The 56,788-nt window shown below is 44.1% G+C and overlaps 4 protein-coding genes across 7 annotated transcripts; 3 read left to right on the top strand and 1 right to left on the bottom strand.

Annotated features, from left to right (window-relative positions):
• Window positions 1-13,924: 13,924 nt before the first annotated feature.
• On the bottom strand, window positions 13,925-19,940 carry LOC121575919 (ER membrane protein complex subunit 3-like). Of its 3 annotated transcripts, none has more exons than XM_041889212.1 (9): window positions 19,783-19,940; window positions 19,010-19,166; window positions 18,661-18,718; window positions 18,442-18,517; window positions 18,126-18,230; window positions 15,162-15,243; window positions 14,957-15,036; window positions 14,442-14,524; window positions 13,925-14,345 (listed from the first exon to the last, which is right to left on the bottom strand). In XM_041889212.1, exons 2-9 carry the CDS (start codon window positions 19,162-19,164, stop codon window positions 14,217-14,219), a joined length of 768 nt encoding a protein of 255 aa, XP_041745146.1. In that variant the 5' UTR covers window positions 19,165-19,166; window positions 19,783-19,940; the 3' UTR covers window positions 13,925-14,216. The 3 variants fall into 3 exon arrangements, with proteins under 3 accessions (XP_041745146.1, XP_041745144.1, XP_041745145.1); XM_041889210.1 differs by having other exon boundaries at window positions 18,442-18,535; XM_041889211.1 differs by having other exon boundaries at window positions 18,442-18,535; window positions 19,010-19,184.
• Window positions 19,941-20,238: 298 nt separating this feature from the next.
• LOC121575224 (probable protein BRICK1) lies at window positions 20,239-32,249 on the top strand. Its single transcript, XM_041888186.2, has 3 exons — window positions 20,239-20,397; window positions 31,703-31,785; window positions 31,902-32,249. The coding sequence occupies exons 1-3, from the start codon at window positions 20,280-20,282 to the stop codon at window positions 31,926-31,928; spliced, it is 228 nt and encodes a 75-aa protein (XP_041744120.1). The 5' UTR covers window positions 20,239-20,279; the 3' UTR covers window positions 31,929-32,249.
• A 9,049-nt stretch (window positions 32,250-41,298) lies between these two features.
• Window positions 41,299-54,005, top strand: LOC121575225 (RNA-binding protein 5). Of its 2 annotated transcripts, XM_041888187.2 has the most exons (25): window positions 41,299-41,442; window positions 41,828-41,884; window positions 44,719-44,887; window positions 45,051-45,203; window positions 45,377-45,446; window positions 46,693-46,766; window positions 47,691-47,774; window positions 47,950-48,010; window positions 48,177-48,248; window positions 48,348-48,508; window positions 48,624-48,721; window positions 48,873-48,960; window positions 49,058-49,126; window positions 49,693-49,768; window positions 49,880-49,983; window positions 50,127-50,262; window positions 50,378-50,469; window positions 51,147-51,347; window positions 51,452-51,604; window positions 51,940-52,020; window positions 52,237-52,431; window positions 52,678-52,752; window positions 52,867-52,970; window positions 53,141-53,270; window positions 53,503-54,005. In XM_041888187.2, the coding sequence occupies exons 2-25, from the start codon at window positions 41,868-41,870 to the stop codon at window positions 53,626-53,628; spliced, it is 2,589 nt and encodes an 862-aa protein (XP_041744121.1). In that variant the 5' UTR covers window positions 41,299-41,442; window positions 41,828-41,867; the 3' UTR covers window positions 53,629-54,005. The 2 variants fall into 2 exon arrangements, with proteins under 2 accessions (XP_041744121.1, XP_041744122.1); XM_041888188.1 differs by lacking the exons at window positions 41,299-41,442; window positions 41,828-41,884; window positions 44,719-44,887; window positions 45,051-45,203; window positions 46,693-46,766 and having other exon boundaries at window positions 45,428-45,446.
• A 604-nt stretch (window positions 54,006-54,609) lies between these two features.
• LOC121574608 (protein rolling stone) lies at window positions 54,610-56,433 on the top strand. Its single transcript, XM_041887160.2, has 3 exons — window positions 54,610-55,174; window positions 55,348-55,582; window positions 55,724-56,433. Exons 1-3 carry the CDS (start codon window positions 55,067-55,069, stop codon window positions 56,431-56,433), a joined length of 1,053 nt encoding a protein of 350 aa, XP_041743094.1. The 5' UTR covers window positions 54,610-55,066.
• Window positions 56,434-56,788: the final 355 nt, after the last annotated feature.

Here is a 56,788-nt window from a genome sequence, read left to right on the forward strand (position 1 = left end):
GCAAGCTGGTCAGGCCCCAGAACTACAACCACCACTGGCTACTTTGTCTCCTCATCCTGTTAGGGCACACTCATGTCCTGTCACCTCAAAGACTTTGAATCAACATTGCACACTTAGCTTTAGTTGGGAAAAGAGGACTGTACATACAGTTGAAGTCAGAAGTTTACATACACCTTAGCCAAATACATTTAAACTCAGTTTTTCTCAATTCCTGACATTTAATCCTAGTAAAAATTCCCTGTTTTAGGTCAGTTAGGATCACCACTTTATTTTAAGAATGTGAAATGTCAGAATAATAGTAGAGAGAATACCAGCAACAGTGTGTGAAAACCTTGTGAAGACTTACAGAAACGTTTGACCTGTGTCATTACCAACAAAGGGTATACAGTGGGGGAAAAAAGTATTTAGTCAGCCACCAATTGTGCAAGTTCTCCCACTTAAAAAGATGAGAGAGGCCTGTCATTTTCATCATAGGTACACGTCAACTATGACAGACAAAAAGAGAAAAAAAAATCCAGAAAATCACATTGTAGGATTTTTAATGAATTTATTTGCAAATTATGGTGGAAAATAAGTATTTGGTCAATAACAAAAGTTTCTCATTGTCATTATATTTTGTGGGATTGTCCATTGTTGATATGCTGTAAATATGTGAATGAGGTTAAAACATGAAGACACATAGAAAAACGTTGGCTTGGGCTATTCAAACACAACATATGCATGGCAGTGCCACTCCCTAGATATACCAAGAGCCTTATGAAAGCCTTTTAAAGACAGAATAACACAATACAAAATGAACAAGGGCTACTTATATGCAGTTGAAGGTGTTTGAGTGTAATCATGTTGGCCATATTGGATTCAGAATCAAATTGATTTACACTAACAGTCTTTATAGGCATGAGTGTTGTACACAATTCTGAAAAATGCCTCTCATTTACATAATTAATATTTACAGGTGATTTAACTGCCATCAATTGTTATTATGGAAGCCATATTGGATTTGAGGCTAAATATGAAGATAATCTGTGATGCCCCCTGACTTAATTGCAAAACTAGAGGCTAAAGTTACAAAATCCTTAGGGAACCTTGGACCCCAAAAAATGTCATTACGATGTCGGAGCCCACTTGTTTTCCTTGGAGCAATTCACAATAGCCACAAAATTAAAAAAAATGTGTAACTGTGTGCATTTCAGACAGGACCATACAGTTCTGAATTAGAGCAAAGTTAACATTCATCATAAACATTGATAGTTGATATTACAGCCTATTGTACAGTATCTGTGTGTTTACAGGTCATTTAATATGATATAATATAATATGCCATTTAGCAGACGCTTTTATCCAAAGCGACTTACAGTCATGTGTGCATACATTTCCAAGATGAATGACAATATCCTAATTTTATCTATTTATTTAACCTTTATTTTATCAGGGAGTCATACTGAGAACAAGGTCTCTTTTACAGATGAGCCCTGAATTACATACAGTAAATTACAGAAAATACACACATCAAAATATAAATACAAAATGCAAGCAGAAAGAAAAACACGGTCATAAAAACAAACACATTCATGAGTGATAAGGTCCTCAATCAGCTTTCTGAATTGCCCTAGAGGCACCGAAACATTTAATTTAAGAACATTTTGAAGATTGTTCCACAAATAAGGTGCAACAAACTAAAAGCTGATTTACCTAAGGCATTTCCAGAGTTAGCCATCCCTGAGATGTCTAAAGTTTAGTAAAGATGTTAGGTACAGTGGGACTTTTTGTAAAAGGGATTTATAACTGAAAACATAGCAATGTATCAACCTAGGTGACGTCAAAGAGGGCCAACCAACTTTCTGGTAGAGAATGCAGTGAAGAGTACTAAAATTGTTGCCCGTAATAAAGCGCAGTGCGCTATAATAAAACTGCATTGTTACGCCTTTAATGAAGTGGCAGCTGAATTCATATAGAGGATGTCGCTATAGACTAGGACCGATAGGAATGTAGACTGAATAATCTGCTTTCTATTATATAGTGAGAGGCAGGACCTACATTGAACAAAAATATAAACGCAACAGGCAACAATTTCAAGATTCTACAGTTCATATAAGGAAATCAGTCAATTGAAATAAATTCATTACGCTCTAATCTATGGATTTCACGTGACTGGGAATACAGATATGCATCTGTTGGTCACAGATACACTTATACAGTGCCTTCGGAAAGTATTCAGACCCATTTACTTTTCCCACATTTTGTTAGGTTACAGCCTTATTCTAAAATGTATTAAATTGTTAGTTTTTTCTCATCAATCTACACACAATACCCCATAATGACAAAGCAAAAATAGTTTTTTATACATTTTTGCTAATTTATTACATATTAAAAACAGAAATATCACATTTACATAAGTATTCAGATCCTTTACTCAATACTTTTTTTTTTCTTTTCTTTTTTCGAGGGGATGGATCAGCTTAATATTGCAGATAGATTGTATCTTCTATCAATGTAATTGTCTGCATCACTTCCAATCCCCCATGTTTTTTATATTTTTTATATATATATTCCCCTTTATTACTTTTCAACCCCACCATCCTTTCCCTACTTGGAGTAAATTAGTGAACAACAACGCCCAGGCCTCTACTTCCGGTCTATACTTACTATCTACACCTTATGGACAGAGTTAATTTTACAAAAATTCTATATCTATATATATTTATTTATTTTTTTGCTCCTGAACTTCTTCTACTCTCAACCTCTCCGATCATTTTCATGATGTCCATCCGGTTTGCTTCTAAATGCCATATCTTTCTAACTGTGCTCTTTCCCAAAAGCTCCCAACATACAACCTATATACTTATTTACTCAATACTTTGTTGAAGCACCTTTGGCAGCGATTACAGCCTTGAGTCTTCTTGGGTATGACACTACAAGCTTGGCACACCTGTATTTGGGGAGTTTCTCCCATTCTTCTCTGCAGATCCTCTCAAGCTCTGTCAGGTTGGATGGGGAGCGTTGCTGCACAGCTATTTTCAGGTCTCTCCAGAGATGTTAGATCAGGTTCAAGTCCGGGCTCTGGCTGGGCCACTCAAGGACATTCCGAGACTTGTCCCGAAGCCACTCCTGCATTGTCTTGGCTGTGTGCTTAGGGTCGTTGTCCTGTTGGAAGGTGAACCTTCTCCCCAGTCTGAGGTCCTGAGCGCTCTGGAGCAGGTTTTCATCAAGGGATCTCTCTGTACTTTGCTCTTTTCAACTTTTCCTCGATCCTGACTAGTCTCCCAGTCCTTGCCGCTGAAAAACTTCCCCAAAGCATGATGCTGCCACCATCATGCTTCACCATATCAAACCAAACCAATCAAATTTTATTGCCCACATGCGCCGAATACAACAGGTGCAGACATTACAGTGAAATGCTTACTTACAGCCCTTAACCAACAGTGCATTTATTTTAAACAAAAAAGTAAAAATAAAACAACAACAAAAAAAGTGTTGAGAAAAAAAGAGCAGAAGTAAAATAAAATAACAGTAGGGAGGCTATATGTACAGGGGGGTACCGGTGCAGAGTCAATGTGCGGGGGCACCGGCTAGTTGAGGTAGTTGAAGTAATATGTACATGTGGGTAGAGTTAAAGTGACTATGCATAAATAATTAACAGAGTAGCAGCAGCGTAAAAGGATGGGGTGGGGGGGCAGTGCAAATAGTCCGGGTAGCCATGATTAGCTGTTCAGGAGTCTTATGGCTTGGGGGTAGAAGCTGTTGAGAAGTATTTTGGACCTAGACTTGGCACTCCGGTACCGCTTGCCGTGCGGTAGCAGAGAGAACAGTCTATGACTAGGGTGGCTGGAGTCTTTGAGAATTTTGAGGGCCTTCCTCTGACACCGCCTGGGATAGAGGTCCTGGATGGCAGGAAGCTTGGCCCCAGTGATGTACTGGGCCGTACGCACTACCCTCTGTAGTGCCTTGCGGTCGGAGGCCAAGCAGTTGCCATACCAGGCGGTGATGCAACCAGTCAGGATGCTCTCGATGGTGCAGCTGTAGAATTTTTTGAGGATCTGAGGACCCATGCCAAATCTTTTCAGTCTCCTGAGGGGGAATAGGCTTTGTCGTGCCCTCTTCACGACTGTCTTGGTGTGTTTGGACCATTATAGTTTGTTGGTGATGTGGACACCAAGGAACTTGAAGCTCTCAACCGGTTCCACTACAGCCCCGTCGATGAGAATGGGGGCGTGCTCAGTCCTCTTTTTTTTCCTGTAGTCCACAATCATCTCCTTTGCCTTGGTCACGTTGAGGGAGAGGTTGTTGTCCTGGCACCACACGGCCAGGTCTCTGACCTCCTCCCTATAGGCTGTCTCATCGTTGTCGGTGATCAGGCCTACCACTGTTGTGTCGTCGGCAAACTTAATGATGGTGTTGGAGTCGTGCCTGGCCATGCAGTCATGGGTGAACAGGGAGTACAGGAGGGGGACTGAGCACGCACCCCTGAGGGGGCCCCCGTGTTGAGGATCAGTGTGGCAGATGTGTTGTTACCTACCCTTACCACCTGGGGGCGGCCCGTCAGGAAGTCCAGGATCCAGTTGCAGAGGGAGGTGTTTAGTCCCAGGATCCTTAGCTTAGTGATGAGCTTTGAGGGCACTATGGTGTTGAATGCTGAGCTGTAGTCAATGAATAGCATTCTCACGTAGGTGTTCCTCTTGTCCAGGTGGGAAAGGGCAGTGTGGAGTGCAATAGAGATTGCATCATCTGTGGATCTGTTGGGGCGGTATGCAAATTGGAGTGGGTCTAGGGTTTCTGGGATAATGCTGTTGATGTGAGCCATGACCAGCCTTTCAAAGCACTTCATGGCTACAGACGTCAGTGCTACGGGTCGGTAGTCATTTAGGCAGGTTATCTTAGAGTCCTTGGGCACGGGGACTATGGTGGTCTGCTTGAAACATGTTGGTATTACAGACTCAGTCAGGGACATGTTGAAAATGTCAGTGAAGACACTTGCCAGTTGGTCAGCACATACATGTCCTGGTAATCCATAGGGATGGTGCCAGGTTTCCTCCAGACGTGATGCTTGGCATTCAGGCCAAAGAGTTAAATCTTGGTTCCATCAGACCAGAGAATCTTGTTTCTCATGGTTTGAGTGTCTTTAGGTGCCTTTTGGCAAACTCCAAGCGGCTGTCATATGCCTTTTACTGAGGAGTGGCTTTTGTCTGGCCACCCTAGCATAAAGGCCTGATTGGTGGAGTGCTGCAGAGATGGTTGTCCTTCTGGAATGTTCTCCCATCTCCACAGAGGAACTCTAGAGCTCTGTCAGAGTGACCATCCGGTTCTTGGCCAAGGCCCTTCTCCCCAGATTGCTCAGTTTGGCCGGGCGGCCAGCTCTAGGAAGAGTCTTGGTGGTTCCAAACTTCTTCCATTTAAGAATGATCGAGGCCACTGTGTTCTTGGGGACCTTCAATGCTGCAGACATTTTTTGGTACCCTTCCACAGGTGTGTGCCTTTCCAAATCATGTCCAATCAATTGAATTTACCACAGGTGGACTCCAATCAAGTTGCAGAAATATCTCAAGGATGATCAATGGAAACAGGAGGCACCTGAGCTCAATTTCGAGTCTCATAGCAAAGGGTCTGAATACTTATGTAAATAAGGTTTTTCTTTTTTTCTAAATTTGCAAAGAATTCTGAAAACCTGTTTTCGCTTCGTCATTATGGGGTATTGTGTATAGATTGCTGAGGATTTTATTTTATTTTATCAATTTTAGAATGAGGCTGTAACGTAACAAAATATGGAAAAAGTCAAGGGGTCTGAATACTTTCCGAAGGCACTGTATATACAAAACTATGTGGACACCCCTTCAAATGACTGGATTTGGCTATTTCAGCCACACCCGTTCCTGACAGGTGTACAAAATCGAGCACACAACCATGCAATCTCCATAAATAAACATTGGCAGTAGAAAGGCCTTACTGAAGAGTTCAGTGACTTTCAACGTGGAGCTGTCATAGAATGCCACCTTTCCAACAATTCAGTTCAGAAGATTTCTGCCCTGCTAGAGCTGCCCCGGTCAACTGTAAGTGCTGTTATTGTGAAGTGGAAATATCTAGGAGCAACAACGGCTCAGCCGCAAAGTGGTAGGCCACACAAGCTCACAGAACGGGACCGGCAAATGCTGAAGCGCGCAGTGCATAAAAATGGTCTGTCTTCGGTTGCAACACTCACTAACGAGTTCCAAACTGCCTCTGGAAGCAACGTCAGCACAAGAACTGTTCGTCGGGAGCTTCATGAAATGGTTTTCCATGCCCGAGCAGCCACACACAAGCCACAAGATCACCATGCGCAATGCCAAGTGTCTGCTGGAGTGGTGTAAAGCCCGCCGCCATTGGACGCAGTGGAAACGCGTTCTCTGGAGTGATGAATCACGCTTCACCATCTGGCATTCCGACGGACTAATCTGGGTTTGGCAGATGCCAGGAGAACGCTATCTGCCCCAATGCATAGTGCCAACTGTAAAGTTTGGGGGAGAAGGAATAATGGTCTGGGGTTGTTTTTCATGGTTCGGGCTAGGCCCCTTAGTTCCAGTGAAGGGAAATCTTAACACTACAGCATACAATTACATTCTAGACAATTCTGTGCTTCCAACTTTGTGGCAATACTTTCTTCCAACATCTAGTGGAAAGCTTCCAAGAATAGTTAATGCTGTTATAGCAGTAAAGCGGGGACCAACTCCATATTAATGCCCATGATTTTGGAATGAGATGTTCGACGAGCAGATGTCCACATACTTTTGGTCATGTAGTGTACCTTAAAATAAAGGTAGGGGCGTGGATCAGAAAACCAGTCAGCATCTGGGTGACCACCATTTGCCTCATGCAGCCTCCACTCCTCTTCAATGGCTGTTCAAAGTTGCGCGATCTGGAACACGCTGTTGTTCACGTCAATGCAGAGCATCCCAAACATGCTCAATTGGTGACATGTCTGGTGAGTATGCAGGCCATGGAAGCACTGGGACATTTTCAGCTTCCAGGAATTGTGTACAGATCCTTGCGACATGGGGCCATGCATTATCATGCTGAAACATGAGGCAATGGGGGCAGATTAACAGCAAAACAATAGGCCTCAGGATCTTGTCACGGTATCGCTGTGCATTCAAATTGCCATCGATAAAATGCAATTGTGTTCATTGTCCGTAGCTAATGCCTATCCATACCATGACCCCAACACCACCATGGGGCACACTGTTCACAACGTTGACATCAGCAAACCGCTCAACCACGATGCCATACACGCTGTCTGCCATCTGCCCGGTACAGTTGAAACCGGGATTCATCTGTGAAGAGCACACTTCTCCGGCATGCCAGTGGCCATCGAAGGTAAGCATTTGCCCACTGAAGTCGGTTACGGCTCCGAACTGCAGTCAGGTCAAGACCCTGGTGAGGACGACGAGCACGTAGATGAGCTTCCCTGAGACAGTTTCTAATAGTTTGTGCAGAAATTCTTCCGTTGTGCAAACCCACAGTTTCATCAGCTGTCCAGGTGGCTGGTCTCAGATGATCCCGCAGGTGAAGAAGCCGGATGTGGAAGTCCTGGGCTGGCGTGGTTACACATGGTTTGCGGTTGTGAGGCTGGTTGGACGTACTGCCAAATGATCTAAAACAGACGTTGGAGGAGGCTTATGGTAGAGAAATGAACATTCAATTCTCTGGAAACAGCTCTGGTGGACATTTCAGCAGTCAGCATGCCAATTGCACGCTCCCTCAAAACTTGAGACATCTGTGGCATTGTGTTGTGTGGCTAAACTGCACATTTTAGAGTGGCCTTTTATTGTCCCCAGCACAAGGTAGACCTGTGTAATGATCATGCTGTTTAATCAGCTTCTTGATATGCCACACCTGTCAGGTGGATGGATTATCTTGGCAAAGGAGAGATATTCACTAATAGGGATGTAGACAAATTTGTGCAATTTTTGGGGGATAAATAAGCTTTTAGTGCATATGGCAAATTTCTAAGAATCTTTTATTTCAGCTCATGAAACATGGGACCAACACATGTTGCGTTCATATTTGTATTCAGTATATTTCTATAGAAGCCCATTTTTATTCTCAACTAACTCATCAATATGCTTTTTAAAAGATAGCTATCCAGATATTTGTAAGCACCTCTAATGCTGTTTGTTTGTGTATGTAGGGCAGATAATTGACTACTCGTGTTCAAAATGTTAGCAATATCCAAGCTTGCAATATTGAGTTCCATGAGCTTGTTGCCCACCCCCTCCAGCCAGGCATTATTCCTCACTGTTTGAGGTAAGGGGGCGTGTCACAATATCTATCAATTTAACCACTTTCGCAGTAAAATATTTGTGCCAGAGAATAAATAAAACTCCACAACGCTTTAGTCAAAACAGTCTTTATACAAAAACACATGGAAATGTTACAAAATAAATTGGAGAAATAAATATTAAAAAGAACACATTGCATTAAACTATCACACACACACACAGTAGTTTTCCAGCACCCAATGTCTAGATCTGCCAATATAGGACCTGACCTCGTCTTACGTCAGCCATGACGCTGCTGATGCTGCACACGAAACTGAAAGGGGACTGATAAAAGATTGTTAACTGGAATTTCATCACCAGCAGTAAGACCATGTTTTTTGTTTTTACTTTAACTGCTAGTTGTCTTATGCTGCTCAGAGTGTCCTCCTCTTATAGGGATGAGTTTAACTGAAATTCATTGAACATGACAAAAAAAAAAAAAACTCACAAATAACCAACAAGTAAACTATGACCAAACAAATGGCAGGTACAGTGCTTTCAGAAAGTATTCACACCCCATGACTTTTTCCACATTTTGTTGTATTACAGCCTGAAGTTTAAATTGATTAAATTGAGATTGAGTCTCTGGCCTAGACACAGTACCCCATAATGCCAAAGAGGAATTATGTATTTAGAATTTTTTAAAACAAATTCATTAAAAATGAATAGCTTAAATGTCTTGAGTGAATAAGTATTCAACCCCTTTGTTATGGCAAGCCTAAATAACAAGTCACATAATAAGTTGCATGGACCCACTCTGTGTGCAATACTAGTGTTTAACATGATTTTCTACCTCATCTCTGTACCTCACACATATAATTATCTGTAAGGTCCCTCGGTCGAGCAGTGAATTTCAAACACAGATTCAACAACAAAGACCAGGGAGGTTTTCCAACGCCTCACAAAAGAAGGGCACCTATTGGTAGACGGGTAAAAAATAAAAAAAGGAGACACTGATCCCTTTGAGCATGGTGAAGTTATTATTTACACTTTGGATGGTGTGTCAATAGACCCACTCACTACAAAGATACAGGCGTCCTTCCTAACTCAGTTACTAGAGAGGAAGCAAACCGCTCAGGGATTTCACCATGAGGCCAATGGTGATTTTAAAACAGTTTGAGTTAAATGGCTGTGATAGAAGAAAACTGAGTATGGATCAACAACATTGTAGTTACTCCACAATACTAACCTTATTGACAGAGAGAAAATAAGGTAGCCTGTACAGAATACAAATATTCCAAAACATGCATCCTGTTTGCAATAAGGCACTAAAGTAAAACAGCAAAGAATGTGGGAAAGAATTTAACTTTTTGTCCTGAATACAAAGCATTATACAGTGGTGTAAAGTACTTAAGTAAAAATACTTTAAAGTACTACTTAAGTAGATTTTTGGGGGTATCTGTACTTTACTATTTATATTTTTTACTACTTTTACTTCACTACATTCCTTAAGAAAATATTGTACTTTTTACTCCATACATTTTCCTTGACACCCAAAAGTACTCGATACAATTTGAATGCTTAGCAGGACAGGAAAATGGTCCAATTCACGCACTTATCAACAGAACATCCCTAGTCATCCCTACTGCCTCTGATCTGGCGGACTCACTAAACACACATGCTTCGTTTGTAAATTATGTCTGAATGTTGGAGTGTGCCTCTGGCTATCCATAAATGTTTTTTTAATGATGCCATCTGCTTTGCTTAATATAAGGAATTTTAATTGATTTATACTTTTACTTAAGTATATTTTAGTAATTATATTTACTTTTGATACTTAAGTATATTTTAAACCAAATACTTATAGACTTTTAATTTTACTGGGTGACTTTTACTTGAGTCATTTTCTATTAAAGTATCTTTACTTTTACTCAAGTATGACAATTGGGTACTTTTTCCACCACTGGCATTATGTTTGAGGCAAATCCAACACATCACTGAGTACCACTCTTAATATTTTGAAGCATTGTGGTGGCTGCATTATGTTATGGGTATGCTTGTCATCGGCAAGGACTACAGAGTTTTTTTTGTGATAACAACAAAACACAATAGAGCTAAGCACAGGCAAAATCCTAGAGGAAAATCTGGATCAGTCTGCTTTCCAACAGACACTGGGAGACAAATCCACCTTCCTGCTGGACAATAACCTAAAATACAAGGCCAAATATACACTGGTTGCTTACCAAGACAACATTGAATGTTCCCGAGTGGCCTAGCTACAGTTTTGACATAAATCTGCTTGAAAATCTATGGCAAGACTTGAAAATGGCTGTCAAACAATGATCAACAACCAACTTGACAGAGCTTGAAGAATTTTTCTAAGAATAATGTGCAAATATTATACAATCCAGGTGTGCAAAGCTCTTAAGATACTTACCCAGAAAGACTCACAGCTGTAAACACTGCCAAAGGTTATTCTAACATGTATTGACCCAGGGGTGTGAATATTTCTGTAAATTAGATATTTCTGTATTTCATTTTCAATAAATCTGAAAACATTTCTTAATGCATGTTTTCACTGTCATTACGGGCTATTGTTTGTAGATGGTAGGGGGGGGAAATCAATGTAATCCATTTTTAAATCAGGCTGTAACACAAAATGTGGAATAAGTCAAGGGGTATGAATACTGTCTGAAGGCATTGTAGGTGGAATCTGAGACTACAAGGTACACATGATTCAAAAAAAGAAAAGTGGTACAACACATGGTCACTGACCTTTTGTATGTTTTGTTTTTGACAGTATAGTCGTGGTCAAAAGTTTTAAGAATGACACAAGTATTGGTCTTCACAAAGTTCGCTGCTTCAGTGTTATGAGATATTTTTGTCAGATGTTGCTATGGTATACTGAAGTATAATTACAAACATTCCATAAGTGTCAAAAGCTTTTATTGACAATTACATTAAGTTTATGCAAATAGTCAATATTTGCAGTGTTGACCCTTCTTTTTCAAGACCTCTGCAATCTGCCCTGGCATGCTGTCAATTAACTTCTGGGCCACATCCTGACTGATGGCAGCTCATTCTTGCATAATCAATGCTTGGAGTTTGTCAGAATATGTGGGTTTTTGTTTGTCCACCCGCCTCGAGGATCGACCACAAGTTCTCAATGGGATTAAGGTCTGGGGAAGTTTCCTGGCCATGGACCCAAAATGTCGATGTTTTGTTCCCCGAGCCACTTAGTTATCACTTTTGCCTTATGACAAAGTGCTCCATCATGCTGGAAAAGGCATTGGTCGTCACCAAACTGTTCTTGGATGGTTGGGAGAAGTTGCTCTCAGAGGATGTGTTGGTACCATTCTTTATTCATGGCTGTGTTCTTAGGCAAAATTGTGAGTGAGCCCACTCCCTTGGCTGAGAAGCAACCCCACACATGAATGGTCTCAGGATGCTTTACTGTTGGCATGACACAGGACTTATGGCCTGTGTCATGGCCATCCTGCTAAAGTCTTCGCCTCACTGTGCGTGCAGATGCACTCACACCTGCCTGCTGCCATTCCTGAGCAACCGCTGCACTGGTGGTGCCCCTATCCTGCAGCTGAATCAACTTTAGGAAACAGTCCTGGCACTTGCTGGACTTTCTTGGGCGCCCTGACGCCTTCTTCACAACAATTGAACCTCTCTCCTTGAAGTTCTTGATGATCCGATAAATGGTTGATTTAGGTGCAATCTTACTAGCAGCAATATCCTTGCCTGTGAAGCCCTTTTTGTGCAAAGCAATGATGACGGCACTTGTTTCCTTGCAGGTAACCATGGTTAACAGAGGAAGAACAATGATTTCAAGCACCACCCTCCTTTTAAAGCTTCCAGTCTGTTATTCTAACTCAATCAGCTTGACAGAGTGATCTCCAGCCTTGTCCTCGTCAACACTCACCTGTGTTAACGAGAGAATCACTGACATGATGGCAGCTGGTCCTTTTGTGGCAGGGCTGAAATGCAGTGGAAATGTTTTTGGGGGATTAAGTTAATTTTCATGGCAAAGAGGGACTTTGCAATTAGTTGCAATTCATCTGATCACTCTTCATGACATTCTGGAGTATATGCAAATTGCCATCATCAAAACTGAGGCAGCAGACTTTGTGAAAATTAGTATTTGTGTCATTCTCAAAACTTTTGACCACGACTGTACACAACATGTCAGAGTTTTCCCATTATGTTCAGTACCAGTCAAAAGTTTGGACACACCTACTCAATCAAGGGTTTTTCTTTATTTGTTACTATTTTTTAGAATAATAGTGAAGACGTCAGAACTATGAAATAACACATATGGAATCATGTAGTAACCAAGAGAGTGTTAAACGAATCAAAATATATTTTATATTTGAGATTCTTCAAAGTAGCCACCCTTTGCCTTGATGACAGCTTTGCACACTCTTGGCATTCTCTCAACCAGCTTCATGAGGAATGCTTTTCCAATAGTCTTGAAGGAGTTCCCACATATGCTGAGCACTTGTTGGCAGCTTTTCCTTCACTCTGCGGTCCAACTCATCCCAAACCATCTCAATTGGGTTGAGGTCGGGGGATTGTGGAGGCCAGGTCATCTGATGCAGCACTCCATCACTCTCCTTCTTGGTCAAATAGCCCTTACATAGGCTGGTGTGTTGGGTCATTGTCCTGTTGAAAAACAAATGATAGTCCCACTAAGCCCAAACCAGATGGGATGGCGTATCGCTGCAGAATGCTGTGATAGCCATGCTGGTTAAGTATGCCTTGAATTCTAAATAAATCACAGTATCACCAGCAAAGCACCCCCACACCTCCTCCTCCATGCTTCACGGTGGGAACCACACATGCGGAGATCATCCGTTCACCTACCCTGCGTCTCACAAAGACACGGCGGTTGGAACCAAAAATCTCACATTTGGACTCATCAGACCAAAGGACAGATTTCCACCGGTCTAATGTCCATTGCTCGTGTTTCTTGGCCCAAGCAAGTTTCTTCTTATTGGTGTCCTTTAGTAGTGGTTTCTTTGCAGCAATTTGACCATGAAGGCCTGATTCACGCAGTCTCCTCTGAACAGTTGATGTTGAGATGTGTCTGTTACTTGAACTCTGTGAAGCATTTATTTGGGCTGCAATCTGAGGTGCAGTTAACTCTAATGAAGTTATCCTCTGCAGCAGAGGTAACTCTGGGTCTTCCTTTCCTGTGGCGGTCCTCATGAGAGCTAGTTTCATCATAGCGCTTGATGGTTTTTGCGACTGCACTTGAAAAAACTATCAAAGTTATTGAAATTTTCCAGATTGACTGATCTTAATGTCTTAAAGTAATGATGGACTGTCGCTTCTCTTTGCTTATTTGAGCTGTTCTTGCCATAATATGGATTTGGTCTTTTACCAAATAGGGCTATCTTCTGTATACCCACCCACCCACCCTACCTTGTCACAACACAACTGATTGGCTCAAACGCATTAAGGAAAGAAATTCCACAAATTAACTTTTAATAAGGCACACCTGTTAATTGCAATGCATTCCAGGTGACTACCTCATGAAGCTGGTTGAGAGAATGTCAAGAGTGTGCAAAGCTGTCATCAAGGCAAAGGGTGGCTACTTGGAAGAATCTCAAATATAAAATATATTTTGATTTGTTTAACACTTTTTTGGTTACTACATGATTCCATGTGTTATTTCATAGTTTTGATGTTTTCACGATTATTCTACAATGTAAAAATAAAGAAAAACCCTTGAATGAGTAGGTGAGGGTGAATCTTTCAAATAGTTCAAATTATAAATTGAACTTGGTACAATCTCCAATTAAACTTGAATGGACAATGATGTAACTGAAATGAATTTAGACATCACATCTCCATTTATCACCAAAGCCCAGGGACCTTGTTCCACTCTATCATTTCCTAGAGAAACTCTAAGTCTGCCTCTTTAAGTAAGACTACCATTTTGCCAGTGGCAGGTTCCCTGTAGTGATGAACTGGCACTCAGAAGATACCCGTTGGTAACTCCTTACTGAACATTCCATCCAGATCCAGTTCCCTGCTCATTAGCTCCTCCTCAACACCCTCCAGTGCCCACTGGTGGTCAGTTAGCTCAAGTGCCTCCCATTCTGCCTAAAAAGGAGACAAACAACTGTCTGTCAGGTGATAATGCTGGGACCTGTATGAATTTAATTCACCATTGATGCAATCAAGAGTAGACAACTATACCTTGAAGGCTTTGTTGGTGTCTGCAGGCATGGCCATGGCAGCACCACTCATCTGCTCTTGCATGATCCTGGACTGATCTGCACCTGTGTGGTTTACAGTACATCAGCATCAACACCAATTACTTCATAATCCCCTTGGAGTAACAAAACGAGGACTGTGAAGAATCGGAGGCTTGCCACTTAAACATGGTTGACATAATGGAGTCATGTTCCATTTATAAGCAATGTTGCTGCTGATATGACACTGAAGGGTTGCATACCGGCCCATTATCTCTTCAAGGCACAGACCGCTTGGCTACTAGAAGTCTAATTTCTCTCAGTGATTTGTTGTTTTCCCAAATCAGGTCAATTTAATGACCTTCTGTATATTGCTTTTGATAACAAGTACTGTTGTAAGTAGGTGACAAACTATGATTAAATAATGTCACATCTAGTTTACAGAAACACATTTATCAATAACATTTGCAGGAAATACAAAACTGAATCATGAAGTTGGATGAGTGGATGAAATATTACCATTATCTTGTCCTAGAATTAAGGAGTACATGCTTCGCAGCCCAAACACATTCAGAAAATACCACGACGCTGAACTCACCCTGAAAACAGAAACGAGGATGAGGTTATAATTCATCAATGTTTACACTAGCAAAAGGACTCAGAGGAAGTATATAATATTAACTTCACAGAACTCATTTAATAAGTATCTATTTCATCAACTAACCAGGAAGCATCAAGTGAAAGTAGCTCGATTCCTTGTTGCAACATGGGCTTGAAGCGCAGGGTGAGAGGAAAAGGAACCTTGGCTGTGAGGAACAAGAAAAGGGTTGTTGAGAAAATTGTAACTCAAATAATTTGGCTAGTACAAGCCTACTACCAAATATAAGTAGGATCAAGTTTTGAAGTTGACATAAAACCAGTCTGTGCAAATATGACTTAACTGCTTATAGCTAAGACACTGAATGGAAGCACTTCATTTTACACTACTGTTATTTATAGGTTATTTCAATGTAATAACAATTTTACCATGCCATTTCTTAGTAAATATCTGGTTATTTATGTACCATTAAATAAACTGCAATCGAAGCTCTAGTAGTGACAATCATTATCAAGTTTTAATGTCACGTGCACAAGTACAGTGAAATGCCTTTCATGCAAGCTCCAAACCCAACAATGCAGTAATCAATATTAATGTAGCCCTAAAAATAACATAAGGTAGAACAAAAACATTTAAAAAAATATGAAGAACACGAGAAAGTAAGAAGCTATATACAGGGTCAGTTCCAATACCATATTTACAATGCAGGGATACTGGAGTGAGAGGTACAGTTGAAGACGGAAGTTTACATACACCTTAAGCAAATACATTTAAACTCAGTTTTTCACAATTCCTGACATTTAATCCTAGTAAACATTCCCTGTCTTAGGTCAGTTAGGATCACCACTTTATTTTAAGAATGTGAAATGTCAGAATAATAGTAGAGAGTGATTTATTTCAGCTTTTTTTTCTTTCATCACATTCCCAGTGGGTCAGAAGTTTACATACACTCAATTAGTATTTGTTAGCATTGCCTTTAAATTGTTTAACTTGAGTCAAACGTTTCGCGTAGCCTTCCACAAGCTTCCCACAATAAGTTGGGTGAATTTTGGCCCATTCCTCCTGACAGAGCTGGTGTAACTGAGTCAGGTTTGTAGGCCTCCTTGCTCGCACACGCTTTTCCAGTTCTGCCAACAAATTTCAGTGTGCGTGAGAGTGTAGAGTCCTGTGAGTGTGCAAAATAAAATACAAGGGTCAACTCAGAGAGTCTGTGTAGCCATTCTGTTAGCTATTTAGCAGTCTTATGGGTTGGGGATAGATGCATTGGCACTGCTTGCTGTGCGGAAGCAGAGAGAACAGTCTATGGTTTGGGTGGCTGGAGTCTTTTCCGGGCCTTCCTTTCACACCGCCTGATAGAGGTCCTGGATGGCTGGGAGCCATAACAAGCAGTGACGCAGCTAGTCAAGATGCTCTCAATGGTGCAGTTGTAGAACTTTGAGGATTTCTGGGCCCATGCCAAACCTTTTCAACCTCCTGAGGGGGAAAAGGCGCTATCGCACCTTCTTCACAACTGTGCGCGTTTGATTGGACCATTTTAAGTCCTTAGTGATTAGGACACCAAGGAACTTGAAGCTCTCGACCCACTTCTCTGCAGCCCTGTTGATATGGATGGGGGAATGCCCCCCCTGCTCTGAGACCTAGAAGTAGTTGTTTCCCTTGCTCTGCAAGGGCCGCGGCTTTTGTGGAGCGACGGGTAACGGTGCTTTGAGGGTGACTGTTGTCGATGTGTGCAGAGGGTCCCTGGTTCAAGCCCAGGTAGGGGCGAGGAGAGGGACGGAAGCAACACCGTTACACTTGGTCTTAATTACGTTGAGGGAGAGGTTGTTGTCCCGGCACCACACTGCTAGGTCACTGACTTCCTCCCTGTAGGCTGTCTCATCGTCGCCAGTGATCAGGCCTACCACCGTTGTGTCGTCAGCAAACTTGATGATAGTGATGGAGTCGTGCGTGGCCAGGCAGTTGTGGATGAACAGGGAGTGGGGCCCCTGTGTTGAGGGCCAGCGTGGCGGAGGTGTTGCCTACGCTCACCACCTGGGGTCGGCCCGTATGGAAGTCCAGGATCCAGTTGCTGAGGGAGGTGTTCAGTCCCAGGGTCCTAAGATAGGTGACAAGCTTGGAGTGGACAATGGTGTTGAACGCTGAGCTGTAGTCAATTAACAGCATTCTCACATTGGTATTCTTCTTATGTAGGTGGGTGAGGGAAGTGTGGAGTGCAATTGAGATTGCGTCGTCTATGGATCTGTTGGAGCGGTATGCAAATTGGAGTGGGTCTAGGGTGTCTGGGATGATGGAGTTGATGTGTGCCATAACCAGCCTTTCAAAGCACTTTATGATTACAGATGTGAGTGCTGCGGGGCGGTAGTCATTGTGGCATGAAGCCTTAAGAGTTCTTGGGAACAGGAATGATGGCAGTCATCTTAAGACATGTGGGCTTTACAGACTGAGACAAGGACAGGTTGAAAATTACTGTGAATATGCCTGCCAGCTCATCTGCGCATGCTCTGAGAAGGCACCCTGGAAAACCGTCCGGCCTTGCGAGTGTTGACTAGATTACAGACCTTACACACATCTGCCTCGGAGAGCGAGATCACCCAGTCCCCTGGGTCGGTGGGGGCCCTCGCGCACGGTATGGTGTTCTTATTATTGAATCGTGCATAAAATGCATTGGGTTCATCTGGTAGAGAGGCATCGTTGGGCAGATCACAGCTGGGTTTTCCTTTGTAATCCATAATTGACTGTAGCCCCTGCCACATGCGGCAGGCGTCGGAGCCTGTGTAATATGATTCCACCTTATTCCTCCTTTGATGACTCTGCGGAGGTCATTGCGGGACTTCTTGTACTTGTTCCTGTCCTCAGCCGTAGCCTCAGCCGTATGCGATAGCCCTGTGTGGTAGCCATGTCCTTTAGTTTAGCGCCAACCTCTGTTTTAATCCAGGCCTTTTGATTGGGGAAGCGGTGAACCTTCACTGGGGGGGACAACGTCGCCGACGTATTTCCTTATAGAGCAGGCGACGAAGGTCATTCGCACGTCAATGTTATCCAAACAACCCAGTCTCAGTGCAGTGAGCGAGCGAGGAGGACATTACTTACTTGTGACAAACCCTGAGAAGGTCCAATTGATCCAGCCTCCGATGAGGATCATGGGAAGTACATTGGTCACGTTGCCTTTCATCATGTCTGTCAGCATGCTGGGGTCTGGACAAAGAAACAGTTAGTGTAGCTCTACAGAGTGCATTCCCAAAAAAGGGGAGTTGTGATACATTTATTGGTGCACTATCATTCAGAAGTAATATGCTCCTTATCATGTGTCAGGGTATAACGTAGAGATACACGGCTCAATACCGTCTTATCATGGTATGAGAATAGGATTTTGTAAGTAAGTATGATGTGATTCTGTTATGCTCACCTGTCATTGGGGAGGGAGGAACAACCTTTCTTTTGGTCTTTTTGAAGAAGCCATCTTCTTGATTATTGAAGTAAAACTTCCTCATCAAGAAAGACTGAAGAAAATGAGGTGTCTCAAAATCTGAGCGCAACTAGCCAACAATTTTATTTTTATGTTTACTGTGCAAAGAAGTTAAGATAGCCAAGTGGCGTTTTAAGGTCTTTCCAACATTGATCTCACCTGTTTCGGAATGTACTTCCCATTTTCTCTGAGGATTCTGCTCCTGATAAGAACCTGGCTGAATATTGGAAAGGTATAATTCAAAACAAACTCATAGCAAAATATGCTCACTAGCCCTTTTATGAACTGTCAATGCACAGTCTGTCTCGGGCAGGACTCTCCAACCCTGTTCCTGTAGGTTTTTGCTCCAACACTAATCTAGCGCACCTGCTTTTAATAATTAGTTGGTTAATAAACTTAGTCAGGTTAGTTACCACTGGGGTTGGATTGAAAACCTACAGGAGGGTAGCTCTCCAGGAACAGGGTTGGAGAGCCCTGGTCTATGGCTATATGCTGCCAAGACCCTTACCTGTCTGACACCTGCTCTAATGTCAGCTTCTTGTCACTCTGAAGCAGAATGGAGACATAATGTCGAATCACCCCAACAAGGAACGTGATAAAGACGATGGGCAAGACCACCCAAAGTCTGATATTGGAGTCCAGCAGAAGCTCCGGCTCATCCATGTCTAGCAAAGTGATAAAGACTTATAACAAGTGTAAGAACAGGCATCATATGAATAACTTCAGATATGTCTAAATCTTAAATGGAACATAGCTATTATCAGCAGCAACATGTTTCGAGAGAACTGGTGAATGCATTGCACAAGTATTTTGGCATCTAACAAACTGGACAGTGCAGCTGCAATTTACTCCCGTCACCCAAGGTCGCTAGCTAGCTTGCGAACAATAATAGCATTTTTTTTGTTTGCTACTGTAGTTAGCTAATTCACTGGCACAACTGTTAGCTGTCTCAAAACACCTGCCAATATGACTGTCAATTTGGGCGTATAGCTACATGTGAATGCACAACTAGTTAACTAACTATAGCTTACTGTTACCACATAGTTGTTAAACATAGCTAACTTACTTAACAATCTTTGCTGTTACCATCATCTTGCCAGTTGATAAAAACAGAGAATAGCTAACTGTTAGCTAGCTAAATGCTGCTGGGAAGAGCTGGCTAGTTTGCCGAGAGAGGATGATGAGGAAGTGAAGGATGTTATCTAGCTATAACGTTAGCTAATAATACATGATTTAAATTGTTAGAAAACTAAACGCTGCAGTGTTTGATGTTTATCTTACCCAAGGTAGTCCGTGTGACAAAAGACGTGTGTCGTGGTTACAGACCTCAGGCGATACTATGCTAATTTAAAGTAATGCAGATTATTTGCTTTGTCGAGCTGCATCAGCAGCCATGGTAATTAGAGACGGTAATGCACGGTAAGCATCGACAAAGCAAAGGACATGGACAATGCATTTCAAAAGTGAGTGAGGGGAAAATATAGTGCCACCTGGCGTTGATGGCTGAAATATCAGTCTGAACGGCTAATCAATAAATTTATATTGTCCGTTTATTTACCATAAAATATCGACGATTCACCCAATAAATCAATGCATCTAGCTGAACAGATTATTTTCACTGGATCAATGATTGCTGTCTAACAGTGTAGCAATAATTAATTTCTCTCGCCTCGCACATCTCCGAGTCCCAGACAGTTCCATGCCATGGTTCCATTTGTTAGGTAGGAGTCGCCACCTGCTGATAGCGGGCGCTAACACAATTTCCCAAAACAGAGAAAATGGCCGGTCAAGATGATCCTGTGCAGAGGGAGATCCACCAAGACTGGGCAAATCGAGAATACATTGAGGTTATCACGAGCAGTATCAAGAAAATAGCAGATTTTCTAAATTCCTTTGGTAAGTAGCTAAGTAGATGGAAGATGACTAGGCTGCGCAGCCGCATCAAAAAGGCTGTCAATGCGAAGCCCTAACCTACTTCAAGGACCGCTGGGCCTGAGCCTTCTTGGCTAACGGTAGCTAGTTTCCATCTAAAACAGAAAGACATGGATAAAGTAATATCAGCTAAAGGACTCTTACTATTATGGAACGTTATAACACGGGCTTAAGATTTATACTTCGACCAATCGATGAAATATTGTAGTTAGCAAGCCAACTAGTTAACTTAACTAATTAACTAGCTAGCTATCTTCTGATGGCTAAGAGCCAATTTATGCTTGATCTGCTGTATGGATGGTGTGACGCAATTGCGGTTCCACCGAAAGGCACCGTATTGACATGATTGGTTGACTGTGGGTAGGGGCGGGAGGTCCTGTATAAACACAAACTAACGACTAGTTACCGGAGTGTAACTCCAGTTCTATGAGTGGAGCGGAGCCCCATAGGGGAGCTCTGCTCCTATTGGTTTACCCTCTGCCCTAGGGCAGAACAGCCTGAAGCAAAATTATGCACACACCTACAGCCAATGGGAGTACAGGTGTCCCTATATAAGGAACCCCGTTCCCTCAATCTGCCTCCCGAGATATTATCTTCAGCGAGACTAGAGAGGGTCGGTAGGGCCTTAAGTCCTATGGGGCTCCGCTCCACTCATAGAACTGGAGTTACACTCCGGTAACTAGTCGTTCTATATCGTGGAGCTCCGCCCCATAGGGGAGCTCTGCTCCTATTGGTTTAAGGCGGAGCGAAACGCTCCAAAATGTACCCCCTGCCGAACCTAACACATCCCATTCAAAAATGAGAATAGGTCAAGCCCAGCAATGGCTGCAACCAATTTCCGCAATACTGCGACTAAAAGACCCACCCGGGCGTCACAATATACCGCGTCATCGGTTATAGATCCGCCCCATCTAGCTCAATGGCAATGCCAATGGCTAGTGGGCAGATCATCAGAATAGACGCCGTGCTAATCTGTACCAGCAGATAGCCGTGCCTCAATATTCTGTGACAACACTATCGTCCACTAATGGAATGACATCAGTCACTCTACATTAAGTGTCCAACAGACCGCCCTACTCACTCAATGGAACCCAGAGATTAGTAGGCAGGAACAAAATATATAAGTCATACTATCTAAATCAGATAGATGACCTCACATTCTGTCAGTTCAATACATGTCTCTATGTACTGACCCTGAGTCAAGAGACATGCTACAGATAGCTTTTTCATCCGAAGCGGACCTGATAGAGACCTGTCTATCGTCCTGCTTCTCTTTCCTCTAGCTCAAGATTCTCCTTCAGCTATGCTGAGTGCAATCGAGCTTGAAAGTTAAAAAGCCTATTCTTGACATAACACGTTTTCCTAACCAAGGCGGACCTGATTGGAACCTGTCCAAGGTCCTGCTCTGTCCTCTCCTTTTAGCTCAAAATCGCCTTTCAGCTCTACTGAATGCCGACCGAGCTAAAGGGTTGGAAAAAACGTGCCATAATATGTCTCTTCTAATAAAAACGGATTTATGAACATGGTCACAATCCTGCTTTCTTTCTCTGTTTCTTTCTCAAGATCTCCCTTCAGCCACGCTGAGTACAGATCGAGCCAAAGAGTTAGAAGACATATCCAACAGATAGAAACGGATAAAAGGAGACGGTGTCGACCAAGACGCCCGCTCTACAAATATCCACTACCTCTGTACCTCTGAAGAGGGCAGTAGAAGCTGCTACTCCACGAGTGGAGTGCGCTTTAATACCCTGAGGCGGTTGTTGCCCCGCCGCCTCGTACGCCGTCTCAATTCCTTCACAAAGCCAATGAGACAATCGCTGTTTTGAAAGTGGTCTACCTAATGCAGCCGCACCGTGACACACAAACAGCTGAGGCGATGACCTAACCGCTGCTGTGCGCTCAATGTAGCACGCCAAAGCGCGTACTGGGCACAGACAATGAAGCCTTTCCTCACTCCTCTCCCCATGGGGAGGGGGATGAAAAGCCCACCATTCCACGATCTGTGATCTATATGCACTGTTAATAACCTTCGGCACAAATGCCGGATTAGGACGTAACACCGCTCTGCTCAGATCGCCATTGATGGCAAGGCAGTCGGGTCTCGTCGACAGTGCACACAAATCACTGACCCGCTTAGCGGTAGTCAAGGCGAGCAACAGCGCCGTCTTGATAGACAGCATCTTGAGGGGTATTTGACTCAATGGCTCGAACGGCGACTTACATAGCGCTTCGAGAACCAAGTCCAAATCCCACTTGGGCAGCGTAGCTCTAGGCCTCGGCCTAAGCCGTCGCGTTCCCAATAAGAAACGTTTCACTAATGGGTGACTGAACACGTTTTTCCCGTTAAACCCTTCATGACCAGCTGAAATTGCCGCTGCAAACACTCGAATGGTGGAGGGCGATTTCTGCTTATCAAACATAAACTGCAGGAATGAGAGCACACTCTCTACCTGACAGCTCATGGGGTCCACGTCCTGTGTGTCACACCATTGTGAGAAAACATTCCATCTGCTGGTATACACCTTAGAAGTGGAACTGGCTCTTGCGCCCTGTATGGTTCTGATCACTGCATCAGATAACCCACGGCGCCTCAACCTGTCCCATTCAGGAACCAAGCCCTCAGTGGTTGGCCGATTATGGGCCACTGCCCTATCGAGCCTCCCGCCTGGGTCAACGCGTCTCGTCGATGTGGAATTGGCCATGGTGGCGCAATCAACATCTGACTCATCTCCGCAAACCACGGAGCCCCCGGGCGATCGGGCGCTATCAGTATCACTGACAGCTCCTCTGACCTCACCCTGGCTAGCAGTGGGAGAATGCAAGACAGCGGAGGGAATGCATACAGGAGAACTTTCGGCCACGGGTAGTGCGCAAATGCGTCTCTTCCCAATGGCGGTTCGTCCTGGTTTCTCAGAGAGAACCATAGGGGACACTGCGCGTTCACACGTGACGCGGAACAGGTCCACCTCGGCTCTCCCGAATTGTTCCCGGAACTCGTAGAACAATGTCCGGGTGCAGACACCACTCGTCGTCTCGAGGACCCCCTCTTGACATGAGGTCTGCCCCTACGTTCAAGTAGCCCGGAATGTGCGCTGCTCTCAACGAGCGAAGGTGCTTGTGAGCCCACAGCCACAATTCCATTGCCGCCCAATGGAGAGCAGGAGACCTGACTCCTCCCTGGCGGTTTATGTGAGCCACTGTGGTCCGGTTGTCTGACCAGACCAACACATCGCGACCCCCGAAGGGTAGACGCGAAGTGGGTCAAAACCAGTCGAACCTTTTCCAACTCTAGGAGGTTGATGTGACGACCTGATTGAGGCCATGCACCTCCTATCGCTTGAGACTGACATGTCCCTCCCCATCCAGTCAGAGAGGCATCTGTAAACACTGGAATGTGGAATGACACCTTGCCCATCGGGACTCCGTGCGTGAGAACGCACGGGTTCCTCCAATAGTCCAGGTCTGCTCTTAGCGAGAGAGGAACCACCACCAACCGATGACGTTGACGCACTGGGTCTAGTCTTAGTTGGGCGAACCACCGCTGTGTTCTGCGCATGTGCAGAGGCCCCAGCGGGACCACAGAGTGGGCTGCCGACATGAGACCCAAAAGTGACATGATCGATAGCGCCGTTACTGTGTGATTCGGACGACACCTCCTCAGGGCTAGTAACAATGCTGCCCTTCGAGGGTCCGAAATTCGAGCCCTCATCATTACAGTGTCTAGCTGTAGTCCCAGGTAGACAATCTGATGACTGGGCCAGGGTGCGCTCTTTTTCCAATTCACAGCGAACCCCAGACGCGTGAGATGAATCACCGTCTGTGTCGTGTGAGTGAACGCCAGCTCTGCTGACGGGGCGAGAACCAGCCGGTCGTCTAGGTAGGCTAATATCCTTATCCCCTGACGACGCAGTGGTCCCAATGCCGCCTCACACATTTGGAAAAAGTTCGAGGTGCCAGGGCGTACCCAAACGGCATCCTCGTGAACTCGTACGCCACCCCTTGAAATGCGAACCGCAGAAACTTTCTGTGGCGTGATTGTATCGGCACATGAAGGTACGCGTCCTTTAGGTCTATGCTTGTACAAAAGTCTCCCTTCTGGACACATTCCAGTAGACGTTTTGTCGTCAGCATTCGGAAGGACCGTTTGGTTATGCTCGTTGAGAATGCGTAAATCCAAAATCGGCCTCACTCCCCCCGTCCTTTTGGGCACTAGGAAATAGGGCGAATACAGCCCTTTGTTCCTTTGCTCTCGGGGAACTACTGTGACCGCCTCCTTCGCCAAAAAGTTCCGTAATCTCTGACATCAGAGCGGCTACTTTGTCTGGCGTTTTCATCACGTTTCCACCACTCCCTGAACGGGGGTGGGGTCCGATGGAATTGGAGGGCATAACCCTTCTGCAACGTCTGATCTAGCCAGCGTGAGAGGGTACAGCTTTGTTGCCACTGCCAGCGATGCAGAGAAAGCGGGCGCGCACAAAGCTGTGGTGCATCCAGTAGGAAGGACCTGTATTCCTCTATGGCCCTCGCCGCTGCTATTCCCCAGCACTGAGTTGGTGGAATAGCCCAAGGCGGGCCCCCCTCGAAAGGGAGAGGAAACATCAGCTCGTTCTGGGTGAATCGGGGGCCTTGATACGTTAGTTACGACCGTAACTCCAGTAATCCGGCCCTCCGTGAACGCAGCACGGTTCTGAACTGCACTGACTGAGGCATTGGCCTGAGACAGAGCGTTCTCCCCGAAAGCAATTGCGTCATCACGTCATTGTCTGACTGAGACTGCTGCTTGCCATGAGACCCATTCATTGCAGTACTCAACAGAGTCTGAAAGATGTGATCACTGACTGGTACCACACGGTGGAGCCACAATGCCTCCTCACTGGTCTTATGCGGCTGTTCAACGACACACTCAATGTGTGGTGAGCTGCGCTCAGAGCCATGGGCATTGATACGTTCAGAATATACCGGAGGCATCCATACCTTGGCTACCTTAGTAGCCCTGGTATTCCCGCTCTCCGTGAACGTCGCACGGGTCTGATCTGCACTAACTGAGGCATTAGCCTGCAGTAAGGCGTCACTCCCGGCTAGCGGCTGCGCCTTCATGTCACATTGGGACAGAGGCAACTGCCTACTATGTGAGACCTTTACTACAGAGCTCCTAGGAGTCTGTAGTAAGAGATCTTTACTAGGTGAGCTAAGGCTGCGCCTTGCTACCTTTACCCCTTTCCTCTCCTGAGCACGCTCAGCTACACACTCTAAGTGGGTTGGGCTGCGCTCAAGATGGTGAGGGAGAAACATAGAACGTGAAGTGTTCCGAACCTTATGGAATAAATGTCCTTCTTTGACAATGTCAATGAGAACAATCTCTTTATTCACACAATGTACAACACAGCCCTCCACGCCCTGAACAGTGGGGTGGGGGGAACAGTAGGCCCTTCTGCGAAACTCGCCGGGCCGTTCTCCGTCCTCTCCCCTCGCCTCGTCAGAGGTGCTTGCGCTTCTGGGAGGCCTTCTGGTGCTGCCAAGCTGGTCTCGTGACAACCTCTCTAGCTGGCGGGACCGTCGCTGCCACCGTCGCTGCTGGAGGGGCCGAGCTCGCTCTCCTGCTGTCTGTGGTGTGCGTCTGTCGCCTGGCCCGACGCCTCACTGTAGCTCTGTTGGGGCGTTGGAGATGGACGGTTTAGCTGGGGCTTTGCTGGACCTCATTGCCAGCGGCAAATGCTTGGCCAGGTGCCTCCTCTCCTCGTCCAGCCTGGCGATTCGTTCCGTCGCATCCTTCACTGCGAGGCCAAAAAGGCCCTCGCTGGAGACGGGGGCGTTGAGTAGAGACGCTCTGTCGGTCTCTTTCATGGCCGTCATCGAAAGCCAGAGGTGTCGTTCTGTGACCACGGAGGTGGCCATGGTCCTTCCCGCGCATATGGCAACCGCCTGCGTCAGGTGTAGAATGGCTCCAGATATTCTGGAGGCCTCCTCCACTTCCTCACTGGTCATCTCCGACCTGTCCGTTGTGAGACGGGACAGGGAGGCCGCGAGGAGGGCGATATTGTTTGCCGCTGCTACGCTCTGGGCTCCCAGCGTAAAGGATTTCTCAGCCAACTGGGCTGTGAACCTATCTCTTTGTGCTGGCAGAGTGGCCTTCTTGGAGGCTGCCCAGGGACTCGACCCCGGCACTAGGAACGCCGCCATGGCGCCCTCGAGCCTGGGGATTCCCTTAGCCGCCCACTCATAGCCGCTCACTCTGGTGAAGGGGATATACGCTCTGGCCGGCGAACGCGCCGCCAGAGGTGCCCCCCACGAACCCTCGACATACTTGCCGAGAGAGGGCAAGGCTGGAGCCATTGGCTCAGCTGCCCTCCTCGGCTTGGAGTAAGGGCCGCCCTCCATCAGGTCCACCTCCATAGGAAGGGGAACTGGGGGCAGCGCAACCTCGAGTCGTGTGGCAGCCTTCTCAATGAGCCCGGGAAAGTCCGAGCGCAGAGAGGCTACCGCGACGGACAGGGCTTCTGACCTAGCAGAGCCCATGTCGTCATCGCACAAGGATCCTTCTAACCTCGCGCTTTCAGAATGAAAGGGGGTTTTGAAGGTAGGCGCCAGAAGTCTGGATTGTCCCACTGGGATATCCGCCTCGGCGCCTTCCTTGTCATCCTCCGACACCGCACTGTCCTCTGACGCCTCTGAAGCAGAGAGGAGTGAGGACATTACATCATCCAGAGGGACGCCTTCATAAAGAACGCCCGACGCTGCTGCCTCTCCTTTATAGTAAGGAGGGCGCAGGAGGCGCAATTAGGAGGGTTGTCGAGACTATCCTCGGCGTGCTGCGGTCCCAAACACACGAAGCAGAGGTCGTGGGGGTCCGAGGTAGCCATGGTGGAACACCCGACACAGGGCCCTTAAAAGGGCCTTTGGGGGTGGGAAAATCCCAGGTGTGCTCATGGCGAAAGACGTTGACGGCTGGCAGTCAACGGCGAAATTCTTTCTAGAGTCTTCGTATGGCTTCTTCAGTTCTAGTCCAGTCGCTGAAGATAAAGGGAGGCAGATTGAGGGAACGGGGTTCCTTATATAGGGACACCTGTACTCCCATTGGCTGTAGGTGTGTGCATAATTTTGCTTCAGGCTGTTCTGCCCTAGGGCAGAGGGTAAACCAATAGGAGCAGAGCTCCCCTATGGGGCGGAGCTCCACGATATAGAACTTCCTTGACAGCTTTCTGAAACGCAAGAAGAATGAATGCCCTGACTTCTGCCGAGTCAACGTCAACGTAAATGCTGCACTGCCTTTTAATGCCTTGATCACACCCATAGCAGCACCTTTTAATGCCTTGATCACACCCATAGAGAGAGGAATTGCATTTTGGTACACCAGAAGTACATTCATTTCCAATGTAACTTTGCGTTTGCCTTACAGCATTGCAGAGGCAGTTGCAGTGCATACAAGTTGGAGTTATTGAACATATGCGTCAAACTGTATGAAAAAAATAATAATGTATTCACTAACTGTAAGTCGCTCTGGATAAGAGCGTCTGCTAAATGACGAAAATGTAAATGTGTAGACTGCTTGACAGAAATGGTAGCAGAAGGTGAATGTTGAACTTTTTTGCACAGGTATCCAGATGATGCTGTGTACCATTTTGCGCAATGAGGCTGTATGTGTGATCGAAGCGTTAAGCTTTGAACACACCGACTGCATCATTGCGCAAAATAGTAGGCAGCATCAACTAGATATGTGTGCAACAAAAGTTCAACATTCATCTTCTGCTACCATTTCTGTCAACCCGTTTTCGCATACAGTTTAACGCACACATTAGATACATCCAACTTATGCACCACACAGAACGCAGTTTCCATTGAAAATGAATGTACTTCTGGTGTACCAAAACCAAATAATGCAGTCGGTGTGTTCGAGGCGTAAGGGGTCTACAGACAGTATGCAAGCAGGGCCAACGGAGCAATGCCGTTTTTTGTCACAAAGGGGCAGTTCCTTGTAATACGCTCCGTCATTTGACAACGTTTTCACCTACCTGGAAATTAAGACCAGACGTATCATTCCTTGCGAAGACTGAGGGGCACTATTGAGTGTGTTTTGCAACGGAAGTCCCGCCCTTGTGTCTACATCACATATTTTCCGGTATCCTTCTGGTATAAACACAGAAGAGATGGGCATTCTACTACTTGCAAGCTTCCTTTTTTGTGCTTTTTATTTCGAGATTATTGAGAATGTCTTTCCTCATCAATGTTTCGCATAGGTTGGATAAGAGACGTGTGTTCTCCATCGTCCCATCTTGTAGTGTTCAGTGGACGAACTTGCCATTTTTCTCAGTCTTTATTTCTTCTCCTCCCCCTGAGTAGTAACAGCAGTTCAATCTCTAGCTATTGCAATTCGAAAAGAGACATGTTTGCTTCTGTGGCTAAAAAGTAGTGTCATAAAGCATATAACACCATACTAGCCTGACATGTAGCTAGCATTTGTAAATAATAACACCAGACCCGAAAGCTCAAACATCGTTGCTAGCTGGTCTAAAGAGGGGCCTCTTCCCGTCTTGCTTGGTAAGCTACTCTGGCTCCCCAAGCCCCCTAGTGGATATACACTACACAAGGTGAACTTCCTCTCTGGGTGGAACACAACGAAGAGTCCGCTGCCCCAATAAAAATGACTCCACCCACGTGCACGAACACTTGTAGCCACCTTAACGTTACTCGTAACTTAGTTAGCTTTTTGATGGGATATTTCACCCAAACGGCAGTGGACTGGACTCGATGCACGTATTTGTTTCTTGGTAAATACATGTAGAAGTAGCTAGTTGTAGTAGAAGTAAACATTTAACATATGATGAAGTGGGTCCACTGATTTAATTTAGGTGTATTATTTTTTTAAACAGTTAGTTAGCTAACTTAAACGTGTAAAGTGTGAACCACTTGCTTTATAGGAGGGGCGTAGCTAGCTTTTATTTACTTTGGTAGCTACCTACAGTGCCTCCTTCAGAAAGTATTCACACCCCTTTACTTTTTCCACATTTTGTTGTTACAAAGTGAGATTACAGTTTATATTTTTTGTCAACGATATACACAAAATACGCTCATTTCAAAGTGGAAGAACAATTCTAACATTTTGTATTATTCATGGGAATAAAACACTAATATTTTGATTAGATTAGTATTCAACCCCCTGAGTCAATACATGTTAGAATCACCTTTGGCAGCGATTACAGCTGAGTCTTTCTGGGTAAGTCTCTTAAGAGCTTTGCACACCTGGATTGTACAATATTTGCACATTATTCTTTTTTAAATTCTTCAAGCTCTGTCAAGTTGAAGGTTGCTATCACAGCCATTTTCAAGTCTTGCCATTGATTTTCAAGCAGATTTAAATCAAAACTGTGACTCGGCCACTCAGGAACATTCAATGTCGTCTTAGTAAGTAACTCCAGTGTATGTTTGGCCTTGCGTTTTAGGTTATTGTCCTGCTGAAAGATAGATTTGTCTCCCAGTGTCTGTACGAAAGCAGATTGAACCAAGTTTTCCTCTAGGACTTTGCCTGTGCTTAGCTCTATTCATTTTCTTTTTATCTTAAAATACTCCCTAGTCCTTGCCAATGACAACCATACCCATAACATGATCCAACCACTACCATGAAAATATGAAGAGTGGTACTCAGTGATGTGTTGGATTTGACCCAAACATAATGCTTTGTATTCAGGACAAAAAGTTCATTTCTTTGCCACATTTTTTTTGCAGTATTACTTTAGTGCCTTATTACATTTACATTTACATTTTAGTCATTTAGCAGACGCTCTTATCCAGAGCGACTTACAGTTAGTGCATACATTATTTTATCGAACCCACAACCCTGGCGTTGCAAACGCCATGCTCTACCAACTGAGCTACATCCCCTGCCGGCCAAATCCCTCCCCTACCCTGGACGACGCTGGGCCAATTGTGCGCCGCCCCATGGGTCTCCCGGTCGCGGCCGGCTACGACAGAGCCTGGATTCGAACCAGGATCTCTAGTGGCACAGCTAGCACTGCGAACAGGATGCATTTTTTGAATATTTTTATTCTGTACAGACTTCCTTCTTTTCACTCTGTCATTTAGGTTAGTATTGTGGAGTAACTACAATGTTGTTGGTCCATCCTCAGTTTTCTCCTATCTCAGCCATTTAACTTTGTAATGGGTTTAAAATCACCATTGGCCTCATGGTGAAATCCCTGAGCGTTTTCCTTCCTCTTCAGCAACTGAGTTAGGAAGGACGTCTGTATCTTTGTAGTGACTGGGTGTATTGATACATCATCCAAAGTGTAATTAATAACTTCACCATACTCAAAGGGATATTCAATGTCTGCTTTTTTATTTATTCCTATCTACCAATAGTTGCCCTTCTTTGCAAGTAATTGGAAAACCTCCCTGGTCTTTATAGTTGCATCTGTGCTTGAAATTCACTGCTCGACTGAGGGACCTTACATATAATTGTATGTGTGGGGTACAGAGATGGGGTAGTCATTAAAATAATCATGTTAAACACCATTATTGCACACAGAGTCCATGCAACTTATTATCTGACTTGTTAAGCACATTTTTACTCCTGAAGTTTAGGCTTGCCATAACAAAGGTGTTGAATACTTACTGACTCAAGACATTTCAGCTTGTAATTTTTTATTGATTTGTAAAACTGTCTGAAAACACCAATTCTACGTTGACATTATGGGGTATTGTGTGTAGATCAGTGACACAATCTACATTTAATCCATAAAATTCAGGCTGTAACCCAACAAAATGTGGAAAAAGTATAGGGGTGTGAATACTTTCTGAAGGCACTGTACCTATTGCAGTATTGAACTGTGCAATAGTTGTTAGCCTAACCTATGATATTGATGGGATTTGTTTAAATAAACCATATTCTTCCCCCTTCGAAAGTTATAGTTTGATATGTTATAAATAACTTTGATCATAAAGGAAAATATTTGCACCTTACTGTATATTTGCGCCACTCCTGAGTGGCGCAGTGGTCTAAGGCACTGCATCGCAGTGCTAACTGTGCCACTAGATCCTGGTTCGAATCCAGGCTCTGTCGCAGCCGGCCGCGACCGGGAGACTCATGGGCGGCGCACAATTGGGGGATGTAGCTCAGTTGATAGAGCATGGCGTTTGCAACGCCAGGGTTGTGGGTTCGATTCCCACGGGGGGCCAATATAAAAAAATATGTATTCACTAACTGTAAGTCGCTCTGGATAAGAGCGTCTGCTAAATGACTAAAATGTAAAATGTAAATGTATTTACTTTGCTTTAGATATGTCCTGCCGATCTCGTTTGGCCACCCTAAATGAAAAGCTGACAGCGTTAGAGAGGAGAATTGAGTACATTGAAGCAAGGGTAAGTGACATAGAATTGTCACTAATTCTAGGGTGTAAATAAATGTAATGTTTGCACTCCCTAAACAGTACTGGAGGTCATCATACTGTGTTCTCGAAACTTCTCTCTCTGTTTAGGTCACAAAAGGAGAGACCTTGACCTAAACCAAGATGGTATGCTGGACTTGGTGCTGCAGTTTGGCTGAGGATTGAATACAACATTTGTGATCATTTCCATATTTGTCATTTTTATAAGTATGTCTTTTTTTTTTTTTTTTTTTACAGTTTTGTATTTGTTCTGTGGGACCACAAAAAAAAAAATTTTTCATACTGTGTGTATTTTACGACCATAGCTACTGGAAGGAAGTGCCAAAATTCATATTCAGCTCTTTTACTGTGGTCATTATGCTTACCCATCTCTTTCACTTGTGCTTGTAATAATTGTTTTACTTTAGTGTTAACATGTAATAAACTGTTTAAAGGTAAGTTATCCATGTGTTTTTTGGAGAGGGGCTTGGAAGGGTGTTTGGCTCGAAGGAAGCATGCATAAATGCCAGGGTGAAGGTGTTACTGGAATATAATATAGGCTATGTGTGGTGTCAAGACCAGCTTGTATTTGCTCATAGTGAGTCCATACACACATCTGCCAATATAGCCTCTGATTGCTGCCCTCAGCCATACATCTGTGTTCTGCTCTCCATGCCAAAAGAACGGATCAACAAACCTCTCTAATGGTCAAAATTAGTTTACTTTCTACTGAGCACATTACATGATGTAAATACAAACATGAATTGTGTTATCAGCTAGTAATTTTGCCCTCGTAGAACTTAACAGCTAGAGGTCCGTGTATGGAGGTAATTATTAAGAATGGAAATATTTGTTTCTTTCTTTTCATATACTAACTGTCCACCAGACTACAGAAACTATAGCAATGGAACTGAAGTAACGGAATAACAATACCTATAACATTAGCAATGGGAATATGGCATGAGAGATAGAAAAAGTCATTGGCTGCTTAGATTTCATTTTTATTTTTTCCTTTAAAAACCCCAAAAACAATAAAGAAGTGGAACTCTTAAAAAGAGTGGAACCCTCACTCTCCTAATATAAAGTTGAACCCTCTCCACCCCATCCCCTCCCTTTTTTCTCTTCTCTCACCTTTCCCTAAAAAAAGTATCTCCTTTCTCTTCTCCTGAAATGTAAAAAATAGTGTATGTGGATGGATGTTAGACCTACCCCCTATGCACCTGTGGAGATGTTGGGATAGGCGCAATATTAGATAATGGCTGATACAACCCTAACCCTTGTTTGATTGGTTAGTGTGTAGTCTAGATGTGTTTTATCTGCTGTGTTTAGTGTGGTGTTTTGTATGTTAGGGTGTGTGTGTGTGTGTTATCTCCCACTGATGTTTTTTTTTTTTTCTTGTATCTGGGTTTTTGTGCTTTTTCTCTTCGGCCTCCTGTTCTGTGAGACACACCACAAATACAATAGGATTTTGAGAAAGAGTTTTCTTTGTCAGAGGCCATATTGTCGAATGGAAATGTTAAATGTACCATAGATGATCATAGAAAACAATCTTTATTTTGATAGTATTCTGGAATAATCATTGTCTACAGTATGGGCTGGTTTCCCGGACTCAGATTACACCTTGTCCTGGACAAAAAAAAGCATGCTCAATATAAATTAAATATAAAATAGTTTATTTGTCCAGGACTAGGCTTAAGACAGGAGAGGAAGTGGGTGAGATGGAATATACAGTATTTAGCTTAGGTACAAGCACGCTAGGGGGTGTGGGGAGGGGCTAGGGGTAGGCACGCCCAGGGGTCCTCAGCTGCAGTCCAGGATCAGCAACACGTCCAAGTAGGCTTGGGCCAGGCACGTCCCGGGAGTTATTAGACGTAGAAAAGGACAAAAGAAGGGGGTTAGTGGGAGCATGCTTAGGTACAGTGCATTCGGAAAGTATTCAGACCCCTTGACGCTTTCTACATTTTGTTACGTTAAAGCCTTATTCTAAAATGGATTAAATAATTCCCTCCCCCTCAATCTACACACAATAGCCCATAATGACAAAGTGAAAACAGGTTTTTAGAAATCTTTGCAAATGTATTAAAAATAAAAAACAAATACCTTATTTAGTATTCAGACCCTTTGCTATGAGACTCGAAATTGAGCTCAGGTGCATCCTGTTTCCATTGATCATCCTTGAGATGTTTCTACAACTTGATTGGAGCAGTGGCGGCTCCTGAAAAAATTCTCAGGGGGGGCAATTTTTCTGTGGATTTAGGTGACCTACACACATTTAAAAAAAGATATGTCCAGCAACAACATGAAGACAGGGGCAGCATATAAGTCAATACCAGAAGCATTTATTGACTGATCTCAAAAGTATTGGCTTACAAAAGCAAAATAAGTTATCACAGTAAAAATAATCAAGGGTGTTCTTTCACATTCCTCAACACTGCATAAACAATATGCATTTCCATAAAACACCTCATCTAATTGTGCCACAAAGTTGACAAGTCCAAGAAAAATACCAGGGTTGGTGGAGCCCTCAGTTTCATCTTTGCCTCGCAAAGCTAACTCAAACACTCCGCAAAACTTCACACATTGGATTAGCCGGCTGAGGATGTGGCGGTTCTTGCTAACCTCATCGTTGTGGCGGCGGACAGCTAGCCTGTATCCCTCATCCAGTTGAGTGGCAATGTTCACTCTCCCCAAAGCAGACAATCTCAAACAGCTATCCATGTGGGTCTTTGACAGCTCATGTTTCTTAATATTTTCTGAAAGATGGTGCATGTCCGTTACACCAGTCGCTGTCCAAGCGGTGCTGTCTGCCGTGCCGCCTTCAGGGTGAAAGAGTAAGCAGGGGTAGCAGAAGACTGCATTAGCTACATCGCAGCCTGCTAGCCAGGTTTTTCGTTCGTACCAATTTTTGGAAAATCCTCGGGTGTAGGACTTTCCCCCTTTTAGTAGAAACCTGTTGAATTATTAAATTTGGTCTGGGAGGTCCTAATTGTTTCGTTGCCAATTTATCTTGATTTGTTCGCCGACAAAAAGGAACTTCTTTCAAAGAGACAATCGAGTTGCACTGAACGCTAGCCATCTTGACAGTAGTACGTGAATTGATTGACGCTGCTACCCGCTCTTTTCTTAGTTACGTTCATGGTTATGTTACGTATGACAAAAGCGCGTAAGTGCAAGCCCTCCCGGAACCCATAGAGATTGTATTGAAAGCTCTGATATTTGAAAAAAAAAGATTTTACATGAGAGTCTATGAGAGACTTCTGGGGCGATTTTCAACCTGACTGAAATCGCCCCAAAAGGGGCGGGGCCATTTGAAGCACGACTTTAGCCTGATTGGACATTTAGTGGCAGATCAGACGTCTAGATTAGAACACTGATAACTACTGTTGCATTGATATAATTGATTAGAAAAAAAATCCCTTCCTTTTCCCGTTTGGCAGTGCGTCGCCCATATCGCCCTAATGAACACACCGCCCCTGGATTGGAGTCCACCTGTGGTAAATTCAATTGATTGGACATGATTTGGAAAGGCACACACACCTGTCTATTTAAGGTCCCAGAATTGACAGTGCATGTCAGAGCAAAAACCAAGCCATGAGGTTGAAGGAATTGTCCGTTGAGCTCCGAGACTGGATTGTGTCAAGGCACAGATCTGGGGATGGGTACCAAAAAATGTCTGCAGCATTGAAGGTCCCCAAGAACACAGTGGCCTCCATCATTCTTAAATGGAAGAAGTTTGGAACCACCAAGACTCCTCCTACAGCTGACCACCCGGCCAAACTGACCAATCGGGGGAGAAGGGCCTTGGTCAGGGAGGTGACCAAGAACTCGATGGTCACTCTGACAGAGCCCCAGAGTTCCTCTGTGGAGATGGGAGAACCTTCCAGACGGACAACCATCTCTGCAGCACTCCACCAATCAGGCCTTTATAGTAGAGTGGCCAGACGGAAGCCACTCCTCAGTAAAAGGCACATGACAGCCCACTTGGAGTTTGCCAAAAGGCACCTAAAAGACTCTCAGATCATGAGAAACAAGATTCTCTGGTCTGATGAAACCAAAATTGAACTCTTTGGCCTGAATGCCAAGCGTCACGTCTGGAGGAAACCTGGCACCATCCCTATGTTGAAGCATGGTGGTGGCAGCATCATGCTGTTGGGATGTTTTTCAGTGGCAGGGACTGGGAGACTAGTCAGGATTGAGGTAAAGATGAACAGAGCAAAGTACAGAGAGATCCTTGATGAAAACCTGCTCCAGAGCGCTCAGGACCTCAGACTGGGGCAAAGGTTCACCTTCCAACAGCACAACGACTCTAAGCACACAGCCAAGACAATGCAGGAGTGGCTTCGGGACAAGTCTCTGAATGTCCTTGAGTGGGCCAGCCAGAGCCCGAACTTGAACCTGATCGAACATCTCTGGAGAGGCCTGAAAATAAAGCAGGAAGTACAAGTGACTCGCTCAATACAGAAGTGGTCAGATGACGCAGATGCTAAGCTACAGGAATGACTTCTATGCTCGCTTCGAGGCAAGCAACACTGAAGCATGCATGAGAGCATCAGCTGTTCTGGATGACTGTGTGATCACGCTCTCCATAGCCGATGTGAGTAAGACCTTTAAACAGGTCAACATTCATAAGGCCGCAGGGCCAGACGGATTACTAGTATGTGTACTCCGAGCATGGCCTGACCAACTGGCAAGTGTCTTCACTGACATTTTCAACCTGCCCCTGACTGAGTCTGTAATACCATAGTCCCTGTGCCCAAGAACACTAAGGTAACCTGCCTAAATGACTACCGACCTGTAGCACTCACGTCTGTAGCCATGAAAGGCTGGTTAAGGGCTTGTAAGTAAGCATTTCACTGTAAGATGTAGACCTGTTGTATTCAGCACGTGACAAATAAAATGTGATTTGATTTGAAAATAGCTGTGCAGCGACGCTCCCCATCCAACCTGACAGAGCTTGAGAGGATCTGCAGAGAAGAATGGGAGAAACTCAAGGCTGTAATCGCTGCCAAAAGTGCTTCAACAAAGTACAGAGTAAAGGGTTTGAATACTTATGTAAATGTGATATTTCAGTTTTATATTTTAATAATTTTCTACACATTTCTAAAAACCTGTTTTCGATTAGTCATTATGGGGTACTGTGTGAAGAGGGGGGAAAAAACAATTTAATCCATTTTAGAATAAGGCTGTAACGTAACAAAATGTGGGAAAAGTAAAGGGGTCTGAATACTTTCCGAATGCACTGTACATCAGATAAGACAAGCTGACAATGGCCCCTAGGCAAATAAAAACGATTGCAGCATAAACACTGGAGACTGGGACAGGGGGATCGAAAGACAATGTGGCCCCGTCAAAAGCCACCAGAGTGCAACAAGCCAGGGACTCAGCCATCGTAATAGTCGTGGTATGGAATCCCAGTTGAGAGTGGGAATTAGGGAACTAGCGTCCTGTCCAGGGGGTATAGGCCACTTGTACATCAAGCTGCCTTACGTGACAGAAACAGGAGATAGGCTTATGCCCATATAGGCCGTTCATGCTCAAACAAGGATTATTTGTCCAAGGCTTAGCTACGTAACGTTACTTACTTGAATTTACAAGACTGAAACCAAGTCTGATTCTCTCACATAAAAGAGGAGCTCTGTAGGAGAAAGCCCTGTAGCCATCTGTTTTCATAGATATTGGGGGAACAAGGAGTCCTGCATCTTGTGGTTCTCTTCTGTTGTCCCTTTCGAACACATACCCTTTTCAACCTCTCACCTTCTCTCATCTCTCCCTTCCTGACAGACATCCCCTCCTCCCAATATCAGTAAATCATAATCACCTTTATTGTGCATTGTTGTAAACATCAACGTTAGCTAACTTACCATTTGTGTTTCCCTCTTCTTATCACTCGCATGTTTATCCTTGCCCTGATGGCAGGCATAGGGTTCCATCATAGGGAACATATTTGAGTTCCCAATGCAAGTTTTTTTCACAATGCGAGATCTGAGAAGTTAAACAAATGACACAAGTTAGAATAGCAGTTCTCTATAGCTAGCTTGACGGATAATCTAAAATCGATTAATAACACACACGTAGGCCGTCATTGTAAATAAGAATTTGTTCTTAACCGACTTGCCTAGTTAAATAAAAATAAAAAATGTCTACTTAGCTGTCTCCCAGAAGAAAAGTGCTAAAAATAGCCCACGTTAACATATGTAGCTTAAGAAACAAGGTTCACAAAATCAATAATTTGCTAGTAACAGAAGACATTCATATTCTGACTATCTCTGAAACTCACTTAGATAATACCTTTGATGATACAGGTTATAACATTTACAGAAAATATAGAAATGCCAATGGTGGAGGTGTTGCTGTTTATATTCAGAACCACATTCCTGTGAAGATTAGAGAATCTCATGTTAAATACTGTTGAAGTAATATGGCTACATATCTGCCTCACCTAAAGCCAATTCTGGTGGGAAGCTACTATAGACCAAGTGGGAACAGTCAGTATCTGGATAACATGTGTGAAATGCTTGATAATGTATTTGATATCAATAGAGAGGTATACTATCTGGGTGATTTAAATATTGACTGGCTTTCATCAGGCTGCCCACTCAAGAGAAAGCTTCAAACTGTAACCAGTGCCTGCAACCTGGTTCAGGTTATCAGTCAACCTACCAGGGTGGTTACAAACAGTACAGGAATTAAATCATCAACATGTATTGATCATATCTTTACTAATGCTGCAGAGATTTGTTTGAAAGCAGTATCCAAATCCATTGGATGTAGTGATCACAATATAGTAGCCATATCTAGGAAAACCAAAGTTCCAAAGGCTGGGCCTAATATTGTGTATAAGAGGTCATACAATAAGTTTTGTAGTGATTCCTATGTTGTTGATGTAAATAATAAATGTTGGTCCGTGGTGTGTAATGAGGAGCAAACAAACACTGCACTTGACACATTTATGAAATTGCTTATTCCAGTTACTAATAAGCATGCACCCATTAAGAAAATGACTAAAAACTGTTAAATCCCTGTGGATTGATAAGGAATTGAAAAATGGTATGGTTGAGAGGGATGAGGCAAAAGGAATGGCAAATAAGTCTGGCTGCACAACCGATTGGCAAACGTATTGTAAATTGAGAAATCATGTGACTAAACTGAATAAAATAAGAAGAAACAACACTATGAAACAAGGATAAATGACATAAAGAATGATAGTAAAAAGCTTTGGAGCACCTTAAATTACATTTTGGGAAAAAGGGCAAACTCAGCTCCATCAATCATTGAATCAGATGGCTCATTCATCACAAAACCAACTGATATTGCCAACTACTTTAATCATTTTTTCATTGGCAAGATTAGCAAACTTAGGCAACAATTGCTGACACTACACATCCAAGTATATCTGACCAAATTATGAAAGACAAGCATTGTAATTTTGAATTCCGTAAAGTGAGTGTGAAGAGGTGAACAAATTATTGTTGTCTATTAACAAGCCTACTAGAATGTGTGTGCCCCCAGGCTTGGAGGGAAGCAAAAGTCATTCCGCTACCTAAGAATAGTAAAGCCCCCTTTACTGGCTCAAACAGCCGACCAATTAGCCTGTTACCTACCCTTAGTAAACTATTGGGAAAATTTGTGTTTGACCAGATACAATGCTATTTTACTGTAAACAAATTGACAACAAACGTTCAGCATGGTTATAGAGAAGGACATTCAACAAGCACAGCACTTACACAAATGACTGATGATTGGCTGAGAGAAATTGATGATAAAAGATTGTGGGGGCTGTTTTGTTAGACTTCAGTGTGGCTTTTGACATTATCGATCTTAGTCTGCTGCTGGAAAAACGTATGTGTTATGGCTTTTCACCCCCTGCTATAATGTGGATAAAGAGTTACTTGTCTAACAGAACACAGAGGGTGTTCTTTAATGGAAGCCTCTCCAACATAATCCAGGTAGAATCAGGAATTCCCCAGGGCAGCTGTCTAGGCCCCTTGCTTTTTTCCATCTTTACTAACGACATGCCACTGTTTTTGAGTAAAGCCAGTGTGTCTATGTATGCGGATGACTCAACACTATACACGTCAGCTACTACAGCAACTGAAATAACTGCAACACTTAACAAAGAGTTGCAGTTAGTTTCGGAATGGGTGGCAAGGAATAAGTTAGTCCTGAATATTTCCAAAACTAAAAGCATTGTATTTGGGTCAAATCATTCACTAAACCCTAAACCTCTACTACATCTCGTAATGAATTATGTGGAAATTGAGCAAGTTGAGGTGACTAAACTGCTTGGAGTAACCCTGGATTGTAGACTCATGGTCAAAGCATATTGATACAACAGTAGCTAAGATGGGGAGAAGTATGTCCATAACTATCAACAAGGCAGGTCCTAGAGGCCCTAGTTTTGTCACACCTAGACTACTGTTCAGTAGTGTAGTCAGGTGCCACAAAGAGGGACTTGGGAAAATTGCAGTTGGCTCAGAACAGGGCAGCACGGCTGGCCCTTAAAAGTACACGGAGAGCTGACATTAATGACATGCATGTCAGTCTCTCCTGGCTCAGAGTGGAACAGAGATTTACTTAATCACTGCTTGTTTTTGTAAGAGGTGTCGACAAGCTGAATGTACCGAGCTGTCTGTTTGGAATACTGGCACACAGATCAGACACCCATGCATACCCCACAAGACATGCCACCAGAGGTCTCTTCACTGTCCCCAAGTCCAGAACAGACTATGGGAGGCGCACAGTACTACATAGAGCCATGACTACATGGAACTCTATTCCACATCAGGTAACTGATGCAAGCAGTAGAATCAGATTTTTTTTAAACAGGTAAAAATACACCTTATGGAACAGCGGGGACTGTGAAGCAACACATACATAGACACATGCATACAAACACACGATAACATACGCACTATACACACCTACACATGGATTTTGTTTTATATATATGTGGTAGTAGAGTAGAGGCCTGAGGGCATACACTTAATATGTTGTGAAATCTGTTATGAATGTATTGTAATGTTTTTAAAATGTATAATTGCCTCAATTTTGATGGACCCCAGGAAGAGTAGCTGCTGCCTTAGCAGCAGCTAATTGGGTTCCATAATAAATACAAATACAAATCTAACGCGCGTTAGTCAACGCAACGGCGTTAGCTTACTAACGACCTAACGTTAGATTAATATCACTCCTTGATTAAATTCGAACTCACGCTTCTGTCCAGACGCTTTATCATTTTTGTTTACAACAAATGTGGTCCTTGTCTCCTGTTTATAATGGTTCAGATGGTTTTCAAAAGCTTGCAGGCTAGTAAATACTATTCCTGGCTGAGGTAACTCTAGCTACGTCGGCGCGATTGGAGCAGACGGGACTATGATGTCACTTTTACAAATTCGGTATCCCTTCTAGCCATGACCGAATTAACGTAGCAGGTTAGGAAAGGAAAAGGGTTTTGACGTCCATTTGACAAACTGTATCCCATCTAACCATGACTCATTCCTTTGGACTCACAACAGTAGCTAGCTAACGTTAGTTGTATGCTGGCTCAAAACTAAAGAAGGAAGCAGAGGGAAATATATGTTGAGATATTTTACTTTGTAATGTTATAAAACAGGCCACGAAAGCCAGGCCTTAACAATACTTTATTTAACTGGTAAGTATTCAACTTACTCTTTTTACATTGCTATCAACTACTAGCAAATCTGTACTAGCTAGCTACTGTTAGCTAGCTAATCCTTGACTGTTCAAACCTTTCTCACCTAGCTACCTTTCATCTGTGTACTTGGCAAAGACCTAGCTAGCTAAGATATCAGTTAGTTAGATATGTAAATTAACCAGCTAGTTAGTTGAATAGCTAGCTAGGTAACTACTAGCCTAGACTTGTTCGCTAACTACATCATTAGCTAGCTAAATAGCCAAGTTAGCCAGCTTGTAGCTAGCATTGTTTTTAAGCAGTAACGTTAGTAGTCGTGTTTTTAACTATTTGTTGGCATTTCAACAAGTTTAATAATTGATGCTTTTATTTTGCATCCCTACAGTTCATTTGTAAGCCTGACTATTGCTGTTCAGCAGTGAAACATGGGAGCTGACAAGAGGTGAGAATTTCCCCCAACCTTTATGCCTGACTCAGGAGTAAAGATTGCCAGAAGATACCGACCCTACCGTTACGTTTGTTTATACTGAGCTGCACTGGGGTCGGAACGCAATCATGGTTACATTAAGGCACCATGGAGCCAGCGCAAGATACGGATTGGAAAACGTACCTCAATGCAGGGATGGGATATGCCACTGTACTCCAAATTTGACCTTTATCCACACTGCTCCATCGAGAAGACTAAAATACTGCTAGTTTTAACCGGACAATTTGGACTGTGGCATATCCCGTCCTGCATTGAGGTACATTTTCCGACCCATATCTCACGCCGGCTCCATGGTTTCTTAATGTAATTATAGAGCACGGTTACATGCACACAATAATGCGATTATTGTGGATAGTCAGGTTGATACACTGAAATAAAATATAACCGCAACATGTAAAGTGTTGGTCCCACGTTTCATAAGCTGAAATAAAAGATCCCATTTCACCTTTGCCAAGATAATCCATCCACCGGACAGGTGTGGCATATCAAGGAACTGATTAAACAGCATTATCATTACACAGGTGCGCCTTGTGCTGGGGACAATAAAAGGCCACTCTAAAATATGCAGTTTTGTCACACAACGCCACAGATATCTCAAGTTTTGAGGGAGCGTGCAATATGCATGTTGACTGCAGGAATGTCCACCAAAGCTGTTGCCAGAGAATTGAATATTAATTTCTCAACCATAAGCCACCTCCAACATCGTTTTAGAGATTTTGGCAGTATGTCCAACCGGCCTCACTCGCAGACCACGTGTATGGCGTAGTGTGGGCAAGCTGTTTGCTGATGTCAACGTTGTTAACAGAGTGCCCTGTGGTGGTGGAGTTATGGTATGGGCAGGCATAAACTACAGACAACGAACACAATTGCATTTTATCAATGGCAATTTGAATGCACAGAAATACTGTGACAAGATCCTGAGGCCCTTTTTTTTAAGGTATCTTTGAACATTAGATGCATATCTGTATTCAGTCATTTGAATTCCATAGATTAGGACCTCATGAATTTATTTCAATTGACTGATTTCCTCAGATGAACTGTAACTCAGTAATATCTTTGGAATTGTTGCATGTTGCGTTTTATATTTTTGTTCAGTATATAATTCGTTGTTTAAAACGTTTACATGCTTTGCAAGAAGAACGATTTCCCTAATAATCCTGTTTTACATGGACAGATCTGAAATCACGCTACTGATGGGACTTTTGATAAATGCAGAAAATTGGCAATCAAAATAAACGTTCTACCACAGTGACCATGTTATTTTTGAGAAGACTATTTGATTCTGAGTTGGGACATATAACTATTTATAAGATGCATATTTCACTCGCGCATAAGAGGGAGGCTTGCGCTACCCGGTGCTGGCACATGCTCAGATCAAATACACCGCTGGAACGCCAATTAAGCAGTTTACATTTCCTGATAATTTGAAAGATTGCTCAGAAAACCAGGTGTTTTAATCGGCGTAAGCTTACTTCGATTATGATCATACACCGATTTAAGATAAGCAGAATAAGGTGTTTACATGACTAATGCCATACTCTGTAGTGTGTATTTAAACGTGCTCTATGATTGTGTTCCGACCCAGTGCAGCTCAGTGTAAACAAGTGTAACGGTAGGGTCGGTATGTTCTGGCAAGAGTAAAGAGTGTAGGAAAAGATAAAGGTGATGTGTGGTAACTACCCCCTGAATGTCTGGATGCAATGCACTCTTCTGACAAATATATCGCACTGCTTTGCTTTATCTTGGCCAGGTCACAGTTGTAAATGAGAACTTGTTCTCAACTGGCTTACCTGGTTAAATAAAGGTTAAATAAAAATAAAATTGGATTTTCTAGGAATGCATTACCCCATTCATAGATGCTAAGTACCTTTAGTGCCTACTGACAATAGTGTCTTCTGTCCAGGCACGCTTTGTTAAAGGTACAATATGCAGAAATGGCTCTGCCATTTCCTGGTTGCTAAAGTTCTAGTAGTAAGCCTAATTTCAGTTTGTGACAAAATAAGCAATGTATAATAATTGTACAATCTAAACCGCTGTGAAATATGTTTTCAATAACCAAAAATATTGTATTTTCAGCTGCTGTACAAAAGCGAAAGTAAAAGATGCAAATACGAAACATAAGAACGGGAAGCATAGAAATAGCGCACATAGAACATATCTACTGCTTCTTAGACCTGCTTTCAATGAGAATGACAGATCTATAACTCATTGTGAATTTGGTTGGGTCGCCCAAAAAGTTACATATTGCAGCTTTAAGAGCCCCGACGCTTGTTCTGTACGTTAGAACGCATCGCTTGCGGTACGTATCTTTCATATCAGCTAGAAATCAAAGGTTAAATTGCCACACACCTTTTTATAGGGTTAGGGTTCCCACACGGCCATATTTCCATGTTACAGGGCTTGTAAACAGATGGAAGACAGAGGTGTACCTGTGCTAATTAGCTATCTGCGTCTACGAACACCTGTGTTGTCACTGAAAAATACTGTCTGCAACTGTGTTAAAACAGTGAACAGTAAGTGTATATTTAGCAATTGTCAAATTATTTTGATACACTATGAAAGTACAGGGCTTTATGTTTCTAGAACTGTACCGCAATTGAGAGTCGATTCATGTTTAGTTGGAGTATTTGGCTGTTTTGGCTTCCAGAGCCAATTCACCTCTAAACAGAACATGTAAGGTCCTTACTATACGGAGTAACGTTTGGTTCCTTTAGTCCATTATTGAGCTAGGAATGCATTAGCTGAATATGTCATGTGAATAATGTTACATTGTGTGTTTATGTTCTGAGGTTTGGCCGCAGTGAGCGTAGTGGGAGGTATGGGTCAGACCGATGGCGAGATGATCCAGAGTGGCGTGAAAGACGGGACAGAGAGCCAGATAGGGATTATGACCAGCGCTGGAGTGACGAGAGACACACTGACCGATTTGATGAGCGCAGAGACAGAGACGATCCTGAGGTGAGACTCAAGGAATCAAGTTACAGTCGTGGGGATCTCATTGACCTTGGGCATGCATTCATCAAAAACATGTTCTGTAGTGGGCTGTTTGCTATGAAGAGCTGTTGTTCTCTGATGTAGTGTTGCTTGCCCTCTTCAGTTGACAACTGTGTTCTTCTTGCAGAGAAGGCGAAAGCGCCACAACAGTGACAGATCTGAAGATGGCTATCAGTCTGATGGCGATGATCAAGAGCAGGATTATAAAATGGAGCTGGGGCAGGAGGAGAGCAAGACCATCATGCTCCGGGGCCTGTCCCTCTACGTCACAGTGGAAGATGTAGGTCCTCTTTATTCCTAACCACACGTTGATATAACTACTAATAATACATGCTTCACAGAGCTGCCAAATGCAGTATTGATGTGTATAATAGGAAACATACATTGTGGACTGTGACCTCTCTTGAATATAGTGAACCGTGGCCCACTGAATGTCCCCCTCCTGTGTTTCAGATCCGGGCTGCTCTTGAGCAGCTGCAGGGACCCCAGCCTGTGGACATCCGGCTGATGAAGAAGAGGACAGGTGAGAGTTGTTGTCTGGAGCCTCAGGTTGATTCAGCTCCACACACACTACCACCCCACACACGCCACCTTGCCTCCAATATCAATAATATTTGCCATAGCAAAGGAACCTTCACCACACCTACACCAGTGGGTCTTTTGTTTTGTCGATTGTTTTTATTTGTGGATGAGATTGAGACCCAAGGGGTATCCTACGAAGCAAGCTAGATCTACTCAGGGTTTTTATAAAGCTGACCAGCTTCAGTTTGCTTCACATTCCAGCTCAGGCTTCGTCCGTACTACGACAGTGGATATTGCTTGTCCGCCTGACGCTAACTCTAGCAGGCTTGTAACCGTGCGTGCATGTCGCACATGGCAACAAACTCTTCATTGAGACAATGCTGAAACATCAATCCATGGGTGAGTCAGTGCCACATTTTCATTTGTGCCGAAATCAAAATGAAAGAAATGTTATCTTGCAAATTCAGCATGCTATGGTGTGAAATATACTTTTAGAAGTGCCATCTTTATTTTATTACTTATCGTTAATGCTGTCTTTGGTGTGCTTATCGATGCACAAGCACTTTTCTCCCCCACTCATATTGATTTTTTTATTTTCTTAAGTCATACAAATGTGTTACATTGCGTGAAGTTTAAAATGCATTCTGCCATTACTAAATGTGTAATGTGATATTTTAACACAAAAAACATTTGATTAATAAAATATTTAATCAGTCGTCTTCCTCATGAAGGGGATGATGAAGCAATCTTTGCAAGAGGGAAGGAATCTGATTTCACTAGTCCTCAACTCTCGGCTCAGTCATTTCATTCAGGGTAAGTGGAGTTAGCCCTGAGTTAGCCTGCCCCCGGAGCAGGTTAGTTCTGAAGGATTCGTTGCCATAGAAATTTACCTGGCTAAAAGGTGAGCCACTTTCGTATGACTGGTTATCCTGAGTTACCTCGCTATTTCCTCAAATGTGCTTTGTAGGATACCCCTCTGGTAAGTAGTTGTACTTGTCCCTGTTTGTTAAAACATTTCACATTTTATCGTATCATCTGCGTGGCAATCATTCAAGTGCAGTCCAAGCACTGCCATCTGAAGGCTTTCATGCTATGGCAAAGGTTACCCCTCCCCTACCCTCTTCAAAATACATCTCCCACTGTTTCACTTGTAATGGGTTGTGAAGCAGACTGTGACAGAGTTTGAATGTTGTGCCAAAGCACTTTGACTAACACAACTCCCGTCTATATTTGAATGCTGTCTCTAGGTATAAGCCGAGGTTTCGCCTTCGTGGAGTTTTATCACTTGCAAGATGCTACCCGATGGATGGAGACCAATCAGGTTGCTTCAACAATCGCCAAGTCTAGATTTTGTCTTGGAGATCAGAGCCCAAAATAACAAACAGATGTCTTGAGAGACTGACCTTTGAGAAATTTGCTGTATAAATGACCATTTGCTGAGAGCTGAGGGTCCTACATAGACAAAGGACTGCACCAACGCTTTTGTTATATGAATCTGATTTCTTTCTTTAAGTTGCCTTTATAATTTGATGAACTAGATGGCTTATTCTGACAGAAATTCTAGTTTAAACAGGTTAGACAGCAAAAACAAGTCTGTACAATAATTCCTGTACTGTAAAAATGTGCAAGATTAGCATTGGACCCTCTGAAGCTCACCATACAAAGTGTCAACTTATACATTTTTAACTTTTGGAATGAAAACTGGATTTAAGCACCTAAGAAATCAAAAGAGGAGGTAGCTCATTTTTGTGTGTGATGTTGTTTAGCTAAATAAGTGTATATTTTAAGAAAATAAGGATTTTACTTTGAGAGTTTAGGCGCTCTTTGGTTCTGGGTGTCTCACATAGCCATGTTTTGATATGGCTGCCCCCAGGGCAGGTTTCCATATAGCACACTTTGCTCCAGCTCAGTCTCTTGGCCCATTACACATCCTCCACCTTTCAAACCGAAGACGAGGGAATGGGCCAAGGACGGGCTGGTAGCACTCCGGTCCGACACACTGCTAGAATCCTTCCCAGCACATGCACTTCTCTCTCTCTCTCTCTCTCTCTCTCTCTCTGTCTCTCTCTGTCTCTCTCTCTGTGTCTGATCTACTCACCCCTGTATTCTCTGAGGGGTTGTACCTAAGCGAGTGTGACCCTAGCAACTCTTTCCCTTCATGGGGTGTGATAGTATGAGGATCTCACCTGGCTGTGTGGCTTGGAGTTGGGGAAGCAAACATAACTGGTGGCCTTTGATCTTACAGAATACGCTGATGATCCAAGGAAAGTGTGTGGTTATGCACTACAGCAACCGAAGACACACATTTGAAAACTGGCTCTGCAATGCTGTGAGTATCCCCTCTTCTCCACCTCCATGTGTTCTACTCCACAGACCAAATCCCTTCTCTGTTTTGTGTTGTTAAATGGTTTCACTCATAGTTTCCATCAATGTTTCCAGATACACTATTTTGTCGTTAAAGTTTAATTCAACTGAGTGAAAACAATGTAACCGGTTGCTTGCAGTGCGGCCTGTACAATTTCCGGAAGAGGCTGAAGTGCTTCAGATGTGGAGCAGTCAAAGTTGGTAAGTAGCCCTGTGTTTATACTTGCATTCCCAATGTGGATGGCCCAGCAAAAGAGACCAGTGATTATCAAGTATCACATTCCAGGCCCTTGATGTGAAAGTCCAGTGATTTCATAGTTGTTGGGAGGGCCTTGATAGAACTACTTTGCTGTTGTGTTTTAAACAGAGGGGTCAGAATCTGCTGGCCCCAGTGACTGGAACTTAGAGCCTAAGCAAGCTGGAGACTACTGTGGTGACAGTGAGTACCATCTTTTAACCATTCTGTGTGCCTTTGTGTGTGGCTATTGATACGTTGGATAGGAAGAGTAGGATCATTCTCTTGTTATTTTCTTGACAGCGATCATCTTGAGAAACATCGCCCCCCTCTCCAGCGTCGAGGCCATCATGACGACCCTGGCTCCCTACGCCATCCTGTCTTCGGGCAACATCCGTCTGATCAAGGACAAACAGACAGGACAGAACAGAGGCTTCGCCTTCGTACAGCTCTCCTCTCCACTGGTATGTGTGTTGTCATCAGAATAATGCACATTGTCATTGTAATATGATTGGCTAAGTTAGGTCTCATGTTGACAGTATGTCTGCAATCCTTATCTTTATTCTTATTCATGTGTAGGAGGCTTCCCAGCTCCTGACGATCCTCCAGGGCCTGCAGCCCCCTCTGAAGCTGGATGGGAAGACTATCGGGGTGGATTATGCAAAGAGTGCCAGGAAGTGAGTCATTACTCTGTCTCCCTTTACTAAACAATACAACACATGCTCACTCCATACACAGCTATAGGGAAGCACCATAGTAATAAGAAGATTAAACATGCATCCTCCCACACCAGAATCCAGATCTCATCTCTTTGTGTTCCCCCGACAGAGACCTGCTGATGCCAGATGGGAACAGAGTCAGTGCCTTCTCCGTTGCCAGCACAGCCATCGCTGCTGCTCAGTGGTCCTCCAGCCAGGTATCACTATGACTACTCCCTCACCTTATCTCAACCATGTAGTTGTGGTCCCACCACTCGCTATGTTTTCATGCATTGGTCTCTTTCCGTTTTTCAGCCGCAGCAGGGCCTGGGTGCTGCCACAGACTATGGTTCCCTGCAGGAGGGCTATGCACAGTACACACAGGTCAGTACTCTCTGGAGGCCAATTCAACTCATAGGTCCACACCAAGTGGGGGATGCTCTTTAAACCTCAAGCTATGCATCAAGGCCAGATAGTCATTCAATGTAACTAAAGATAGTTGAGGGCCTCCTGAGTGGCGCAGCGGTCTAAGGCACTACATCGCAGTGTTGCGGCATCACTACTGCCTGGGGTTCGATCCCAGGCTGTGTCACAACCGGCCGTGACAGGGAGTCCCATAGGGTGGCGCACAATTGGCCCAGCATCGTCCGGGTTAGGGGAGGGTTTGGCTGGGGGGGGCTTTACTTGGCTCATCGCGCTCTAGCGACTCCTTGTGGTGGGACGGGCGCCTGCAAGCTGACGGTCGTCAGTTGAACTGTGTTTCCTCCGACACATTGGTGTAGCTGGCTTCCGGGTTAAGCGAGCGGGTGTTAAGAAGCGGGTCATGTTTCGGAGGATGCATGACTCGACCTTCGCCTCTCCCGAGCCCGTTGGGGAGTTGCAGCGATGAGACAAGATCGCAATTGGATATCACAGATATTTAAATTTGTTTTATAATATTTGTCTTTCAGTATGGGCAGGATTGTCAGTCGTGGCCTCAGCAGCCTGCTGAGTTGGATCCTGCTCCTGGAGATGGAATATTAGGAGGTGAGAATCCAATTAGACCGATGTCTACTTCACAGTCCATCTTAACACTACAACTTGTGACTGACTGATTTATATTATGGCTTTAATCATGGTTTGCATTTTTAATGGCAGCTGCACCAGGAGTGAAGGCCCTGGTCCCTACAGCAGCAGGTGTGGTTGTGTCCCAGACCACACAGGTCTACCAGCATCACCTCCTCAGCCAGCCTATCATGCAGGTATCGCTTAAGGGCTCACATCAACATTCATGCTGCTTGTTATAAACATGCTGCTCAATCTTATGATGTACATGTAATACTGTGTGTGGTCAATACGGATGAGTGCAGCAGTTGAACATGTGGTGCTGTTTTCCCACCCACAGGCGCACCAAATAGTTGGGCAGATTGATGTGGCACCACAGGCTACCAGTTCCAGAGTTGCCACCTCTTCACTGAGAACAACAGCAGCTGCTTTGGCAGCCCCCACTGGAGCTGCCCCTTTCTCTGATGGCACATCTGGTAAGATGGGACACCATATTGGATTTCCAATCCTTATTTAGTTTGAACGTCTTTGCCATACATTGAATACCTAAAGGTCATTCTATACACTGTTTCTGCTGTTGCTTTTAACCAGTTGTTCCTGACACCTCCGCTTACCAATATGATGAGTCATCTGGGTACTACTACGATCCACAGACTGGTCTATACTACGACCCTAACAGCCAGGTATGTATAGTGCCTTCAGAAAGTATTAAAATCCCTTGACTTATTCCACATTTTGTTGTGTTACAGCCTGAATTCAAAATTGCTTTTTAAAAAAATAATACAAATTCTCAACCATTGACAAACAATACCCCATAATGACAAAGTGAAAACATGTTTAAAAAGGTTAGCAAATGTATTGAAAATTAAATTCAGAAACTATTCAAACCCCTGAGGCAATACATGTTATGATCACGTTTTGCAGCCATTACAGCTGTGATTCTTTCTGGGTGAGTCTCTAAGAGCTTTGCACACCTGGATTGTACAATATTTGCACATTATTATTAAAACAAATATTCAAGCTTTGTCAAGTTGGTTGTTGATCATTGCTATCACAGCCATTTCAAGTCTTGCCATAGATTTTCAAGCCGATTTAAGTCAAAACTGTAGCTAGGCCACTCGGGAACATTCAATGTTGTCTTGGTAAGCAACTGTGTAGGCCAGTGACACAGAATCCCAATTTCATCCATTTTAAAATTCAGGCTGTAACACAACAAAATGTGGAAAAAGTCAAGGGGTGTGAATACTTTCTGAAGACACTGTAACTACTGTCTCACCCCTATAGACTTCTGCTCTATCAGGGAGTTGATCATGAATAATGTGTCATTATTATTATACATGATGTATTTATCTCCCTGTAGTACTACTACAACTCCCAGACCCAGCAGTACCTGTACTGGGACAGTGAGACACAGACCTACATCCCTGCAGCAGCAGCAGCAGTAGAAACAACAACAGCAGCAGACGCCAGCGCCGAACAGGCTTCCACCTCATCAGCAGCCTCGTCCAGCAAAGAGTCCAAGGAGAAGAAGGACAAGCCCAAAAGCAAGTCTGCCCAGCAGGTAACAGACAGACAGGCACCTCCTACAAGCATGGGAAATTCCCATACTGAAGCACTAGTGCATATAGTGAGCTATGTTAGGAACACTGTTCTCTCCCATTTCAGATAGCTAAAGACATGGAGCGATGGGCCAAGAGCCTAAACAAGCAGAAGGAGAACTTCAAGAGCAGCTTGCAGGGCCTGGGGCAGGGCAGGGATGAGGACCGGAGAGAGGCTGCCGCTGCCGACGCAGGCTTCTCTACCCTCTTTGAGAAAAAGGTACTCATGATTATAACCCTCTGAGTCAATATACTGTAGATGGCTCTTATGTCATGGCACAGCAGTGGTACTGGGATACCTGTCTCAATTAAAGGATGATGAACTGTTTGGTGTCATGTCAATGGGTGGTAGGTAGCCTAGCGGTTAGAGCGCTAGGCCAGTAACCCGAAAGGTTGCTGGTTCGAATCCCTGAGCCGACAAGATGAACAATCTATCTGTGCCCTTGATCAAGGCACTTAACCCTAATTTCTCCTGTAAGTCACTCTGAAAAAGAGTGTCTGCTACATGACTAAAATGTAAATGCAAATGTCTGATTTAGTGTTTTGCTCCTCCAGCATGGTGCAGGGTTTGAGACCCAGCCGCTGGTGATGAATGAGCTGGTGAAGAATGGAGAACCGGAAACCCCAATAGTCAAGGTAAGGATGTAGCTGAGATGGCACTGTGAAACACTACTGGTAGACTACAGAGAAAGACAATAGCAGGTTGGATTAGGACTGGTTTTAGGCCATCTAGTGGTGAGATGTTGTGTCACTTTGTCTCTATCCCTATTGGAAAGCCCAGTCCTCACTTCTCCAGTGGCTTGTGTGGCATGGTTCTCACTTCATAGTAAAAGGTTTGTGTGTTTGTTGCAGAGTGGCCTGGTGGCAGCCTACAGTGGGGACAGTGACCCAGAGGAGGCAGCAGACCTAGAGAGCGGAGGTGGGGGGGGTGATGAGGGGTCAGACAAGCTGACAGACTGGAAGAAGATGGCCTGCTTGCTCTGTCTCAGGCAGTTCCCCGGCAAAGACGCCCTGCTGCGCCACCAGCAGCTCTCAGACCTGCACAAGGTAGGATGGCAAGCAGCAGAATGGCACTTTAATCTCTGAGTCTCGGTGGAAGGAAATATTTTGGGTTATTTTTGGCTCTGCCGTCTGCTGAGGGTGTGCAGTTGTCCTTTTAGCATAAGCAAGGTGAGAACGCACATTCTTTTGAACTGTCATGCCAAGACTAATCGTGCCATTTTAAATGTGTGAATTGCATAGTTCCCGGGGAGTATTAACTTTTTTTATTTTTTATAAATGTAATCGTCTTAGCAAAACTTGGAAATTCACAGAAGATCCAAACTATCTGAGGCCCAGCTGGAAGAGTTGGAGAGAAAAGAGATGGAGGTAGGCTATACTCTTTGAAGATTTCTACCATTCACAGGAAGAATTTTAGAAAGCCGAGATCTTCAATGTCACTGACGATTCTGATTTGTGTCATGTTGATATTGTTCTGTGTAGCTGAAGTACAGAGACAGAGCTGCTGAAAGAAGGGATAAGTATGGTGTTCCCGAACCACCAGCACCCAAGAAGAAGAAATTCTATCAGCCTCCTGCCCCCACAGTGTAAGGGCTTCAACCAATCCTATCTCAAAAGCAGGGGGTCTCAGGTTACGGGAATATATGTTATTGTCCAACTACATCCTTGATCAATTAAAGTAACCAGAAATAAATGAATTACATTTAATTAATAGCGTTTGATTTAATTCACCTCTCTTATCAACAACCTGACACAGGAACTACGAGCAGCCCACCAAAGATGGTCTGACCAGTGACAACATTGGGAACAAGATGCTGCAGGCCATGGGCTGGCAGGAGGGCAAGGGCCTGGGCCGCAACCAGCAGGGCATCACTGCACCCATCTCTGTGAGTTATGCAGCCAAAACGAGAAACTAGAGGCCATTTTCACCTGCAAAGGGTTAGTGCAGAGTGCTTAACATGACCTGTAGTTCCATGTCCCTGGGCTATTTCCTGACAGATGGGGTTGGTACGTGGTGGTGTTGAGTTTGTATGTGTGGCCAATTAGCAGGTGTACCTAAGGGGTACCTGAGCCCAATCTGTCTGTTTTGATAAGTGTCTTCTTGCCCTCTCCCCACAGGCCTCATTACGAACCAAGGGCACAGGCCTGGGCATCAAGGGAAGCAACTACGAACTCTCCGCATCAGACACCTACAAGGACGCTGTGCGCAAAGCCATGTTTGCACGCTTCACTGAGATAGAGTGAACAGAGACTACAGCCATCCACTCCATCCTCAACCCCCGTTACCTGCCCATTATCCCCACCACTGTGAAAATGACAAGAACAAGAGGAACAATTTGTTATTTATGATTTTACTTTGTTCTTCCCCTCTGTGGCCTTGTACAACAGCTATAAATAATGAAGATATTGGGCATTTCACAGGCCAAGCTAGTTCTTCTAATTCATGTTTTTCCATTGTGTAAAAAAAGCTTTCTTTATTGCCTTTTTCTTCCATATAAAATCCTGTCAATAGCATTCTGTACAGTTTGTAATTTTGTATGGAATACAGATGTGGCTGTGCTGAGCTCCTCTGTGGTTGTTTTTCTGAGAGAGATCAGAATTAAACTTGACTTTTGTGCTCACGGGCCTCCATCTGCTTTTTTAAATGTTAGAACACTTTGTTCTTTACATGTACGAGGAGTCACAGAATCAGATTATATGCTTCAAGGTACGGTATTGTTGCCATAGTCTCAACTCTTTGCATATGTGCTGAGAGTTTTAAATTGTTCCCTCAGTGTAGCGACGGAGGCACTATGATTTAATAAGGACGTTTTAGTTTTAAGCAGTACTGTGATGAGGGCTGCCCCTCTCCACACCCTGTCTGACTTACTGCTCCTCCTGGGACAGTTCACTGGATCCTTGAACCCCAACGTTACCCTTCACTACTACTTCTCACCTCGCCTGGCTTGAGTGTATCCACCAGAACAGGTATGATTCCACCATCAGCTCCATTGGGTTTTTACAAATTGTGTGTTATGGTAATGTTTTGACTAAAGGTAAACTCTTGCAAGGAATGCTTGATATTACTGTGACCTGTTTAGAGTTAGAAGTAGCTGATTTTGTGGTTTTGGGCTACTAGATATGGAGGTTCCATTGAACAGAGGTGTGGAATGCACACGATTAGGACGTTTATGGAGAGTAGTGGAAGGGCAACGCTGGTCCTTAAGCATACAATCAAGCCCTTTTCCCAACAGGCTCCTGATGTCAGAGGAGACGGATGTTCTATATATACTGTATGTATGTATGTGATATCACCTGGCTTCCTCTTGACAGATTAGCAGTATTCTATCCAAATTAAATTGATCAATGTCTCAGACATGTATTTGTGTTATGCACCAGGTTGATAATGGATTTAACCATCACAGTGTGACAGATCAGTGTAATAAAGTTATCTCATTAGGTGAATAGGTGGCAGGAATGTGTGGTGAATCCAATAGAGCCTCCTGTCCTGTCAACTTAAGCCAAGTCATGAGACCTGAATGACAACTAACTTGGTTAAGAAGACAAGGCCTGTGGCGTGATTGTTGTCTGTTTTGCATCAAACCCTCCCTTGATTTGGTCTTTGAGTTGGTGATATAATGGAGTTTCGGAGGACTTATGGTTTACTTTATTCACAGGTTGTCCTGTTATTACTTTGATCCATATGGGTTTGAGCTGGACGCAATGCTGGAAAGAGGAGTTCAAGGAGGAGCTTTCCCTGACCAAACTCCACCTTTCGCTCTCTAGACCGGAGCTCCTGCTGCAGCCACAGGTATTTATGGATAGACAGACAGATGTCAGTCATGCTGATCTACTGAGACTCATTTTCACTGACACGGCACCACCACGCTCCTCTTTGGGTAGGCTTGTCCAAGGACAACATGTGTAGTCTTCGTATTTCAAATTAGACTACTGACTCTGTCCTCTCGTCCCTCTCTCCCAAAGTGGGGTATAGCACCTTGGGTCTGGTCGCTGTACAGGGTCTTCATGTTGCTCTACACCCTGATTTGGTGTATGTACTCTGGCCTGCTGTTCTCCAATCCCAAGTGGCTCATCTTCTTCAGCCACCTGACCTACTGCCTGATCGTGGTCTACCACCTGGTGGCTTCCTGTAACCTGGCCTGTGCCATGGTCCTAGTCAGGTGCCACTGCAGGGACCACAGAAAAACCTGCTCTGGAGGTAGGATGCTCACAGACAGAAATGTGATGATACTAAGATGGCTGCCAATGCTGCTTTTTGTTTTAAGTTAAAGTTGAATTTCCTGATTGAATTGGTTTTTATCGAAACCAATGAACTGACATATCTGCTCTTCATTCTTAGGGGACCAAACTAGAGAGCGTGGAAACAGAGCAGAGCCCTTGGGTCCTTTCCCCCTCCCCTCTCTCCTCTCCATCTCCCTGAGACTGCAGTGGTTCCTCCAGAGCCTGATGTGTGCCTTCTGCCTCACTGTGTCCTTCCTCTACTGGAGCCTCGACTACCCCATGGAGCACCACCCTCTGTCCCCATTCAACCTCAACATGCACGTGGGAAATTCTGGCCAGGCCCTGCTGGACCTCCTCCTATCAGCCACGCCCATCCACCTGGCCCACTACCTCTACCAGCTCCTCATTGGCTGCCTCTACATCCTGTTTGCTGTGGTCTACTGGCTGGCTGGCTACACCAACCTCAGTGGGAAGCCCTACATCTACAAGGTACTGGACTTTGGAGGGTGCCCCTTGTTGGCCGCTCTGTGTGTGCTTGGCTTTGCTCTGGTCTGCCTGCCCATCTGTCACTTCCTGGTGTGGAACGTGCAACTGCTGAGGAGGCAGCTGGCGGGCAGGGTAAGGGGAGAGAGGCTGGGGCTGTGCAGAGAGGCTTGGCGGTGGAGGGTGGGGGGAGGGGGCAGTCCGGTGCCGGTCTCGCTCATGGACCCGTCCTCCTCAGTGTTCACCCCCAGGAGGAGGGGAGAGGCCCGGGGTGATGGGGCCACTCAGACCCTGCTCTCATCCACCACCAGTACTCTCTACAGTGCTGTCACTGTCTACCTCTGAGGTCCTGTCTGAACTAACATAGAGCTTGATACCATGTTGTTTTACATGTTCTGCATAATGTCATCCATCCGTGTTGTCTGGTCCATGTCAGGCCAAACAATACAATGCTTAACAGATCTTATCTTCCATTTGTAGTGTGTGGTGTTATAGTTTCCTGATCCAAGAGGTAACATCATAGTGGCCAAACTATGTTAATCTTTGTATCACCAGGTGGCAGTATCAGTATTAGTTGCTTGCATCACTGTGTTCAGCCTTAGTCAATGGTCAGTGTGGTCATTTCACATAGTAGGATCAATAAATTAGCCAGCTTACATGATTAACACTGAGATTCTAGAGTAGGCTTAAGTTGGGAGTA

Source organism: Coregonus clupeaformis, chromosome 10 (assembly GCF_020615455.1).
Source record: "Coregonus clupeaformis isolate EN_2021a chromosome 10, ASM2061545v1, whole genome shotgun sequence".
NCBI classification, from domain to species: domain Eukaryota; kingdom Metazoa; phylum Chordata; class Actinopteri; order Salmoniformes; family Salmonidae; genus Coregonus; species Coregonus clupeaformis.

What these genes read in the sequence shown, in the direction of transcription:
- LOC121575919 (XM_041889210.1), bottom strand. Translation starts at nt 19,164, where the DNA reads ATGGATGAGCCGGAGCTTCTGCTGGACTCCAATATCAGACTTTGGGTG. An exon ending in CTTCTCAGGGTTTGTCACAA is followed by an intron (nt 15,244 to 18,125) that starts GTAAGTAATGTC and finishes TGTTCCTCACAG; the next exon opens with CCAAGGTTCCTTTTCCTCTC. An exon ending in AATTCTAGGACAAGATAATG is followed by an intron (nt 14,525 to 14,956) that starts GTAATATTTCAT and finishes TAAACCACACAG; the next exon opens with GTGCAGATCAGTCCAGGATC.
- LOC121575224 (XM_041888186.2), top strand. Translation starts at nt 20,280, where the DNA reads ATGGCCGGTCAAGATGATCCTGTGCAGAGGGAGATCCACCAAGACTGG. An exon ending in AGATTTTCTAAATTCCTTTG is followed by an intron (nt 20,398 to 31,702) that starts GTAAGTAGCTAA and finishes ACTTTGCTTTAG; the next exon opens with ATATGTCCTGCCGATCTCGT. An exon ending in TTGAGTACATTGAAGCAAGG is followed by an intron (nt 31,786 to 31,901) that starts GTAAGTGACATA and finishes CTCTCTGTTTAG; the next exon opens with GTCACAAAAGGAGAGACCTT.
- LOC121575225 (XM_041888187.2), top strand. An exon ending in TCTACGTCACAGTGGAAGAT is followed by an intron (nt 45,204 to 45,376) that starts GTAGGTCCTCTT and finishes CCTGTGTTTCAG; the next exon opens with ATCCGGGCTGCTCTTGAGCA. An exon ending in ACTACGACCCTAACAGCCAG is followed by an intron (nt 50,470 to 51,146) that starts GTATGTATAGTG and finishes ATCTCCCTGTAG; the next exon opens with TACTACTACAACTCCCAGAC.
- LOC121574608 (XM_041887160.2), top strand. Translation starts at nt 55,067, where the DNA reads ATGGGTTTGAGCTGGACGCAATGCTGGAAAGAGGAGTTCAAGGAGGAG. An exon ending in AGCTCCTGCTGCAGCCACAG is followed by an intron (nt 55,175 to 55,347) that starts GTATTTATGGAT and finishes TCTCTCCCAAAG; the next exon opens with TGGGGTATAGCACCTTGGGT. An exon ending in CAGAAAAACCTGCTCTGGAG is followed by an intron (nt 55,583 to 55,723) that starts GTAGGATGCTCA and finishes CTTCATTCTTAG; the next exon opens with GGGACCAAACTAGAGAGCGT.